The 71,263-nt window shown below is 43.7% G+C and overlaps 2 protein-coding genes and 1 long non-coding RNA gene across 10 annotated transcripts; 1 reads left to right on the plus strand and 2 right to left on the minus strand.

The window, feature by feature from the left end:
* Positions 1–15,001: 15,001 nt before the first annotated feature.
* On the minus strand, positions 15,002–26,649 carry LOC122751852 (zinc finger protein 345-like). Of its 3 annotated transcripts, none has more exons than XM_043999057.1 (4): positions 26,463–26,649; positions 25,281–25,435; positions 20,558–20,684; positions 15,002–18,690 (listed from the first exon to the last, which is right to left on the minus strand). In XM_043999057.1, exons 2-4 carry the CDS (start codon positions 25,404–25,406, stop codon positions 16,676–16,678), a joined length of 2,268 nt encoding a protein of 755 aa, XP_043854992.1. In that variant the 5' UTR covers positions 25,407–25,435; positions 26,463–26,649; the 3' UTR covers positions 15,002–16,675. The 3 variants fall into 3 exon arrangements, with proteins under 3 accessions (XP_043854992.1, XP_043854991.1, XP_043854993.1); XM_043999056.1 differs by having other exon boundaries at positions 26,459–26,649; XM_043999058.1 differs by lacking the exon at positions 26,463–26,649 and adding an exon at positions 25,736–25,751.
* LOC122751889 lies at positions 26,442–43,050 on the plus strand. Of its 2 annotated transcripts, XR_006355808.1 has the most exons (4): positions 26,442–26,532; positions 40,020–40,162; positions 40,983–41,047; positions 42,550–43,050. It is a non-coding gene; the product is annotated as an uncharacterized LOC122751889 (long non-coding RNA). The 2 variants fall into 2 exon arrangements; XR_006355807.1 differs by lacking the exon at positions 26,442–26,532 and having other exon boundaries at positions 39,949–40,162.
* On the minus strand, positions 35,645–51,696 carry LOC122751865 (zinc finger protein OZF-like). 5 transcript variants are annotated; one of them, XM_043999097.1, is made up of 7 exons: positions 51,615–51,696; positions 49,940–50,063; positions 49,599–49,671; positions 46,893–46,962; positions 44,237–44,363; positions 43,529–43,630; positions 35,645–36,852 (listed from the first exon to the last, which is right to left on the minus strand). In XM_043999097.1, the coding sequence occupies exons 2-7, from the start codon at positions 50,007–50,009 to the stop codon at positions 35,735–35,737; spliced, it is 1,560 nt and encodes a 519-aa protein (XP_043855032.1). In that variant the 5' UTR covers positions 50,010–50,063; positions 51,615–51,696; the 3' UTR covers positions 35,645–35,734. The 5 variants fall into 5 exon arrangements, with proteins under 5 accessions (XP_043855032.1, XP_043855034.1, XP_043855030.1 ...); XM_043999099.1 differs by having other exon boundaries at positions 35,645–36,834; positions 51,453–51,687; XM_043999095.1 differs by having other exon boundaries at positions 51,453–51,687.
* Between the last annotated feature and the right edge of the window lie 19,567 nt (positions 51,697–71,263).

Raw genomic sequence — 71,263 nt, forward strand, 5'->3', positions numbered from 1 at the left:
TTGATGAACGTGGGAAAACTTCAGCCAGAGCAGAATTCTGATATTGAAGGAAGGAAAGAAAAAACATACATCAACAAGCCATTAAGAAGTGCAGCTGACATTCTTTAGATGTCCAACAGAGAGCATGCCTCAGTGAATGGGCTCTTTGATGCACAGAACCTAAAGAGCCCTAGTTCAGAAGTCAAAGGAACTGAGTTCAAATCCCTTCTCTGATATTTACTGCCTATGTGGCCCTGGACAAATCACTTGACCTTCCTGGGTGTCATTTCCCTCATTCATAGAATGAGAGGGTTGGACCAGAGGGCCTCAGAGCAGTGGTCCTCTGATCTTATCCTTGGTGAGGTTGGCCTTGGATTGCTGCTGGTGGAAACAATCAAGGGATCTTGCCCCAAAGCAAGGCACTGTCCCAAGAATAGTTTCTTATACCACCTCATATTCTTGAGCAAATGTCAGAATAAGAGCCACACAACAAAGTTCTGTCCTAAGCACTCTCATATGTGGGGTGGTGTTACAAAGCCTTTGGCCACAGGAGAAAGCCAACTCACCATCAAAGAGCTCAGGTGAGGGGAAAACTCTGAGTGCGGCCAATGTTGGAAAGCCTTCAGTCAAAGAGGATGGATCATCAGAGGACTCATACAGGAGTGAAACCCTGGTGTAGCTACCCAAGCCATTCACTGGATGGCCATCAAGGCATTAAATGGTAACGTCGGGCACTTGGGTTGAGAGAGAACTCTAGAGCTGTTACAATCAGGTCCTCTGAGGTCTATGAAAATCTGACACTTGTGCTCAGTGTGTTTAAAGCAAAATGCTAGCAATTCATTCCATTAACATAGAGAGCATAAAATATTTGAAACCTTTTGCAGTTAGTGTGTATGGACTTTTTGTTTTGTTGTTCAACAATTACTAAAACATACATCACATATTGTGAGATAAATATTTCTCACACATACTTAGCTTTCCTGTCAGCATCCAGTAACCAATTGGATACTGGCTTTGGTAAGAATCTAAAAGTCTAGGACTTCATTCTCTAACCCCCAGGGAGACCAACAGCCTCAGTGTTTTCATTGAATACTACTCTAATTGATAATTTATCAAATTAGGAAATAGAGGCAGGCAGGCCTGGTTCTTTGGGTACTCACTGGAAAAGACCACAATTGACAGCAGGAAATGAGGTGGCAATCACACTTTAATAACCACAACTGAAGTAAAGGCAAACAGCAAAGGAAATACAAAGACAAGCAATGACAAGTGGGTTTACAGAGGCAGACAACAGAGCTTGGGAGTGGAGGAATGGAGTTGTAAAGGGAGGCAGACAGTGTGAGGAAGAGGATGGAGAGGGGATGAGTTACTTATGTAACCATGAATTGGAAGCAGATGGAAGAAAACTTGGGGGAGAGAGTGAGAAGGGGCAGAGGTTTGAGATGTCATTTTTATAAGTTTTTTTTTGGTTTGGTTTTTTTTTTTTTTTGAGAAATATACCAATTCCTATCAGTGCCACCTTGGGGCTAGTTCATGAACATATGCAAATGTCTCAGTTATTAGTAAAACTTCACAGTTACATCTCAAAGGTATCAGCACCTTTTTGATGTTTTGCTGGTCTGGAACTGTGATGGTCTGTACTTTGTCTGGAATTTACATTGCACAGGACCAGATCCCTGAAAGCAGAACCTTCTGCCGGTTCAGCACATATTGACAGGATGTGAATTTGGGTCAATACATGATACAGTTTGTGAATTGTGTTCCTTTGATCTTTGGGAGTTTGTACATGACTTCCAGGTTCTCCTCTGAAATATTATTTCCTGCTATCGCCCCTTTATACTGCCTACTTAAAATTTTACTATACTGATCAGAAGAGCAGAGTGGTCAGGGGGACCAGAACAAGACACACATTCTTAAACCTACTAGGAACTTGAGGCCCAAGTGGTAGGCTCACAGTAGTCAGCACAACCATTTCCTAGCACATGGACAGAATGCTAGAGAATGATACTTACAACTTTCTACCAAACTTCTTGCTATCTGGGGGAAAGCCATGCTTAGCCGTGAATTATTGGTTTACAGTCTCAGAACATGAAGAGGCATCAAGACTTACTACCAGTATGTCAGCGGAAAGACTGGTTGAAGGAGGACTAATACCCCACTGGGCCCTCAGATCAGAAAATTTCTGATAGAAATATGATGGTATCATGTTGAACTTTGCTTCCAAGATCTTCAGCAAGGGGGATAGTCTTCCTAGGAAATTTTAATATACAAGCCTTGCACAGTATAGCAAATCAATGGAAGCTCCCCCATACCAGGTAGTTTCCATAATGGGCAAGCTTTGTCAGGCACAAAATTGCCCCATAGACTAGTTAGGACCTTTCAAAGACAATACAATGCATAGCATTTCCATGTGGAATTTCCTCCCCAGCATTTCCATTTCCAATATATATATAAAGAGAGAGAGAGAATGTATATTTATATGTATATATATATATATATATATATATATATATATATATATATATACACACCAATATATACATACATATATATGTATATGCTTGTGTGTGTGAATACACACACACATAGTTTTTCTGCATCTCAAGAAAAACCAGGAAAAAATATTGTAATTCTCTTGGGAGAATTAAAGGTTAACAGTAAATATAGTGTAATGATTGGAATGACGCCACCTACTGGAGACTTGCTGTGGGAAAGCTCCACCATGAGGAAAATGCCTGAAACTGACTAAAAATCACTGATAAAATGAGTTTAGGTTTTTAAGGGTTTATTGGAAAATAGAAAGAAAAAGATTGAGAACAGAATTCCAACAGCCTGGCATTCCTATCTTTCCTCAAATTTCCTGTGAAGTCCTCTGCCGCCACCACCATCAAGTCAGGAAGCCAAAAAGCCCCAGCGCTCTCTGCACAGGCTCCCTTTCCTCCTTCCTGTCTCCTCCCAGACCATAGGAGGCTCCTCAAGTTGATTGGCTGGTAGCCTTGATAGACAGCACCCATGAGCAAACGTCATTTCCTGACGCCAAGGAAAAGCCACAATGCCTCTGAGGCATTTTCCTCATGGTGGAGCTTTCCCACAGCAAGTCTCCAGTAGGTGGCGTCATTCCAATCATTACAATAGGAATAGTCAAGGTTAATAGTCAATATAGGAATTCACTGAGATCAAGTGGAGAGCAGGAAAAGCAAATGTATGGCTCCAAAGGTTGAAGTCAACATTCAACATTTCCAGTAATTTGGACAAGAACATGTAAGAGAAAAGCAGTCCTAATTAGTCTTTCTTGTAACTGTTGCCATGTTATTTTGTTTGTGGTTCAATGATGGTGAGTCATTCTTACAAATTAAATAAAAATTTATTTATAATAATTATAAATAATTAATAGTAAATATCAATACATCCATATACACAGTATATTTTGTTTGTTTGTTTGTTTTTGTTTTGTGGGGCAATGAGGGTTCAGTGATTTGCCCAGGGTCACATAGCTAGTGTCAACTATCTGAGGCTAGATTTGCTGGATATGATCTCAGGTCCTCCTGAATCCAAGGCTGGTGCTTTATCCATTGCACCACCTAACAGTCCCCCCTACCCCCACCCCGTATACTTTCTAAAAAACCCATGCATAGCATTAAAGAAATAATAGAAATAACAAGTTTTGGAAGCAAAATAAGTTCTCAAATTGGTCATTTAGACTTGTAATTCTGAGTAGTACTGTTAACCTTGCTAGGAGATCTGAATGCTACATTATTTGAATACTTCCCAGAAATTTTCATTGGTATTTTCCAGTATTTGAATATTCACTATACCCTATACTTTTTTGTAAATATGACTAAACTTTAGGTTTTTAATTACGAAACAAATTTTAGATGTCTAGAATAATGAGTAAAAAGCATGAAGAATGTTGGAAATATTTTAGGAATGATAAAAGGAGTCAGTCAACTCACTGCCAGATATATTTCAGATCACTGAAATGTAAAGTAGCATTAACCAGTGGACTTCTTAGGCATCTTAAACACATTTGTGGAATGAAAAAGACAAAATCCCTTAAAAATAATCCTGATAAGCCAAGGTCAACTACTTCTAAGAAACCATCCACAATTTCAAAAGACATCAAAAGACATGATTTAGAAAAAAAACAGTAAGCCAATTTGCAAGAGTAGATGAATCATCGATCAACACCATGTTAAAGAGTGAATTTATTAGGGCAAGTTTCTTAAGCAAAGGACTTCAAATGCCAAAAAATCCATTCACTATGGCATTAATATGCATAGTGATTACAGTAAAATGAAACAATGGATCACAAGAAATTTGGTACTTTCAACTGTGAAAAAATATGAAAACGAGCATTTGCATAGATAAGAGGACCAATTGTAGAAAGCAAAGACACATAAATGTTTATATTGTTGGTGGTTGTCCTTTGTTCTCCAGAGAGGACCATGACATCAAGGTGATATCATCACTTGCACTGAATTGGATTTAAGTGAGTCAGAATAATACAAGGTGCAAGGTCACCAGCCTCACTCTCTCCTCCAGAGCCATCTGGGTCCAGTTGCAAGATATACATGAGGATGACTGGATATGGCTCCAAATGTTTGAGGCAATAAGAGTTAAGTGACTTGCCCAGGGTCACATAGCTAGTAAGAGTCTGAGATGAGATTTGAACTCAGGTTCTCCCAACTTCAGGGCCAGTGCTCTATCCACTGCACCACCCAGCTGCCCTAATGTTCACAAAGACAACAATGGGAGTCCATTGGATCTCAGTTTGATAAGAATTCATGGGAAATGTCCTGCTGAGAATACATGATTGATCTTTCCTTCAGGAAAGATTGGAAACCTTTGAATTAAAACAGCAAACATGGTTCAACAATTAGTGATGGTACATCAGTTTGGGACAGATACAGAAAGTTATCACGAATGATTGAGCAGTTAGTCATATTACAACTCTGCACCTCACCTTGCTGTAATGAAAATGTTTTATGTCAAAAACTTGAAAGAGGAAGCATCAAAAACAAGGAAGAGGGGGCAGCTAGGTGGCACAGTGGATAAAACACCAGCCCTGGATTCAGAAGGACCTGAGTTCAAATCTGGCCTCAGACACTTGACACTTACTAGCTGTGTGACCCTGGGCAAGTCACTTAACCCCCATTGCCCCCCCCAAAAAAAAAACAAGGAAGAGAGAAAGGGAATACAATGGAAATTCTCTAGCACCTAAATAAAAGACTATTTTATTCTAATTGGATTTGTGTGCAAGCAGGTATCATTCTTTTTTTTTCCTTCCCCCAGGGCAATGAGGATTAAGTGACTTGCCCAGGGTCACACAGCTAGTGTCAAGTGTCTGAGGATGGATTTTGTGATAAAAAAATGGAATTTGGCAGACACCCAGGGGCCCCACCTGATTGATTTAGTATTGTTTGAATTGGGTGAGAATGAGAAACTAAGTACCTACTTAAGGATGATTGGATGGAGGCCACATCTGGCCAGCCCTGAGTGATGTGTTGGTGTACTACTAAGATCAGCAAGAGACCACTTTCAACCAACCAGCTTGAAGGACCTCCTCTTTGGGGTGGGAGAGAGGAACTAGGAAGTGGATGCTCAATCATAGAAGAACTCTTTTTTTGGTGAGGAGGAACAAGTGTGGTGGCAGATGGAGAACAGGGGCAGCACCTCTTAGTCATTCAGACAGCAGCTTGGTGGTGAGAGATTTCACATGGGCTGCTAGGAAAGAACATTGCTTTCTTTCTCTCTGGCTATACTGAATTAGATCTGAGCTAGAATTTCCATGCTGTAAGGAATCTATTCTCAATCTCTCTTCACTAACTTATGATATATATTTTAATAAATCTTTAAAAGCCTAAACTCTTGCTGAATTTATCAGTAATTTTAGCCAGCTTCCCCCTAAGATGGGGGAGGGGGGACAGATTAGAACCCACAATTTATATTTTAAACAACACAATTTGAACTCAGGTCCTCCTGAATCCAGGGCTGGTGCTTTATCCACTATGCCACCTAACTGCCCTGGGTGTCATTCTTTTTTCTTTTCTTTTTTTTTTTTTTGCAGGACAGTGTGGGATAAGTGACTTGCCCAGGGTCACACAGCTAGTAAGTGTCAAGTGTCTGAGGCCGGATTTGAACTCAGGTACTCCTGAATCCAGGGCCGGTGCTCTATCCACTGCGCCACCTAGCTGCCCCCCTGGGTGTCATTCTTTAAAGAGGAATACCTAAGGACCCCCACACCACCACCAACTTCCCCCTGTAACATCACTTCTCCTTTTGGATGTGGATAGCATTTTTAATCATGGCTCCTTTAGAATTGTCTTGGATAATTGTCTTGATCGAGTAACTTAAGTCTTTCACAGTTGATCAGTGTTACAATATTACTGTTACTGTGTACAATGTTCTCCTGATGTGGATCACTTCACTTTTTTTTTTTAATTCAAAGTCAGCTTTTGGTTTAATATGCCACATTCCCCTTTTCCAACAGATTCCATTCCTATTTTGCACATGGTTTCCTCTCACCCTTTTCTTCATCAGTCAGTCATTTTCCTTCATGCTGAATTTGGCCAGCTATACTCTTGTTGTTGTTGTTGTTGTTTTGTTTTGTTTTTTGGGCAGGGCAAGGAGGGTTAAGTGACTTGCCCAGGCTCACACAGCTAGTAAGTTTCAAATGTCTGAGATCAGATTTGAACTCAGGTTCTCCTGAATCCAGAACCAGTGTTTTATCCACTGTGCCACCTAGCTGCCCTCCTCACCCTTTTCCTTCTCCTGCCCCACAATATAATGTTTTTGTTTTAGGTAAGTGTTCCTAAGATTACAGCTTCTTGGGGGCAGTGACAACTTGATTCAAAGTGCAGGGCTATGGAAATGAAAAGTACTATTGACCCAAACCCCACTTTTCTAGATAGTAAGTTCTCTATACAGTATCTCTCCACTACCAACACATACATATACACAGCCTGAAATGACAGCTGTTATTTCCTATGATGGGAACCAAAGGAAAGTTCCCCCCTCAACTACATGGCAACACTAGTGTGCGTGTGTGTGTGTGTGTGTGTATACACATACACATACATGCATATGTCATATATATATATATATATATATATGACAATCAACTGACAATTATGGCAAGAAGCATACTGGGTGGATTTGTGAGCTTCAGTGCTAGAGAAAACACCCCCAAATATTCAGGAATACCCCTAGAGCTCTAAAAGGAAATAAGCCTTTATTAAGAACCTACTATGTGTTAGGCACTGTGCTAAGCACTTTACAAATACCATCTCATTTGATCCTTACAACAACCCTGGGATGCTGTTATTATCTCCATTTTACAGTTGAGGAAACTGTAGCCAACAGGTTAAGTGACTTATCCAGGGTCACATATCTGGAGGCTGGATTTGAACCCAAGTCTTCCTGACTCCAGGCCCAGTGTTAGATCCAGTGTGCCATCGAACTGTCCTAAGAACTGGAGTGGAGAAGATGGGAGTTGGGCAGCTTTGGCACCATGAGATTGATTAAGTGCAGAATGTGGCCATGAATGAATTGAGGTTGACTGGAAACAAGTTTCTGGTAGAGACAGTGGCTCTGGTGGATCTGTCTTTGACTTGATGCTGCTTGACAACCATGTTCCTGACACAGAATTTAAGATCCCCACACATAAGGGCAAGTGTCGGGGTTGACTAATAATAGCCATTTATACAGCATTTTGTGGTTTGCAAAGTAAATAACTATCCTATTTTTATCTTGTGGAGGCAGGAACTATTTTTATCCTCATTTTACAGATAAGGAAACTGAGGCACGCCAAGGATAAGTGACTTGCCCAGGGTCACATTGCTAGCATCTGAGGATTTGAATTCAGGTGTACCTGACTTCAGGTCCACAAGCTACCTAGCTGCCTCTGGTGCAAAAGCAAGGCATGATACGCTTCTTCAGAAAGGAGAGAAAAGCCATCCCTGTTCCCTAGTCACACAGTTAATGCCTTCATTCTATGGTGAGTAAACATTAACAAAGGCTGCCTTAGTCTTCCCCAGGGCGAGATAATGTATTCACAGTGATGGGTATAGTGGGTTAGGCTGGGTGCTGCACACCATCAGATTATTGGTTAGGCAAGCAAGAACCAATACACTGGGTCAATGGCTTCTCTCAATAACCAAAGAACCCAGTGACGGTGACAAAATCTTTTAAACCTATGTATGTGCTCCTTCTGATTGACCTGACAGTCCAGCATTGGGACCTCCCCCAGCAAAGGTAAGACAAGCCTGATTGGTAAGACATTTAATAACGAGGCAGGTTAAGAGTTACCTGAGCTCCTCCCTATTGCTTGCAGAGAGTAATCCTCATGTGATTGATTAGTCTACAGCCAGAGAAAGTTGATTGGCCTTCAGGAGTAGCGATCACAGCCCCTCTGACAATTAAGGAATGCTAATTGCCTTTTGGGGGTCAGCTACTTCTAGTCATCTTGGCCAGAAAATCAGAATCATCCCAGTTAGGTTCCCTCATTTGGCTTCCCCCTCATGGAGACTGAATTACCCTTAATTTTGACAAGGAGACTGAAAGACAAGAGAGCTATCCCCTTGGGAGGGGCTAGCTCAAACTGGTTCTTTATCTGTAAATAGAGGCAAGAGTCCCAGGTTAGCAAGCAAATGCCCCATGGACCAGAAGTGATCATGTTATTCCACTACAACTCATGAGCTAGTCTGAGAAATAGGGAACAGGATAGATTACAGAGTAACATCAATTAATAAATGGAACCACATATTATCAATTTTCTTCATTTCAGAGCCTTATCACATCTTCCCTAGACTATTGCACCCTCCTCCAAATTGGTTGCTCTCCCAGTCTCCACACCAATCCTCCAGACTCCAAAGTGATTTTTCTAAAGCACGGATTTCATAACTTCACTCTCATATTTAATCAATAAACTACAGTGGTCCTCTGTTGCCCCTGGGATCAATCCTAAACTCCTCTATGAATCTTGGAAAGCCCTTTTTATAGTTTTTCCACACCCTAGCTCTCCAGCCCCACCAAACTTATTCCTCTTTTTTCCAGAATGTACCATCTAGCCAAACTAGCCTCTTCGGTGCCTTGTACTCCTAGTAACTCTGTCTATGTACTGGCTGTCCCCTTCATCTTTACCTCATGGGGTCCCTCACTTTCTTCTTGAAACAGTTAAAGCACTGAGAAAGATGATTATTTTCTATTGTATTAATAACCATTTCTAACATTTCTATTATATTATTAAATTAGAATGAAGGCTTTTTCTGCTCATTTTAATATGGACCACCCTCAGGTCCAGTAAACCAACAGATTTGAATGATGTTAGCCAATTAGCTTGGGACAGTGTGTAAGGGCCATCTCTCCTCTGGACTGAAGAATGTTCTCTCGGCTGGGACACTGGAGGGGGCAACCACGTGTCCCCCCTCACTCTCCTCTTTATCTAGGTAATATAGGCCCTCTGAACTCTAATTCAGAGCCATGTGCTCTCTCTTTACTAACATTTAATATGATTTTTTTTGGGGGGGGGGGCATAGACAATGAGGGTTAAGTGATTTGCCCAGGGTCACACAGCTACTGTCAAGAGTCTGAGGCTGAATTTGAACTCAGGTCCTCCTGAATCCAGGGCCAGTGCTTTATCTACTGTGCCACCCAGCTGCCCCCATTTAATATGACTAATAAATGCTTAATGCCAAAAACTGGTGCAATAGCCTCTAATTTAAAAGTAGCAATATATATTAGAAACCCCAGCTGAGTTCCCCAATAACATAGAACAGGGACAGGCTTCTCCCCAATATTTCAAATGACACAATGGCAGGGACTAAACTATTTTCTCCTTCTTGAAATCTTACACACATACACTGATAGATGCAGGGGTTTATTCTCCTCTTGCTTCAGCTGACATCAGGGTCAGCGTCCATTATCTTTGGCTTCCTGACTTCCACAACTCAGAAGGTTCCAAAGAACCTTAGGGGCGAATGTCTTCATTATTTACATGTTAGCTATGTCTTCGACAATCCATTCTTCACGTGCTCCATGATCTCAATGAAGAAGATTGTCATCAATCAGCTCTCCCAAGTGCAAGATGAACAGTCCCTGGGTATTGTCATGTTCTAATTTCATCCAAATCAAGAAGAACTTATAATATCTACTACTATGGAATCCTAGCAGAATGATTAATATGGATTGGGATAAAGTAAGTGTCCAAATGGAGCATTTCTCACAGAGGAAATAGTCAAAATCAAAACCAGAACACCTTTTCAACTTTGTAAGGGCCAAATTTATTATAGAAGAGTTAATTGGGTGGCTCGCCATAATATTGGGGTTCAGAAAATGAGGAACCTCTAGGTCCAAAGTTTCTTCTCTTCCAAACTGCCTTTTTTAGTTATTTCTCCCAGGCTAATAAGAAAGGAGATTAACAGCCTCTTTTCCACCAACAAACCAGGTTTTATTAGTGGGGATAAAATATACAACAAAGATGAAGTTAATAAAGTCAGGGACAAGGGAATATGGGAAAAGAAAAATGGATGAGCTCCCTGGCTCTAGCAAAGACTGACTCAATCCCCAAACTTGCTTCCAGCTCAGCTAGTTCGAAGAGCAGGCCTCGTTTCTATTAACTCACCACCTGGGGACTATAGTTTCTATGGAAGTCAGCTGTGCAGTCCCTCTCCAGTTTGCTCTTGGAAGCTCACCAACAGGAAAAAAAGCTCCTCTCAGCGAGCGTTCCCTTTTTCTACTTTTTGTCTCCCTCCCCCAAAAGGGAGTCCCTTCAAGCTGCAAGTCTGAGATTGACGTCAGTAGTACACTAACACATCACTCAGGGTAGGCCAGGTGTGGCTACAATCTAATCATCCCCAAATAGGTACTTAGTCAGCCTCTCATTCTCACCCAATTCAAACAATAACAAATCAATCAGGTGGGACCCCTAGGTGTCTGCCAAATTCCATTATTTTATCACATTCCCCCCTTTGTTTCATCGAGAAACAGTGTTTCCTTGATGAAACAGTAAAAAACAACAGAGTATCATATACCCTATGCTAACAAACAATATGTTAATAACAATATAGGAAAGGGAGAAAGGGAAAATTTTGTCGAGAGGTACAGTCCTTCATGGACCTGCACTTTGATAATGTCTACAGAGGGAGCACCTCTGCAGAGAATATACATTACAGATGGTGTATATAATAACAGAAGGAAAAAACAAAAATGTTCAAGTCTTTGAAATCTTGTCTTCTTTGAATGTTGAGATGTCTTCAGGGAAACTGGACCCTGGTCCAGATTCTGGACTCTGGTTGTCTCTGGATACTTTTACTTCTTTAGCTGTTTAACTGCTGGATTTTCACTAATCTTTAGTATAGCATGGTCAATGATCAAATTAAACAGTGAGAGTTCTTCAAAATATATTTAAACTTGATACATACAGCATATTATATTCCCCCCATTGGAGGGTACTTATACCCATATGCAATATAGAGTTGAGACAGTTATGCAATCTATAACACTTTTTACCACCATGTGTCTCAATCAAGGCCAAATTTAGTAATGTGTCCTTGATGACATCTGAAAATGTTATAGAAAGGTTACCATACCACATTGCGTGGTTCTGTAAACATCCAGTAATTTTGCTAGGCCCCAGGTGGATGGATTCTGACCATGCCACCAGACTGAGTGAAAAAAACAAACAAACAAAAAAACCAAGTTAAACCAGGTGCATGTGTTGGCACTTCCACGACACCGGGCCATTTTTTGGAGGGAGAGAGGAAGAAACTGGACTATGTCCAGCAATTGTGGTCTACATAGTTGCTATCATAAGCAAACTATGGACTTCCTTATTGTATTTGGCTGTTCCTTCAGCTTCCATCAGGACATCTCATGTGTACCTGTCTCTCCTTCTGTTGTACATACATTCTCTCCAGGGCCTACATTGTGGAGTTAAACCATCTCCATCAAGCTCATTGTAAGAGCAATTAGTCCCTGAAATGCTAAGTTTCCATAATTCATAAATCTCATATTAATTTCACCAAAGACAATATGATGGTAAAAATGTGTGTTATGGAGCAAAACTCACAGAAGAATGTGCCAAAATCATCTTCTAACCAAGAATGGCTTGGAAGGTCAGAAGGAGGGAGCTGCTGTGCTGATACAGGAGTCGGGCCCAACCCCACAGTCACCCTGACACAGATCCAGTCCTAGGCAGGCCTCACCAGAGAAGCAGACCCCCAGAGCCTCTGAATCAGCTGAAGCACCAGTGTCATCTGGAACCAAGCTCACAGTCTGGTGAGTGGGCTGACCCCTGGGCAGGGGAGAGACTACAGAGGTCTATGCTGGTGCTGAGGCAGAACTTGTGTTTTTCACCCCTGCTGGGAACCAGAAGGCAGGCTTGAGTAGCAGTGACCCAGGTGGGGGAGGGGCACAGGCTCATTGGAGCTAACAACCACAACACACAAAACTGGTTGATTAGCAAGTTGGTCTGGGGTCATCTAGGACCAGGGAATAGGCGGGTGAGTGAAGAACCTGATCCTCCTTAAATCATACCACCTGGGACTTCTTAAGCTTGGGATACTGCAGCCTGGAAACAGTGCCCCACTTCAAGAAAAAGGTGAGGACCATAGAAAGTTTTTCTAGTGACAAGGAAAATCAAGGTGCACTCTCAGAGGAAGATGTCAACATCAGAGCCCCTATATCTAAAGCTTCCAAGAAAAATATGAATTGGTCTCGGGCCATAGAGCTGCTCAAAAAGGACTTTGAAGATAAAGTTAGAGAGGTAGAGGAAAAAATGGAAAGAGAAATGAGGATGATACAGGAAAGACATGAGAAAAAAGTCAACAGCTTGAAAAGCCAAATTGGCCAAATGGAAAAGCTCTCTGATGAAAATAATTGCCTAAGAATTAGGATTGAACAAAAGGAAGCCAGTGACTTTATGAGAAACCAAGACACAATAAAGCAAATCCAAATGAATAAAAAAATAGAGGGCAATGTGAAATATCTTCTGGGAAAAACTGCCGACCTGGAAAATAGGTCCAGGAGAGATCATTTGAAAATTATTGGTCTACCTGAAAACCATGATCAATAAAGAGCTTAGACATCATCTTCCAAGATATTATCAGGGAAAATTGCCCTGAAATTCTAGAAGAAGAATCTAAAATAGAAATTGAAAGAATCCACCAATCACCTCCAGAAAGAGATCGCAAAAGGAAAACCCCTAGGAATATTATAGCCAAATTCCAGAGCTCTCAGGTCAAGGAGAAAATATTGCAAGCTGCCAAAAAGAAAGAATTCAAGTACTGTGGAGCCCAAGTCGGGATAGCACAGGATCTAGCAGCTTCTACATTAAAGGACCGGAGGGCATGGAATATGATATTCCAGAGGGCAAAGGAAATGAGATTACAACCAAGAATCACCTACCCAGAAAAACTCAGCATAATCTTTCAGCGGAAAAAATGGGACTTTAATGAAAAAGACTTTCAGATATTTGTGATGAAAAGACCTAAACTGAATGGCAAACTTGACTTTCAAATACAAGACCCTAGAGAACTATAAAAAATTGGAGTTGGGGGACATACCTGGGGTCATACAGTAGGTGACTGTCTTGTGTCTGAGGCCAGATTTTAGCTCTGATCCCCCTGGGTCCAGGGGTGGTGCTTTGTCCACTGTGTCACATAGCTGCCCCATGATGACATCCTTAGGGTTAAATTGAGGAGTGAGGGGAATGCACTGGGGGAGGGGGGAGGACACAGGTGAAATCCTACATGAATGAAACAGGAAAAGGCTTATGGAGTGGGGGAAAAGATGGGAGAGGAGCAGGGCAGTAAATGAATTTTACACTCATCACAAAAGGCTCAGACCTTAAACTCATCAGAGCTGCCTCAAGGAGGGACTAACATACACACACCCAACTGGGTGGAGTAACCTATTTAATCTGGGCAGTAAATGAGCCTAACACTCATCAGAATTGGCTCAAAGACTTCAATCTCATTAGAATTGGCTCAAGGAGGGAATAATGTACACACTCAATTGGGTGGAGTAATCTCTCTAACCCTGCAGGACAATAGGAGGGGAAGGGGATAAAGAGAGAGGGGCAAAAGAAGGAAGGGCGGAGTGGGGGAGGGGACAGACAGAAGCAAATCCCTTTTGAAGAGTGATAGGATGAAAGAAGATGGATAATAAAATAAATATCATGGGGAAGGGAATAGGATGGAAGGGAAACCGTTAACAATAGCAATCATGAAAAAGAGAAAAGGGGGGAAATTGTACAAAAAATATTTATAGCAACTCTTTGTGGATGCTAAGAATTGAGAATCAAGGGAATGTCCATCAATTGAGAAATGATGGAAAAACTGTGCTATATGATTGTGGTGGAATGGTCATGTGCTATAGGAAATTACGAACAGGATGATCCCAGAAAAACCTGGAATGACTAATGAACATCGATGTATAATGAAGCGAGCAGAGTTGGGAGGACATTGTGCATAGTGACAGCAGTATTGTTCAATGAGCAAATGTGAATGATTTAACTACTCTCAGCAATGCAATGATCCAAGACAATCCCAAGGATCTAATGAGGAAGCTTATTATTCACCCCCATAGAAAGAATTGATAAAAAGAACACTTGTGGATTGTATATATATAACCTGGTTGCAATCTTGTGGAAGGGGGAGGAAAGGGAGGGAGGGAGGTAGAAAAATTTGGAACTCTAAATCTTATGAAAATGAATGTTGAAAACTACCCTTACATGTAACTGGAAAAAATAAAATAAATGTTTGTTGCTTAAAAAAGAAAAAAAAGGGAAAAAAGTGTGTTATGCTGCATAACTTAGGATATACTTGTAATATATACAATAATTCCAAACTATACCCAGAGTATACATAGTCACAATGACATAAATGTAAATGGCTGATAATATTAGAAATTATTACAGAATCTTCTTTGAGCAAGCAAACCACATCATCTTGTACATGAATTTTCTATCTAGCATAATGACAATAACAGATACTTGAAGTGATAATCAATCTATCAAAAAGAAATAAAACTTCAATCAACAAGACTCAATATGTTCATCAATTGCCTTACAAACCAAGCAATAGGGTTCAATAACCCTTTGATTTGTTTTGTTTTTTTAAAACATAATCCCAAAGACAGACTCATTAAACCCATGGTTCTTTCAAAAAAAAAAATTGTGATAGCTTCAGCTTCTGAGGCCCAATGGCGCCACCTATGTCCTTAGTTGTAATGATTGGATTATCCTTAGTCCAGTCAAGGCAATAGATTCTTGAAGTCATCAGAGTTGAATGGTATATACTTAAAATGTCTTTGAAATTAATTCAGTTTACAAAATTAAGTTAAAAAGAAAACAAAATCAAGAGGTTTGCTAAGTACACCTTTGTACTCATGAGGAAACTTAAGTATGTGGTGAATCCCAGGCCTTTTCAATGCCTTTCAAAAACAAAAAAGATGTCTTTAAGGAACAAGGGTTAAGTAGAGGGAAGGGAAGGGGTGGGGGAGGTTGAGGTAGGCCAGAAAGCTGAGCCATATGCTCTTGGAGAAGTTCTTTACCTGTAGAAGGAAAAGCTTGTTGAAGGTAAGAGTTTATATTGCTAGAGTTTGGGGTACACCACATTTTTTTAACTGGTTCCCCAATTCTCTGCATGCCAAAGTGGCAGGGGTTTCCAAATTATCATTGATTCTTCTAATGCTGTCATAATGTTATTTATGGTAGAAAATATGGAGTTGTTTAGCGTTGGCTTTATCTGTACCACAAATTTGCCATAGGGGTTTATTCAACTGATGAATTATTACATTCAGTTGGTTATGTTTTGCAAAGGTTACTATCACATCATTGTCCACATAAGTATAAGCTTTTTAAAAATCAGCAACATATTTTTCAAAGGGAATATTGTTTCCTCTAAAAGGCTCAAAGTCTTTTTTATGACTGAGCAAATAATTAGTAGTTTCTTGTCTGTGTTTGAGATGGTTTCTCAAATGACCTTCTAACTGGTCTCCAAGGGCTCTATAAAGACAATTGTCATCTCCTGATATCCTATGGAGTTTGAGTCCCAGGGCTTGCAGTTGAGTGATAGGGTTTGCAAATTGGAACTGAGTGGTCCCCTGCTGATGTCAGTAGTACACCAACATGTCCCTCAGTGCCGGCCAGGTGTGGCCTATATCTAATCATCCCCAAATAGGTACTTAGCCTCTCATTCTCAACCAATTCAAACAATAACAAATCAATCAGGTGGGACCCCTGGGCATCTGCCAAATTCCATTATTTTACCACAACTTTGATTATGTTTGGATTTCTCTCCAATGTAGATTCTCTGAATGATATGCAGGAAGATTGGGTGGCATAGGAAGGTCTTTCCACATTATTTTAATAAGGTTTCTCCCTAGTGTGGATCTCTGATGTACAGCAAGATTCAAGCTATGATTGAAGGCCTTTCCACATTCAATACATTCATAAGGTCTCTCTCCAGTATGAATTCTCTGATGTTGAGCAAGAGTAGAGCTCTGTGTGAAAGTCTTTCCACAATGACTACATTCGTAAGGTTTCTCTCCAGAGTGGATTCTCTGATGTTTAGCAAGAGTAGATCTGCGCATAAAATTCTTTCCACAATCACTGCATTCATAAGATTTTTCTCCAGTATGGATTCTCTCATGTGTAACAAGATGGAAGTGCTATGTGAAAGCCTTTCCACATTGATTAATAAGGTTTCTCTCCAGTGTGGATTCGCTGATGTTTAGCAAGATTGGAGCTCTTTGTGAAAGCCTTTGCACAATGACTGCATTGATAAAGTTTCTCTCCAGTATGGATTTTCTGATGGTTAGCAAGAGTAGATCTGCGTGTAAAATTCTTTCCACAATCACTGCATTCATAAGGTTTCTCTCCACTGTGGATTCTCTGATGGACAGCAAGATCTTTCTGCCATGTGAAAGCCTTTCCACAATGACTACATTCATAAGGTTTTTCTCCAGTATGAATTCGCTGATGTTTAGCAATATAGGAGCTCTCTGTGAAAGTCTTTCCACAATAACTACATTCATAAGGTTTCTCTCTAGTGTGGATTCGCTGATGCTTACTAAGGTTGCAGTGCTGTGTGAAAGCCTTTCCACATTTATTACATTCATAAGGTTTCTCTCCAGTGTGGATTCTCTGATGGCTAGCAAGAGTAGATCTGCGTGTAAAATTCTTTCCACAATCACTGCATTCATAAGGTTTTTCTCCAGTATGGATTCTCTTATGTGTAACAAGATAGTTGTGCCACGTGAAAGCCTTTCCACATTGATTACATTCATAAGGTTTCTCTCCAGTGTGGATTTTCTGATGGTTAGCAATATAGGCTCTCTTTGTGAAAGTCTTTCCACACTGATTGCATTCATAAGGTTTCTCTCCAGTGTGGATTCTCTGATGGACAGCAAGATCTGTCTGCCATGTGAAAGCTTTTCCACAATAACTACATTCATAAGGTTTCTCTCCAGTGTGGATTCGCTGATGCTTACTAAGGTTGCAGTGCTGTGTGAAAGCCTTTCCACATTTATTACATTCATAAGGTTTCTTTCCAGTATGAATTTTCTGATGCTCAGTAAGATGAGAGCTCTGGGTGAAAGTCTTTCCACATTGATTACATTCATAAGGTTTCTCTCCAGTGTGGATTCTCTGATGGATAGCAAGATCTGTCTGCCATGTGAAAGCCTTTCCACAATAACTACATTCATAAGGTTTCTCTCTAGTGTGGATTCGCTGATGCTTACTAAGGTTGCAGTGCTGTGTGAAAGTCTTTCCACATTTATTACATTCATAAGATTTCTCTCCAGTGTGGATTTTCTGATGTTCAGTAAGATGAGAGCTCTGGGTGAAAGCCTTTCCACAATAACTACATTCATAAGGTTTCTCTCCAGTGTGGATTTTCTGATGTTCAGTAAGATGAGAGCTCTGGGTGAAAGCCTTTCCACAATAACTACATTCATAAGGTTTCTCTCCAGTGTGGATTCTCTGATGTTTAGCAAGAGTAGAGCTGTGTGTAAAAGTCTTTCCACAATGACTACATTCATAAGGTTTCTCTCCAGCGTGGATTCTCTGATGGACAATAAGGACTGATTTGTACCTGAATGCCTTCACACATTCATTACATTTATAAGGCTTCTTTTTCATATGAATCTTCTCATGTCTAACATGATCTAAGTTCCAAGCAAGGACATTCTCATAAACGTTAGATCCATTTGTTTTCATTTCACTATGAAATCTATGATGATAGGGAAGAGTTGACTGATGGGTTATGGTTGCTGTACCTTCTTTACATTCATAAGGTTTTTTTCCAGTGTAGCTTTTCCAAGGTCTAATGCTGTCTGAACTCAAGCTGAAGGCCACTTTCTGTTGCTTACCTTGATGGATTTGCACTTCAAGAGGCTTCTCATGGGACTGATTAAGCTCTACCTGTTCAGTAAAGCATTCTCTATATTTACTGTACAGAAAGCAGTCATTTCTCAAGGTCATTTTCTTACAGTGATTTCGGACTGAATATCGTGTGAAGCTCTTTCCAACTTTATCAGATTCATGGGGAGTATTTGGAATTTTATCTTTCTTGACATCAGAGTCACAGATTTCTCTCAACATAATGTCACGGGCATGGTCACCCATGAATTTTAGCTGCCAAGATTCTTCCACAGAAATGCTCAGGTTGGTAGCAGTCTCATTCACTTCGAACCTGGTCACTTCATCTGAAGAAACAAATAAATATATATACATAAATACACACACACACACACACACACACACACACACATATATATATATATATATATCCTCTTTTCTCAGAAGAAAAAAAAAAGGAAAGCAATTATTCTATTTTTCCAGTCAAAGAAAGGAGCTTGCAACCATTTGAAAATGCCAACAGCTCCCATCTAGAGTATCATTTAAGTTACAAAGACCTTCACATACAATAACACTGGATCTTCACAACAGACTAACCACTCAGTCAGGATGGGCTTCTTATGAAACTTCACACCTCAGGCCATGACCTCAGAATGGCTGTCAACTGACCCAAATCCCTTCAGCTGACACCAGTACTCAAACTTGGTACCTAGATGTGCTCCTTCCCCAGCTTTAGGTGTCCTTCTCCAGTGCACTTTAAAAACCTTCTTTAAATGCCTTTTTTTAAAGTTTTACTTTTTATGTTGTCAATCTCAGGGAATCTTCCCCCTTTTGTGGAGTGATCAGTTTTTATGCACTGTCACATGGCCATTCCTGATAAAATTCTCATAAAAAGATAGGAAATCATTACTTTTTGTTTCTCATGTATTAATAATCAGTATTACATCCAAATTTCCTAATAGTATACTAAGATGGACAGACATTTGGCCTCAATTACATTGTTAAGCATGATAATTTCCCTGGTAAATATCTTTAATCATAATTTTTCTGTTGCCCTGTCTGAAACCACAATATTCCTGCCAACTACTTTTTTCTGTTCCCTGAAGTATAATGGATTCTCTTTTTCCCATCACTTCTTCAGGGGAGCCATTATCCATTTATTTTCTAAAATCTTTACCTTCCAATTCCCAGCTATCACGATCAGCCATACAATGACTTTGGTGTTCATTTAGGGATTACGTCAAATTCTACAAATACCTAAACAAGTGCAAGAAATTCTGTCAGTTTCTCAACCTTAGATCAAATTGTTTGCAGACTGCCAGAAAGGTCTGACAGACATGTGCAAATCCATTCTCAGAGGACAGTCCCAGGGATGCCACATAACCTCATTTTCTTTCTGTACACTGCACTAGAGTGGTTGACCCAGTGCAATGTTCCCATGGAGTCTCCCTTCATCAGCACGATGATCACTACTCCAAGGGACTTACAAATGGTTGCACTCTTCCAGTGCAGACTGCACACTCTGACAAACATGATCACAAGCCATGTCCATTACAAACCATCAGGGACCATCACAAATATTCTACAAAAGCAGACTTTACATTGCCTCTCATTGCAGTATTAAGGTTCCTTTCTGGTTGGAACTTATCTTCTGTTTGTGGTACAATTCTATCAAGTGGAGTTAAGGAGAGAAGGGGAGAAGGGGGAGCTGTTTAATTCTTTAAAAATCAAATGGATTTGCAAGGGACCTAGATGGCAAGCCAGGTCAGTCAATTCTATAGTTTCTTTGAGAGTGCAGTCAGTGTGTCAGTGGAAGAAGAAGAAAATTAGGTCAGAAGAGGTCTTTCCCTTTGAGAAAATCATTCTTAATGAGTATCTTGGGGAGACGCATATCAGTTTTAGTTGTTTTTTCCCCCTCTCTCCAGAAAGTGCAATTCTTGAGGAAGTTCTAACCTTGTTTTGGGATCAGCCCAAAGGTACAATAGAGATGGAGACTGATTCTTTTGTTTAGCTAAATTAACTGATGAGATTATACCACACCTAGACTGCCCTGTGCCCTTCTGTGAGAGTCTTACACACTTCCCCATTAAGTCATGATACTTGGGGGAGACCATCACTTTTACCTTTTAAATAATTGCCAAATGGTCAACAAGCAGGGAAAGAAAACATTCCTTTGATGGCAGCTTCAGAGTTACCAGAAGAAATGGGACTTACCCAGTGACAGAAAGTTCTGGACATTCTCCAGCATGACCTCCTTATACAGCTCCTTCTGAGGAGGATCCAAGAGGTGCCACTCCTCCTCTGTGAAGTCCACAACCACGTCCCTCAATGTCACTGACTCCTAAACCATCAAAAGTCACAAGGGTCAGAGCTGAGACTCAAGAACTCCTTTAGTCCAATCCTCCTCATTCACTGAACCTCTGAAAAAGTGAACCGTATCATTCTACTACAAATGGAAGAGCATCCAAAAACAAGTGCATTGGCCCAACATGTGTTCTTCATGTAGCAGGTTGCAAGAAGAGAGGACCAAGTATCAAAGAACGTGCAGAGGTGGCTTCCTGTGTGTTATCCATCTTCTGCTTCTGAATCATTCCCTTGACTCCTGATCCCCAAGTTCTAGGGGTTTAGAGGCATATTCAAATAATTTATTCCTCTTAAATATCCTTTTAATGTCATTCTTTGTGAATTAGCTCAATCTCCTTCCCCAGCTAAGAAAATCATATATATCCCCATCATCTTTCCTCCTTTCCATATAACTAAATATGATCACTGAGAAACAGGCGTCATTAACTAGAGAAGGCAGTCCTAAAGACAGAAGCTATTTTGGCTATGACACGTCATGCTTTATGTCACCTGAAGCCCTCAATAAATAAAAATTAATAATCCTTTATTTGGCTGGAAACAGTCCCATACCGCTTAGTTCAGGCCACATGGTGAGTATGATTTCTTAAGCATCCTCGTCACGCTTTCCTCTAGGTAAGACCTGATTGCAGCTTTTTAGGAAATTAACTATTGAATTCCCTTTTCTTTGCTGTTTAGTGGTCACAGATAACTTATCCCCCAGAATACACAGTGCTTGCCAGGTTTTCACAAACTCCTCACAGAATTTTCTTGACATATCTCCTGATGAGGAGGAATTTCACATCACCTTCTCTTTTTCTATTCCACAGATTCTCAAACCTCAGTGTTGGGAAACATAGTTTGTTCCTGATTTCATAAGGAGAAGCATTTCCTAGGAAGACATTTCTCCAACTTTTATTATTCCAACACGGTTCTCACTTCAAATATAAAATGCTTTTCTCCATATGCCATTGGGCTCTTCATGATTATGGATTCAAGGGTTGGCTCTGATGGTGAATGAGCCTTACACTCATCAGAATTGGCTCAAAGACCTGAATCTTATCAAAGTTAACTCAAAGAGGGAATAACATACACAATCAATTGGGTGGGATAATCTATCTAACCCTGCAGGACATTAGGAGAGGAAGGGGATAAGGAGGGAGGGGTGAAAGAAGGGAGGGCAGAGTGGGGGAGGGGGCAGTCAGAAACAAATCACTTTTTTTTTTTTTTTTAGTGAGGCAATTGGGGTTAAGTGACTTGCCCAGGGTCACTCAGCTAGTAAGTGTTAAGTGTCTGAGGCCGGATTTGAACTCAGGTACTCCTGACTCCAGGGCCGGTGCTCTATCCACTGCGCCATCTAGCTGCCCCTGTGCCATCTAGCTGCCCCAACAAATCACTTTTGAGGAGTGTGACGTATAAAATTATATGGGGTTGCCCTATTACTGTCCCAAGTTTTAGGGAAACTTAGCTGTGGTTTTAATATGTAGCTACTTAGAAATTAGAGTCTACTGCACCAGTTTGGAACATTAAGTATTTATTTATTTATTTAATTTATTTAAATTAATTTATTCAATTTTATTTGTTTGTTTATTTATAGGGCAATGGGGGTTAAGTGACTTGCCCAGGGTCACACAGCTAGTAAGTGTCAAGTGTCTAAGGCTGGATTTGAACTCAGGTACTCCTGAATCCAGGGCCGGTGCTTTATCCACTGCACCACCTAGCTGCCCTACATTAAGTATTTATTAAAGCATATTCAACAATAGTAAAGAGATAGAGCACATGGCTCAGAAAGTTAAAAAGGACAGATAGTGAGGGGCCATAGTGGGCTGCATCTGCCCTCTCCAGGTTCCAGGGCCAAGAGAACACATGACTGTGTGAGTTTCCTGTGGGCCAGTGGAGAGCCCGCCCTTCCACACTGCTCAAAGCTAATTGGCTAGCATCCTTCAAATCTATTGGTTTACTGGATTTGAGGGCGGTTCAGCACAGTGTGTGCTGAAGTCAGAGTACGGAGCCCTCAAAGGGGAAAAAGCCTTCAGGCAGGTGTGGTTTTAATCCCTCTTCACAGTCCAAAGTCCAGCCACATTTCCTTTGAAATTTTCCTGACTATGGACTGTCCTTAAGAAAGGTCTGGCCAGGCTCTCTGGGTCTCATAGAACCCCATTATTTTCTCACAGAAGGGATAGGGTGAAAGACAGAAAACAGAGGAAAAATCATGGCCAAGGGAAAAGGAGGGAAACAGTCAACAACACTAAGTAACTGTGAAAAAAATTTTGAAGCAGAGGCAAGAGTAATGTAAGATGATGTTGATTGATGATTGATTGATGATGACTGGATGAAGATGGGGATGGACTGATGAGGAAGGATTGATGATGATAAAAAGTTTGGTCCTTACTTTGTTGGGCTATTGTGAAGAAAATTCTCTGTCAGGTATAAGGTACTATATAAATGTTATCTATTACTGTTCTTGCAAGGATCAATCCCATGGGTTTATTGTAAGGAAATCTCTCTTTAAAGTACTATATAAATGTAGTTTACTTTTTAAAAAATGATGAGGAGGATGCTATCAGAAAAACCTGGGGGGCAGCTAGATGGCGCAGTGGATAGAGCACAGCCCTGGAGTCAGGAGGACCTGAGTTCAAATCTGGCCTCAGACACTTAACACTTACTAGCTGTGTGACCCTGGGCAAGTCACTTAACCCCAATTGCCTCACTAAAAAAAAAAAAGAAGAAAAAGAAAAACCTGGAAAGACCTACATGAGCTGATGCAACATGCAATGTACTGTATTCAAAATAACAGCAGTACTTTTAAGATGATCTGCTGTGAATGACTTGATTATTTTCAGCAATGCAATGATCCAAGACAACTCTGAACATCCTATGAAAAATGCAGTCCATCTACAGAGAGAGAATTGATGATGTCTGAATATAGATTGAAGCATATTTTTTGTTAGTTCCTTTATCTGAAGTTTTGTTTTTGTCTGTTTTCTTTCACAACCTGGCTAATGTGGAAATGTTTTCCATGACTGCTCATGTAGAGCTTATATTGAATTGATTGAGCTCTTGGGAGTCGGGGAGGGAAGGAGAAAGAGAATTTGGAACACAAGTTTTTTAAAAAATTGATGTCAAGGGGCAGCTAGGTGGCTCAGTGGATAAAGCACCAGCCTTGGATTCAGGAGGACCTGAGTTCAAATCCAGGCTCAGACACTTGACACTCACTAGCTGTGTGACCCTGGGCAAGTCACTTAACCCTCATTGCCCTGCAAAAACAAAAAAACAAAAAACAAACAAAAAAAAATTGATGTCAAAATTTGTATTTACATGTAATTTGGGAAAATAAAATTCTAAAAATATAACACATGTCCAATTAGATTTCACTGCTATGTGATGGACCTCCCTCAGTTAGAAGGGTATCTGAACTATGACCCCAACACCAACAGGGGTCTTTGGTCTGAGAGAGATGGCCAATGGACCTCCTTTTCTTCATCATCTGCCAGCTTATTAATAAGATGATTACATTACCCAGAGACTGTGTGTCTCATATTTTTAATCATCAGAAGACCTAGTTGCTGACACTGATTAGGCTGGGAACTCCTTGTTTTTGTTTTTAAGGCAGGGAAATGAGGGTTAAATGACTTTGCCAAGGTTACACAGCTAGCAAGTGTCAAGTGTCAGAGGCCGGATTTGAACTGAAGTCCTCTTGAATCCACGGCTGGTGCTTTATCCACTGTGCCACCTAGCTGCCCTGAGCTGGGAACTCCTAGAGGGCAGGCACTGGATTTTCCTTCCTTCCTTCTCTATGTTCCCACTGAGCCCCTTCCCTTTCTAAATGCTTGTTGACTTGATCTAAGCAATAGTCAAGGGGAGGGATTCAGAGAGTCCCGGGAAGACGTGTGACATTGTTGTCCCTGGCTCTGAGAGGACCAATGACATCATGAGGTGCCTTGAATTTTGAGTCAATTGTCTTTAAGTGAGGCAGAGCTGCTCAAAGGTGTCAGCCTCACTCTGTCACACGGGAAGTCCACTGGCAAGATAAAGGTCGAGACTGGGATGACTTGGGATGCTGTGGGTGACCCTGGCCTTTCAGGGCTATCCCAGGTCTCAGTTTGCTGAGGCCCCCTGATCCAGGCCCCTCCAGACAAGATTCAGTGGGAAGGGGCTTCCTGGACCTTCACTTTCTACACTGAAGGGTTTGGCCCCAAAAGCAAAGGGGAGGGAGGAGCAGTTCTATGTGCGGTGAGGGAGGGTGCTAGGCACGCATAAACAGAGTAAAGACATGACCCCTACAGAGCAAGGGGGAATGAGGGAAAGGGTCCTTCAGTGTAATGAGGGAGAACTGCAACAAAACCTGCAGGGGAGGACAGCAGTTTGGGGTGCGGGTGGGGAGCATGGTGGTCAAGATGCCAAAGTACCAGTGAATGAGCCCAAAATGCAGGAGAGACCAGGGCAGGGTGGTTACTGCCGGACTCAGCCTCATGTCTATTTCTGTAAAGAAACCAGCCATGGGTAAGGCATTGCCAGCCTCACAGACCATCCTCTAGGTCTCTGAAATGGGCTCTTTGGCTGGCGTTGGTCAAGCCTGTGGAGAGACTGCACTCACCTGGGCTGGGGGGCTGTGGCTCCCAGGGGCCATTGCTTCTGTCTCCAGGCCCCCTGCCTGGGCCAGGCCTTGGTCCTCTGAGGGCTCAGCTGGGGAGGGAGCAGGATCCCAAGGGGGAGAGGTCATTCCCTTCTCTTCCTGGGCAGGAGGCTGGCCTAGAGGGATTTACAGAGGGTGAGGCCCCACAGGAGGTACAAAGCCCCCAACCCCCAGAGGGAGGGAGGCAGCAGCTAGACTTGGAAATGAAGGGAGTCCCACCCTCTCTTCCTCCTTCTCTTGTGGCCCCTCCTCTCCCCCACCCTCCTGCAGACAACCAAGAGGCAGAAGGGGCTCTGGGATGCCAGGTGGGATGAGACTGGTCCGGCTCTCAGGGGCTCCTGAGTCAGAGCTCTCCCACCCACTGGCATTCTATTCTGTCTCCCCTGCATCCCCTCTGCCCACACACACCCACACACATGCAAGCACGCAGAATCTGGGCCACAGACAGACTGTCTGATCCAGGAGGGAGGGTGGCTGGGGAAGGCTGGGAATGACTGGAGGAAGTCTGAGGCTGGGAGGCACAGTCCAGTCTGGGGTTCAGCCCCCTGGAAGCAGGCGCCTCAGCCCTGGGGCCAACGTGGGGCCTTGGGGCAGGGAGGCCCAAGTCCGGGACCCTCAGAGCCCCCCCTCCCCTTCTGGTCGGGAAGTTTCAGCAGGAAATCGGACTGCCCGGGGCAGCTGGCACCGCCACCCGAGCCGCCCCCAAGCTGGCAGGAGCAAAGTAACCACCACTGCCAGCCTGGTAACTAACCCGCGCGGACTCAGCAGAAGCCAGCTGGGCGCTGCTTGGCCCGGAGCCCACCCGGAGCTGCCCAGCTCCGAGCCTGGGCACCCCCGCAGTCCTGGCTTTGGGCCGGGTCGGGCACGGAAACTGAGCAGCCCCGGGGGGGCAGGAGCCGGAACTCCCCCCCCAAAAAAACCCCAAACCCTGTAAAAAGAGGCCTCAACCCTCACCCCGACCCTAACCCTGGCCTGGTGCTCCCCGCTCCGACCCTGGGGGGGGGACAGGAGAGGCCCGGTTCCTTCCCTGCTCCTCCTCCTCCCCAGCCACGCCCTCTGCCTCAGTCCCCCTCCCCATTTTTCTCTGCGGTCTTGGGGCCGCCCCCTTTCCCGGAGAGGACCCAAAGGACCAGGCGCACCTACCCCCACCCCTTCATTTCATAAATCGATTCTCCATCCAAGGGGCGCAGGGCGCTTCCGGGAAACAGATCAGGTAAGGAGCCGGCGGGTCAAACCACTCGCAAGTGTAGGGGAAGGTGTAGACGGTGCCCTGCCCCTCCGCACTTCCTATGTCCCAGAGGCCTCTGGGCCGCTGCTGTCCGGGCCTGGGGTTCTCTGGCCCTTCCCCCTCCCCAGCCTCAGCCTGAGTCCCGCCCCCGCCCCCGCCCCGCCCCGCAACTCTCCCCCGCACCTTACACGTGCCCCGCTTCCCCTCGTGGTTCCTCCTCCTCCCCTCCACTGCACCCGGAAAGAAATATTGGGCCAAGGGGGGCCCTTTCTGCGCCAGCATAGTTTTGGGGGCGCTCCTGTCCCGTGCGTGTGGAGATGAAAGAAAAAGGGGCCCGGGGGACATAGTTGTCCGGGGTTCCAAGCAGTGTTTCGGCTAACGTACTTTGGGGGATAAAAAAGGCTCTCCCTGCCCCCTTCCCGCCCCCCCCCCCCGAAAAGTTGTGGGAAGGGAAGCTGGGCGTGGAGACAGGGGACAGGGGAAGAAGTTTCTCTTTTTTCTTTTTTTAAATTTAGAATTGTATTTTTCCTGATTGCATGTAAAAAAAAAATTTTGACATCGATTTTTAAAACTTTGTCTTCCACAAAACAGCCCCCCTTTAAGAAAGCGAGCAATTTAATATAACTTATACGCGTGTAGTCATTTCCATATTAATCAGGTTGTGAAAGAAAACAGACAAAAAAAATTTTAAAAAAGATTATGCTTCAATCTGTATTCAGACCCTATCGGTTCTTTCTCTAGGGATGTCATTTTTCATCGTAAGTCCTTCAGAATTGTCTTGGGTCATTGTATTGCTGAAAATGACTAAGTTTTTCAGGGCAGATCATCTTATAATATTGCTGTTACTTTGTATAGGATACATTTCACTTTGCTTTAGCTCATAAGTCCAGGTTCTTTATGAGAGCATCCTGTTCTTGTAGCACAGTAGTGTTCCTCATTATCACATACCACAATTTGGTCAGCCATTCCCCAACAGGGGGGATCCCCTTAATTTCGAATACTTTGCCACCAGAAAAGAGCTGCCATAAATATTTTTTATCCATATAGGTCCTTTGATTTTATGGGGTTTTTAAAAATCTCTTTTTAGATACCGACCTAGAAGTGGTATGGCTAGAGCATGCACGAGTTGAGTATGCATAGTCAACTCACACCTGTGTCCTCTGTCTAACTATACTCCAGCTAGCTGCCCTAATCATGAGAAAGTTCTTGAGTTCCAAGTATCGTCTTCCCGTGTAGGAATGCAAAGAGTATGCATTGCTTTGGCCATAGTTCCAAATTGCTCTACGGAGTGTTTGAATCAGTTTGCAGCTCCAGCAACAGTGCATCAACGTCTCACTTCCCCCACACTCCCCACATTTGTCATTTTCCTCCTCTGTCCTATTGGCCAGTCTGAATACACATGAGGTTGTACCCCAGAATTGTTTTGACTTGCATGTTTCTAATCAACAGTGAGTTAGAGATTGTTAAAAACATAGCTACAGATGACTTTATTTCATCTGAAAACTGTTCATATCTTTTAGGAATTGGGGAATGGCTCTCATTTTAATAACTTTGACTCGGTTCTTTATATGTCTGAGAAATGAGGCCTTTCTCAGACAAATATGCTTCAAAAATGTTTTCACAGTTACTCCTGGTAACTGTGTTTCCCTCCGCCCTATTCACACTGTCCCTCCTCAAAAGTGTTTTGCCTCTGCTCTGGCCTCCAGGACACTTCACCCTCTCTCTTGGCTGGGACACTGGAGGAGGCAGCCATGTGTCCCCCCTCGCTCTCCTCTTTATCTAGGTAATATAGGCCCTCTGAACTCTAATTCAGAGCCATGTGTTCTCTCTTTACTAACATTTAATATGATTGGGGTGGGGGGCAATGAGGGTTAAGTGACTTGCCTAGGGTCACACAGCTAGTAAGTGTCAAGTATCTGAGCCTAATTTGAACTCAGGTCCTCCTGAATCCAGGGCCAGTGCTTTATCCACTGTGCCACCCAGCTGCCCCCATTTAATATGACTAATAAATGCTTAATGCCAAAAACTGGTGCAATAGCCTCTAATTTAAAAGTAGCAATATATATTAGAAACCCCAGCTGAGTTCCCCAATAACATAGAACAGGGACAGGCTTCTCCCCAATATTTCAAATGACACAATGGCAGGGACTAAACTATTTTCTCCTTCTTGAAATCTTACACACATACACTGATAGATGCAGGGGTTTATTCTCCTCTTGCTTCAGCTGACATCAGGGTCAGCGTCCATTATCTTTGGCTTCCTGACTTCCACAACTCAGAAGGTTCCAAAGAACCTTAGGGGCGAATGTCTTCATTATTTACATGTTAGCTATGTCTTCGACAATCCATTCTTCACGTGCTCCAGATCTCAATGAAGAAGATTGTCATCAATCAGCTCTCCCAAGTGCAAGATGAACAGTCCCTGGGTATTGTCATGTTCTAATTTCATCCAAACCAAGTTCTCTTCCGATGTTGTTAGTGCTTCTAGACTCTGCTTTTGAGAGGGAAAACCTTCCAAATGACTGTTTGCCCAGCGAGGCAGAATACACTCCCATAGGTTCACGTTTGGCTCACAGTTAGTTGTTGCCAACCCTCTTGGATATTGTCAGTTATACCTTTGGTGTTAACAATTGTTCTAAAAATCCAGTGAGAACATTACATCTGTTACCTATAGAAAAAGTTTTCTTAGGTAGTAGGTCTTTGGGGGGGGGGGGGCAATGGGGCTTAAGTGACTTGTCCAGGGTCACACAGCTAGTAAGTGTCAAGTGTCTGAGGCCGGCTTTGAACTCAGGTACTCCTGAATCCAGGGCTGGTGCTTTATCCAGGTAGTAGGTCTTAAATGTTGCAATGGTTCTTTGGTCCACTGGGCTGAAATAAAGATGTTGTGTTTGGTGGTGTAAAAAAATGCCTCTTATCTCTCATGCAATGAACAATCTAGGACATTATCTAAACTGTAATGCTTTAAACTCAGTGTTGTTGTCCTTGTAGTATTTTTCAGCTGCTGGGTTAAAATAACTTGAAAACCAGTCTTTGAAGACCACTTTAGGTCCCCAGGGCTTCTAATTGTAATCCCCGAAGAAATGCTACAATTTTGCCTTTTTCTCTTCTTTTGTTGGTGGGCTTTGTGATGTTTTGTACCCTGCATGCCGGCATTCTCACATTTTTATTTCTGAATGAGATAGAGTATCTAGCTCATACCAAAAGACCACATTAGGTGAAATGGAGGAACACCAGAACCATTCCCAAGAAATGTTCCCTTTTCCTCTTGTTATGGGGCTGATCTCATCTGCTCCCACAGATCATTCTTAGATCAATTTATCCAGACTCAGCCCCTCTCCTATCTTGCATTTCAGACATCTTCCTTAAACTCAACTCATCCAAAACTCAACTCATTACCTTTTTCTCCAGGCCCCATTCCCACTCTTACCTTCCCTGTTATTCTTGAGGGCTCCCCTATCCTCCCATCCCTCAGGCTCATGATCTAGGAGTCATGCCAGACTCCTCACTATCTCTCCCCCTCCGTATCCAATCCATTGCTATGGCCTGTCGAATTAACTTTTGCAGCATCTCCGCAGTATGCTCCCTTCTCTCCTCTGAAGTTGCCAGCTCTCCCCAGGGGCAGGCCCTCATCACCTCACACCTGGACTACTGCCAAAGCCTGCTGGCAGGTCTGCCTCCCTCGAGTCCCTCTCCATTCCAGTCCTTCCTCCACTCAGGGATCAAAGTGATTTCCCTAAAGCAGAGGTCTAATCATGTCAGTCCTGTATTCAATTATCACCTCCAGGATCAAATACAAAACCCTTCAAACCCCCTCCTACCTTTCCAGTCTTCTAACACCTTACTCCCCCAATGAACTCAGTGATCTGGTGAACTCTGGTCTTGCTGTGTGCAACTATGTGAAACATTTCCTGATTAGTCATGTTATGAAAGAAGAAACAGACCATAAGGGGGAAAAACAGGGGAAAAGTGAAAATAGTATGCTTTGTTGATATGCATGCAGACTCCTGAACTGATGGAGTCTGAACACAAATCAAAGCATACTAAAGTGTAGATTGGACACAAGTCCAAAAAGAAGTTTTAGACAAGCAAGAGAGAGATTTTTTTAAAAAGGAAAAAAAAACAACGTTAAAAATCAAATAAGAGGGGCAGCTAGGTGGCGCAGTGGATAAAGCACCAGCCTTGGATTCAGGAGGACCTGAGTTCAAATCTGGCCTCAGACACTTGACACTAGCTGTGTGACCCTGGGCAAGTCACTTAACCATTATTGCCTCACTAAAAAAAAAAAAAAATCAAATAAGAGTGGTAGAGGAAAAATTGCCAAGTAAACCCCGTGGATAGTATCCACAGGATCACAAAGGGTCTGACGTGACTAAACAATGGAACAAAACAGGAAAAATTGTGAAGAGAAATGAGAACAATGCAAGAAAATCACGAAAAGAGAATTAACAGCTTGGCATGCGTCACACACACACCCCTCATAAGTAGTTCCTATCACAAACCAAAAGCAAGCACTATCTGTGATGGGGGTAAAATAGAAGCCTCCCAGTAAGACCAGGAATGGAGCAATGATGCCTCTTACCCCCATCGTACGATGTGGTCCTAGAAATAAATACTAGCTATGACAGTAAGACAAGAAAAAAGAAACTGAAAGAATAAGTGTAGGCAATGAGGAACTTGAACCATTACTTTTGGCAAACGACATAATGATATATTTAAGAAATAAGATGTACAGCCTAGAGAGTAAACTAAAAAATATAATCAAAACAATAACAAGCAAAGTTTTAGGATATAAAATAAACCTACACAAATCAGAATGTCTATATATTACCAACAAATTGTATAAGGAAGAGATGACTGCAGACAAATTTTTTTTTGAGGCAATTGGGGTTAAGTGACTTGCCCAGGGTCACACAGCTAGTAAGTGTCAAGTGTCTAAGGCTGGATTTGAACTCAGGACCTCCTGAATCCAGGGACGGTGCTCTATCCACTACACCACCTAGCTGCCCCTGCAGACAAATTAAAACAATGCTGAGGACCACCTCACACCTATCAGATTGGCTAATGTGACAAAAAAAGGGACCTGAGTCCAGCGTGGGATGCTCTGGCCCTGAGGGGGACACTGACCAGCTTGCTGAGGTCAGTGAGAGATCACTCTTTCCTTGGAGAGGCAGAGTAGTTGATTAGCCAGGCAGTGGTTGGTCAAACAGATAATAAAGCAGGCGTGTCAGGGACACCCAGAAAGCTGAGCACCGTGAACTTACAGCATGAGCTCAGGAGCCAGTCGTGTTTGCTGTGTGATTAGGACCAAGTAGTGACAACAATCTCAAGTCAGAAATGTGGAATTTGTGTTGTTCCCATATCCAAGGAGCTACCATCCTCATTTTCAAACTGCTGTAACTTTTCAGTCTCCAGTCTCTTTCCCCACCCGCTTCTCACCTCTATCAAATTGTCATCTTCTTTGTTCAGGGAGTTGAGGTTAAACTTCTTCTGCCGGCCATACCTCTATGGTTTTCTGATTAAGGAGTATACCACAAACCTATACCTCCCTGGGAGATGGAGTCTGCGCTTCTTCTCCCCGGCCGTACCTCTGCGTACCAAACGATAAAAAACTTTTACTTCAATTTTGATTGGGTTGTGTAGGTGAGTAATTCTTTGAAAGAGGAATGTTTTCAAGAACCCATTTAGCAGTAATATCGCCATGACCCATTCTATACAATCCCCCAAAACTGAAGTTAATCTAACCAACCTATTGTTTGGAGACTATTCTTTTTTAATCATTTGTAAAAAAGAAAAAATCAAGACATTTGACCTTCCTTTCTGTGGCACCTCTCATGTCCTCTATAATCTTTGAAATATCATTAGCAGTGATTGAACCATCACATTAGCCAGTTCTTTCAGGACCTGAGGATGGAGTTATCAGGGTCTGGTGTCTGGTATTTATCCAGGGCAAATGGCTACCCTTTTCATGTCTCCATACTTATCTTAGGTATCTTTAGTTTAGAATAGCTAGCCCTTTTTTGTTCAGTTCTATCACTTCCCGTTCAAAGGTCTGTGGAGGTGTATTAAAAACCTTTTTTTAGTTCAGCTAAAAATATTAAATAATACTTTATCCAGTTTAAAACCCCTTTCAGCCTTATCTCTTTAGGAAAGTGGGATAGGACAGAGACTAAGGTCCCAGGAAATGGATTGAAGGTGATCTTAAGGCCAATTTTAATTCATTTTGATAAGATCACTGCTTCTCCGTGTTCCTGAAATGACTGGCATCTTGACACAAGGCCACTGGCCTTCTTTCATTTGCAAGGACAGAATCCTTTTAATCCTTGAGAGGAGTGGTTATGGAAGGAGCCCAGTAGTACAAGTAGTTTAGTAGATAAAGTGGCTGTTGTCCTGCAATGTTAGCCCTAAACTACTTTGAAAACATAACATTTTTCTGTTCATGATCCTTATGTTGCCCCAAATCGTGATGAGGTAAGGACATGTTTGAGGGCAATGGGGGTAGGGGGGTAGACAATGCAGATTTTGATGACTCTCTAAACTAGAAATAGTTTGGGCAGTAGATTAATATTAAAATGTTTCCAGCAAACTTGTGCCTAAAACAGAGAAGAAAATTAATCCTTTTCTTGACCAGGTCATTCTCCTTGGTAGAGAAAACAGAAGCAAGATAACAACCAAATAGGGTTCTCTGCTGTTGTTCTCTGCTGTGTTTTCTGCTGTTGGTTATTCCACTCCCAGACACCAAGGTCAGGCCCTAAGCAGAGTGTCCAATCTGTCTTTGAGCCTTCTCTTTCCCTCAATACTGCTTTTGTTTTTAAACAAGCTTTGGCCAGTTTATTAAAGAATACTTTTGTACAGTTTACTTCTCATTGGTCTGTTCTGGCATGCTTCTAATGATATTAGAATCACCTGGATCAACGATGGCCAGTGTACGAATTCTGTAGTACTTCCCACAGGCTGTACCCAATTCAATGTTGTTGCCACTGTAGTGATGTATGCCATTTTTGGCCAACATAGCGTAATATTCAATCTCCGATTTCCTCAAAGCTGGGCAGTTGTTGGCCAAAATGACCAATTTGGCTTTGCCTTGTCCATCATTTTCAGGGTCTGTTTGTAGCCTAGCACATATTTGCCACTTTTCATCACCAGCTGAAGCCTCGAGTTGATGGAATCCAGTGACTTTTTTGTCTTCTTTGTGGCCACTGTCTTCCTACCTGTGGGAGGACCCTCAGCCACAGACCTTCTGCCAAGATGGCTGGGAAGCGAGAAAAAAAAAGCCCTCAGTACTGCTTTTTAAAAACCCCCTTTGATGGGGGCAGCTAGGTGGCGCAGTGGATAAAGCACCAGCCCTGGAGTCAGGAGGACCTGAGTTCAAATCTGGCCTCAGACACCTGACACTTACTAGCTGTGTGACCCTGGGCAAGTCACTTAACCCCAATTGCCACACACACACATACACACACACACACACACACCCCATATCCAAACTGTTCCAAGGTCTGTTGATTTTGCCAGCATAACATCTCTCACCTACTCCCTCTTCTCTTCTAACGCTGCCACCACCCAGGGAAAGCTCTCATTGCCTCAAACTTGGGCTACCTCGATACCCCTTACCACAAGTCTGTCCCCACTCTATTCCATCCTCCAGTCAGCTCTCAAAGTCATCTCCTTAAAGTACAGGCCTGAGCATGTCACCTCCTCTCACCCCCCACTCAGAAAACTTCCGTGGCTCCCTATCATCTCCAAGATCAAATGTAAAATTCTCTGTTGGGTGCTCAAAGCCCCCGCCTCCCTCCTTAGCCTTCTTACACCTCATTCATCCCCTGTACTCTGTCCCAGTGACACTGGCCTCCAGGCTGTTCCTCACACTAAACCCTCCCTCTCTGATTCCAGGCCCCGAATGTTACCCCTTCTCATCCCCCCTCCTGGCTTCCTTCAAATCTCAAGTAAAGCCTCGCTGTCTACAAGAAATCTTCCCTCTGTAAATGATTTCTGATTTATCCTGTGTGTATCTTGTTTATACAGAATTGTTGGCATGTTATCTCTCTCATTAGACTGCCTTTTTTCTATTCCCAGTGCTTACCACAGTGCCTGGCACATAGATGCTTTTTTCTCGGGGGGGGGGGGGCAATGAAGGTTAAGTGACTTGCCCAGGGTCACACAGCTAGTAAGTGTCAAGTGTCTGAGGTTGGATTTGAACTCAGGTCCTGAAGGCAGGACCGGTGCTCTATCCACTGCACCACCTAGCTGCCCCTCACACAGATGCTTAATAAATATTTGACCACTGATGGATACAAATAGATGCATTAAAAATTCATATAAAGTGGGGGCAGCTCAATGGCACAGTATATAGAGCACTAGCTCTGGAGTCAGAAGACCTGAATTCAAATCTGACCTCCCACACTTACTACCTGTATGACCCTGAGCAAGTTATTTAAACCCAACTGTTTCCAAATTAAGAAAAAAAAAGATACATAAAGTAGATGTAAAGCAACTGTGGAGGGGAAGGCACTAGCAGCTGGGCCTGGGAAAATCTACCTGCAGAAGGTGGCATCTGAGCTGAGTTTTGAGGAAAGCTTGGCATTCTAAGAGGCCGAGATCTCTGTAGTATGCTTGTGATGCATTTTGAATCCTTCATCCAGTTCCTCTTTCTACCTAAGTGCCCTGTGGTTCACTCTAATAATAAAATGGGTCCTTTTCCTCCCTTAATTGATCATCATTCAAGTATATCTTAATAAACAATGTTACTTCACCCTCTTTTTGCCTATTCCATTTCTCTTGATGGAGGTACATCCACCCATGGCCATATTTCCATTATGGGTGTCAGCCTACCACGTCTTAGGAATGCTTCTGATGTCAGATTTGCCTCCTTGAGTTAGAAGCTCTAATTCCTCTTCCTTGCTTTTGTAAAGTGATGTGAAACAAACAAAACAAAGTGACAATGACCCCCCAAACTCTGAGTAATAGCAATTAAATCAACATCAGAAAAACAAACAGAAAATGTCCAAAAGTCACAGAGAAACAAACAGGACCATCGTTACTATCATAAAAATTACTAGAAATATTTTTATTCATCAAAGTGTAAATGATGGAAACTGTATTAAGAATATTCTTTATTGTTGCCTTGTGTTTAGATAATTAACTCTATACATAATTTGCAGAAGTATTCTCTCAATTCTAAATTATTTTATATTCAGTAAGTTTTCTTTTCTAAGCAATAGTTTTCCCAATCATAACCTTCAAAGGGCTTCACTCCTGCATGAGTTCTCTGATGCCTAATCAGGTGTCCCTTCTGACTGAAGACTTCCCCACATGTATGACACTGAAAGCGCTTCACTCCAGTGTGAGTTCTCTGATGTCTAACGAGGTTTCCCTTCTGACTGAAGGCTTTCTCACACTCAGTACATTCAAAGGGCTTCACTCCAGTGTGAGTTCTCTGATGGCTAATCAGCAGTCCCTTCTGACTAAAGGCTTTCCCACAATCAGTACATTCAAATGGCTGCCTTCCCGTATGAATTCGCTGATGACTAATAAGATGTCCTTTCCAACCAAAAGCTTTCCCACATTCATTACATTCAAAGGGCTTCATTCCAATATGAGTCATCTGATGGCTAACAAGGGTTCCCCTACGACTGAAGGCTTTTCCACATTCCTTACACTCAAAGGGTTTCACTCCAGAATGAATTCTCTGATGACTAATCAGGGTGCCCTTTTCACTGAAAGCTTTCCCACATTCATTACATTCAAAGGGTTTCACTCCAGTGTGAATTCTCTGGTGCCTAATAAGGGTGCCCCTCTCACTGAAGGCTTTGCCACATTCTTTACATTCAAAGGGCTTCACACCGGTGTGAGTCCTCTGATGGCTCATCAGGTTTCCCTTCTGACAGAAGGCTTTCCCACATTCACTGCACTCGAAGGGTTTCACACCGGTGTGAGTCCTCTGATGGTTAACAAGGAGTCCCTTCTGACTGAAGGCTTTCCCACATTCTTGGCAGTCAAAGGGCTTTACCCCAGTATGATTACTCTGATGGCTAAGCAGGGTCCCCCTTCGACTGAAAGTTTTCCCACATTCATTACATTCAAATGGTTTCTCTCCAGTATGAGTCCTCTGATGTTCCATCAAATTTCGCCACCAAGTGAAGGCTTTTCCGCATGAATTACATTCATAGGGTTTGGCTCCAGTATGAATTCTCTGATGTTCAATAAGTGTCGATCTTTTGACAAAGGTTTTCCCACATTCACTACAGTCATACACCTTCTCTCCATCACGTGTTCTTTGACATTTACCGAAGTCTGAGTAGAGACCAGAGACTAGCTAAATGAGGTAAAGTTAAATAAATAATACTGTACCACTAAAAACAGAAAAAATCCCAAAGCATTTCATTAAATATAGGAAATTTTCAATGAAATGATGCAAAGCGAAGAAAACAAGTCAAAAAGAACACTAGACAGCCTAACTACAACTATATAGTAAGATGAAACATCGACCACTACCCATGAGTCAATAGAAATTAGACAGACAGAAAACATAAGGAAGATGAAAACAGTAATAAAGCTATAGGCATTCTCTCTGGAGTAGGGCTAGCAATCAGTAAATCATAGAAGTTTACAGACATGTGCAATCATTTCTAATCTCCCTTTTAAAGATTTTGTTTGCTTAATTTTCTCATTTTTTTTTCCATATTCCATTGTATACATTTGAATACCTATAGTTATTCAAATAAAATTTGACCTAAAATTAAAACCTATATAGTTCAAAAGACTTTTTGTTTTGTCCAGTTATTTGCCTTTTACCTTCTGCTCTGTCAACTGAACCCTGCTTCATGACAAGGAAAAACATTTAAACAGAAAACCAAAGCAGTAATCCCTAGTCCCTTGTCTTTGTATTGGAAGGTGTGATTCATTATCAATTATATGGAACTAAGATTGCTCAAACCCAGTAGGCAGAGTTGGGCAGTTCTGAAATGATATCAATTATGGGTGCCGGCACTGGGCATATGTGCTGCTGCTGGCTCTGCTTCCTTCCCTTTATGTAACTGCATATAAGAGTTTCCATGTATCTCTGAATTTTTCATATTTGCCATTCCTTCCAGACAAATAATACTCCGTTGCATTTATATGTCACATTTTGTTCCGAATTCCCTAAGCAATGCATACCTATTTTGCTTTCAGTATTTTGTGACCAGAAAGTGATATTCTGATATAAGAGGCATTTCTTTCTTCCACTGACTCTATTGGCATAGAAGATCCACGGTGGGGTCTCTGGTTTAGTGAGTTTTCTCACATGATTCAAAACTAATTTCCAAAACAGCTGGACCAACCATCTACTCATTTGTCTTAGTTCCTCACAATCACTCTAAGATGGGCTATTTCCTTGAGTTTTATCACTGGCCAAATAGTTCTGATCTAGGTTTTTCTTATTATTAGAATTGCGCAACATTTTTGCTGGAAGCTGTTCAAATCACTTGCCCATCTGTATGTCAGGAATGCCTTCTGCTCTTGCAAGCTTGTTCCCCGTATATCTCATCTGTTTGAGGCTCTTAGCAAAGCAGGCAGCAGGAGCTTCTTTTCCTTCCTAGCTATGATGATTTTTTTTTCTTGAAACAGCTTTCTAAATTTATAAAATATAAATTTTGGTGTTCCTCCATCTATCATCTCTATTCCCTTCACATAGTAAACACTTCATTTAATACATACTCTTATCTATCAAGGAGATAATATTTGTAAAAGCACTTAGTCTAGAACATGGTAGGTACTATATACATGCTCATTCCCCTCGTCCCCCCTTCTCATCTATCCGTCCATCTATTTATCTATCTATATGTCTATTTGTCCATCCATTCATCCATCCATCTTTTACAATCCCTGTATACCTTGATTGTTTGGGAGTTTTCCTTCTTAAAACAATTTAGCACTGTTTAAAAAATAGGAGAGAGATCGGGACACAGACTAGATATGGCTGGGTCAGAAACTACTGAATAAACTCAAGAACACAAAATACTTGGGGAAGAACTTGTTCAATAAGAACTTCCAGGAAAACCAGAGTTTTGGCAGAAGTTTCGTTGAAACCAACAGCTGCACTATGCACCACAAAAAGGTCTATGATGACATTAAAAAAAAAGACCAGAATATGAAAGATTTCATAGACCATAACATGAAAAATTAGAGAAGAAACAGACTGGGGACCAATGATGGCTGATGATGGTTGACCAAATTAGGGACATAGGCAATCACAAGAGATAAGACAAGGTAGATAATTATTCTTATATGAAATTGAAATTGTTTTTGAAATTGAAAATTTTTGCATTAATCAAAATAAATGTAACTAGGGTAAGAAAAGCGGACAAATGGGGAAAAATTCCTTACTCTGGTAAGAGTCTGATAACCAAGATGTTTGGGAAATTCAGAGACAGTGTGTATGTGTGTGTGTGTGAGTGTATGTATGTCTCACACTTAGGGCAATTCCCCAGTGGATATGAAGTCAAAGAACATGAAAAAACAGTCCTAAGATGTAGATATGAAAACTTTAATAAACATGTGAAAGATTTTTTCAAAATGACTATTATTATAATCATTGTTAAAAGCAAATCAGTGTACATATATAACCTATATCAGATTTCTTGCTGTCTTGGGGAGGGGGGAGGGAGGGAGAAAAATTTGAAACTAGAAATCTCATAAAAACAAATGTTGAAAACTATTTCTACATGTAACTAGAAAAATAATAAAATACTTTTATGATAATAAAAAATAAATTTAAAAAAGCAAATCAAAACAACTCTAAAGTTTCATTTCATACCCAGAAAATTCATAAAGATGGCAAAAGGTAGCAACAGTCAATACAGGAGAGGTCGTGGAAAGACAGAATCATTAACATGATGTTGGTGAATTAATCCAGCCCTTCTGGAAAGCAATTTAGAATTATACTAAGAAAGTGACCAAAATGTGGCTTTGGTTTCACATAGATATTTCCCTATTGCTAAGCATTCTCCCAAGGAGGTTAAAAACAATAGAAACCAAGGTTCAGTATACATGAAAGTACTTGTAGGAACATTTTTTGTAGAAAGAATCAGAAACAAAATAATTGCCAAGAATGAGAGAATGACTAAATAAGTTGTTTGTTCAAATATGGCAAGGTCGCAGCTGGTGAGAATAATGATTCTCTTGATAGAGTCACACATATCTGAATTCAAACTATTCAATGTCACAATTATATGGCAAAAGGTTCCAGGCTAATGGAAATATACAGGGCAAATACAAATAATGTGACCCAGCTGCAATGATGGAATATTACAGTACCTTAAGAAACAATCTATGTGAAAAATGCAGGGGGGGGGGGCGAGCGCAGGAAGCACACACAGTGAGCAGGTCCAGAACACGGTACACCTGGCCAGATCTCACTGACCTGTTGTGTCAGCTGAGGTTACTTTTGGAAGATGTTTTCCCCTCTTTCTTTTTCTAAATGGCAGCTTTCCCCACAGGGGAGCAGGCAGAGAAGTACTAGAAAATAAAGGCGATGGAAACACAAACCCTATCAATACAAATGAAGAAAAAAGGGTTCTTCCCCTGGCCTACCTGCTGACAACCTCCATGGGCTTCATTCTTCACTGCCGGAGAAACTCTGGTGAGGACACCCTCTGCCCCTCCAGCCATCACTGCTCAAGCCCCGCTTCCCCATCCCCCACCACCCCACTCCCCCAACCCCTTCCTCTCATCCCCTTAACCCAGCTCCCACAAGCCCACGGTGAAGCCGCCCTCTCACGGTGCTCTCTGGAATGCAGGCTCCTGGTCAGCAAATCTGCTGTCACTTTTCTCTCCTGCCCCACTCCTGCCCTTCCACTAGGGGACATCAACATCCATAATGACAAACCTCTCACTTCCCATGGCTCCTCAGCCACACGCTCCTGCTCTTGATCTTCCCGCACCACCGCCATGTTGGGGAATTCAGAAATCCCCTCATCCGACCATAATCTACCAGCGTTTCACCTCTTCCTCTGCTTCCCCTTACACAACTCTGCTTTTCATCCTCACCACGACCCCTCAGTGCTCTCCTCTCCTCTCCTCCCCATCTGGACTCCTCGGTGAAACGATTCAACTCAACACCATCCTCTTCTGAATTCCTGGCCCCCTTATATCCCTGATTATGGCCAGCCAAGTCTCAGCCTGGGATCACTGACCCATTTGCACCTTCACTCCTACACACATGCCACTGAAATGAAGGTGGAGAAAACCAGGCGGCCGTCCTGCCCGAGTTGACTACAGAGTTCTGTTGCACATCCTCCACTGGGCCCTCACTGCTGCTAGGTAATTCTACCAGACCTCCCTCATTAACTCACTCTCCCACTCTGCACAGATCTTCTGAACCTCCTCATTCCTCCTCAAACTTCCCAGGGCTCGCTCTACTCCCCCTCTCTCAGCTGAGAACCTGGCTTTATATTTTACAGAAAACATGGAGACCATTTGCTGTGAGCATCCTCTTCTCCCCTCTTCCTCATCTCCTATCATTCAGGTACCTTCTGTCACTTCTTTTTTTTTTTTTTTTTTGGTGAGGCAATTGGGGTTAAGTGACTTGCCCAGGGTCACACTTACCACAATAGCTGGTAAGTGTCAAGTGTCTGAGGTCAGATTTGAACTCAGGTACTCCTGAATCCAGGGCCAGTGCTTTATCCACTGCACCACCTAGCCGCCCCTCCTTCTGTCACTTTTGATGATGATTCTTGAATCTACCTATTCTGCCCAAATCTATCTCCCATCTCCAACTGGACTGTCCAGAATAGAACTTATCATCTTTCCCCTAAACCCTCCCCCAGTCCTGCCTTTCCTATTACCATGGAGGGCAACACCTTCCGGCCAGGTGCCTCCAGCTCCCACCTAGGTACCTTCCTGGGCTCCTCTGACCTTCCACATCCAATATGGTGCCACAGCCAGTCCATTTCATCTTTGCAGCATCTCTCAATATGACTCCTTCTCTCCTCTGACACTGCCGCCATCCTGGTCCTCACCTCACTCCTGGGCTATTGCAACAGCTGCCGGGGGAAAGGTGGTCGGCCTGCCTCCAGTCTGTCCCCAGTCCAGTCGCTCCTCCATTCAGCCACCAGACTGACCTTCCTACAGGACAGGTCTTATCATGTCACACCCCCTATTCAACAAACTCCAGTGGCTCCCTATCACCTCCAGGGGCCAATTCAAGATGCGCTTCTTAGTGCTCGAAGCCCTTCATCACCCTGCTCCCTTTCCAGTCTTCTTGCACCCAACTCCCCTGCATGTTCTCTTCAGTTCAGTGGCACTGGCCTCCTGGCTGCTCCATCTCTTGGCTCACACAACTAGTAAGCGTCTAAGGACAGTTTTGAACTCAGTTCTTCCTGACTCCAGGCCTGGCACTCTATCCACAGTGCCACCAGCCATCCCTATACCTAATTAAGCATCTAACTATTTACATGTATCCTCTTTTGAAACATAAGATCCTTAAGAAAAAAGGCTGTTTTTGCCTTTTTTTAATATCCTCAGACCTTGGCACAGTGCTTGGTATACAGAAAGCACTCAATAAATGCTTACCAATTGATATAAAAAATAAAACTAATGAGACTAAAGAAGGAAAAGTTACTTTTAGAGTACCAATTTTTGTTTTTGTTTTTTGTTTTTTGGTGAGGTAATTGACCTGGGTTAAGTGACTTGCCCAGGGTCACACAGCTAAAGTGTCAAGTGTCTGAGGCCAAATTTGAACTCAGGTCCTCCTGACCTCAGGGCCAGTGCTCTATCCACTGTGCCACCTAGCTGCCCCAAGAGTACCATTTTAAAAGATATTCAAAATCTATAAGGCACTGAAACACATTTATAAAAGAAAACTCTGTTGCTTAATAGATATGTGGTGAAATAACAAAATAGCATTATGGATTTCTCAACAAAAGAAACACAAATGATCAATACCCACCTGACATACTGTTAGAACTCTCTAATAATTGTAAAAATACCAGAGGAAACAACTCTGAGATACTATTTTACACCCATCAGGCTCTGCAGAAACAGGCACCTAATTCTATCATGGCTGCAGCAGTGAATGGGGGACCATCTTTTTGGAAAAGAAAATGGCTACATGTTATAAGAAGGCCCCACTGACCAAAGTCCAACCATGGGATGTTATGGAAAGGAAGAAGAAAAGACCTCAAGACAAAAGTATGGGAGAACCCCGTGTGAAGCAATCAAGGAATGGCTTCATGCATCTTGAAATGACCTATGATTTGGGAAATTAGGAATCTCAGAAATACAAAAAACCAGGAAATTAATCCACCAGCAATGAATGAATGAACCTTTCCCTCCACAAATCTCCGAGTCGGAATTCCATTCCTTATTTTAATCATTGCCAATATATCAGGTAGTTTTAGACCTTAAAGATGCTTTCATTTTCACTTCCTGAATATTAGTGAGGTTGAACATTATTTCAAGAGATTACTCACAATTTGTGTTTCTTGTTTGGGAAATTACCTATTTATTTCCTTTATCTATTCATCCATTGTTGCCTGGGAGTGACCAATGAAAAAGAGGGAGGGATCACATACAAATCAGCACAATATATAGAATTTTTATATAGTTTTTCCAAATATGTTTATATAATTGCACTGTATAACCTATATCTGATTGCTTGTCACCTCAGGGAGAGGGGGAAGTATGGAGGGATAGAATTTGGAACTCAAAACTTTAAATAAAAATGTTTATTACAAATTTAAAAATTAAACTCAAAGAAATACAAAAGTTTCCCCAAATGACACAAAGAGAGACAACATTACTTTCTATGAGAATGGGAACAGGTGGGAGAGGGACAGAAAGAGGTCAGCAACAGTTTTGCTCAAAAAGAAGGTGAAAATAGATAAGGGAGCTGGAGCCCAAGGTCTTCCCCAAGTGCCTTAGGGCTGTGCTATTCCCTGGCCAATCATTCAACTGGGCTTCAGTCTGAATAACCAGAACCCTCCCAGGTTGTCTGTCACTCACTCACCCGGGGAGGTGTTTCTTGGGACTTTTCCCTTAGGCTTATGGGGAGCCGCTCCTCTCTCCAACAGGGAGATCACATTGGGTTTGGATACTGGAGGCCTGGCTCCTGGAGACACAATGAGGAAAGGCTTTGAGATGAAGAGCTCTCAGGATCCAAGCCTGGCCTCTTTATCTTCGGGAAAAAGAAGAGCCAGTAAGAAGGTGCAGACGATGGGGTGAAGGGCTTCCCAAGGATATCCAAGGGCCTGCCACATATCTGATAGGACTTGGAAAGAAAATTCAGTCATCCCATCCCCAGCCTGCTAAGAGAGGGGGATCTTTGCTTGTCTTCAGCTCTATGCCCTGTGACTTTACCAAGAAGATATGACTGAAAAGTAAAGACTAGGGGAGCTGCCCACGGACCCAGGGGCAGGGGGCAGAAACCTCCCAAGGATTCAGACCCTGCCCCACAATGATCAGCTTCCCAGTCCACGGGTCTCTGCCTCCCTCTGTCTCCCACCTGTCTACTTATACACACATAGTTGTGCACACAATACATATAGACGCGTGTATATTGCACATGTGTGCATATGTGCATTAAATACACGGACACGTGTGTGCATCTGCGTATGCCTGTATGACTCCTGGACATTAAACAAAACCTCAGGCAGCCCCTCAGGAGGCAGAGGTGGGGGGGGGGGCCCGCAGACATCACGTCCGGGCGCGTCCTCACCCACAGAGACCAGGTTCGCGTAGTTCTCCAGCATCACGTCCCGGTACAGCGTCCTCTGGGCCGGGCTCAGGCGTCGCCACTCATCCAGGGAGAAGTGCACGGCCACATCCCTGAACGTCACTGGGTGCTGAAACATTAAGCGCATGACCACCCATGTAGCGCCCACCCACTCATCATTCACAGAAGACCCACGGAGTTGGCAGGATGTGCGGGGAGGAGGCCTCAAGTCACTGAGGGGCCTGAATACTCCATGCTGACCCCCAGATCGCCTCCTGGCTTCTGTCAGAGGCTTTGGGGGGAAGGGGGGGAGCGAGAAGCAAATGGAGAAGGCGGTTTGGAGGGAGGGCCTGAGGAGTGGGAGGGAGGGGGAGGAGAGGGGAGGGGGAAGAGGGGGAGAGGAGGGGGGGGAGGGGGAGAGGAGGGGGAGGGGGAGAGGAGGAGGAGGGGGGAGGGGGAGAGGAGGAGGGGGAAGGGGAGAGGAGGAGGAGGGAGAGGAGGAGGAGGGGGGAGAGGGGGAGGGGGGAGGGGGGGAGGGGGAGAGGATGGGGGAGGGGGAGAGGAGGAGGGGGAGGAGGAGAGGGGGAGGGGGGGAGAGGAGGGGGAGGGGGAGGAGGCGGAGGGGGGAGGGGGAGAGGAGATGGGGGGGAGGGGGAAGAGGGGGGAGGGGGGGTCATCAGAAAGACAGCCCAAGTGGGGGATAACCAGGCACCGGGTGCCGAGGGGTCCCCTGTAACACCGCGCCCTGGCAGCGAGCAGAGCGCAGGGACTTCAGGAAAGTGGTCCTGGCTGTTGGGAAGCTCTGCGGGGTCCAGCTGAGCAGACACGGGAGGAATGGACTCGGAGCCGCCTCCGGGGAGACCGGGAGACCGCGCACTGCCCGTTTCTCCGCCTCCTGCAGTCGGCCACCCCGGCCACCCCGGCCGTCCACAGCACGTGGGCACGTCTCTGGCCCGGAACTGCCCTGAGTGTCCTCGCAGGGCTTACACTCCAACGCGAGACAACATGGAAATAACCGCGTGCAGACAAGAGACCCACCGAGCAGACGGAAAGAGAGCCGAGGACAAGGTATCCTGCAGAAGACAGGAGCGGAGGCAGAGCGAACCAGGCGTGAGGCCCGGCCAGGGCAAAGGTGTGGCGTCAGGCAGGTGTAAGAAGACTGGAAGGGGAGGCAAGTGCCAGGCTGTCGATGCCTCTACCTGCCAGTCAGAGGATGCCATATCGGCATGGGCACTGAAGAGTCTCTGGCTGCTTTTTCATATGGACGAGAGATTAGATTTATTCTGTTCCAGGGGCAGCCAGGTGGCGCAGTGCATAAAGCACCAGCCCTGGATTCAGGAGGACCTGAGTCTGAATCCAGCCTCAGACACTTGACACTAGCTGTGTGACCCTGGGCAAGTCATTTAACCCTCATTGCCCTGCCAAAAAAACAAAAAAGATTTCTTCTGTTTGGCCTTAAAGAACAGAGTAAGAAGCAGAGGGTAGAAACTGCCAAGAGGCATCTTGAGGCTTGCTGCCAGAGGTGGCATGGCCATCCTCAGGGCTAGCGGGCTCCCCTTCCTCAGGAGTCTTAAACTGGAGGCCGACAACGACCTATCAAATATGCCAGTGGGGATTCTGTTCTGGGTACGGGTTGAGCCCCACGGCCATCTCTCTGATCTCTAAATTAATTCTATGAAACCAATTTACCACATGCCCCATTTTGTATTCAACCCTGTACCATTAAGAGAGTTTCACTTTATTGATCGAATTCATACTGATAAATCATCTCCCAAAGGGAGATGTAGCTGCAAGGCACAGCCAATGCAGTGAATACCAGGACTAAACAAGGCTAGGGCCCTGGGCTGAATCCAGTGATGAAACTGGATGGAGGCAAAGGTAAAGACATATGGGGGTGAAAAAACCAGAAGCACAAATACAAGCTAGGGACGAGGCAGTGGTTTGTATCAGTGGGCATCAAGCTCACTACAAGTGAGCACGCGCATGCCGTGGTGCCGTGCCATAGTGCCGTGGTGTGGAGTCTTAGGAGTCAGACTGTCCAACACTAGGGTGATGAAGGGCTCCCCAGACACCTCCCCAGTCAACCCCCCCGCCATGAAATCTCGTTCCAGTTCTAGTGCCACGAGAAGGAAGGACACGGAGAAACTGTTGAGTGGCCACAGGAGGAGAATGACCAAGTCTGAAGGAACTAGGGATGTTAGGGTCTGGAGCTTATTGTGGGGGAAACAGAAAAGTTCTACTCAGATATTGCCATTTTAACACACAGAAGACAGACGAAACTCCTCCTGCTGCTGCTGCTTGTCTCCAGACTGGACAAGTTGGAGCAATGGGTGGAACTTGCAGAAAAGACCGTGTCATTGTAGCCTAAGGAAAGACTAAAGGGATTCCCGAGGGCAGTGGGATGGCTCCGAGGGGTCTCCCCCTCCTCACCAGAGGCTCGGAAGAGAGCCTGGACTCCCCCCTTCCCCCCCCCCCCGGCAGAATGTGCTCCACTGCCAGGTACACCTTATAGCTTCTTCCTGAGATTCTGTGAACTTTCAATCAGCCATCAGTAGGAGAATGACTGAGGCCCAAGACTGTGCATGGACCGTGGATGAGCCCAGACCATCCAAAAGCAGGGAAAAGAAACTGTATTTCTGTAAAGGAAACCTCAGCTCACCTGGGACCTGGCTGTCAGCAGCCCAGAAGACATCCTTTTTCTGTGCTTCTGTCTCAGGCAAGGGCAGGCTCTGGAGAAGAAAGAAGGAAGGAGGAGGTCAGTCCAGCCTGGTGGCTTCCCAGTGCTCACCGGACACCAGACTCCATCTTCCCGAAGCCCTTCTTCCCTGTCAGTCGTCCAGTCACCTCTCCATTGACTTTCTCCACCACTAACATTTCCAAAAAAAGTCTAGAACTGCATTCTGACGGGGTACACTACATATTCCCCCTACCTTCAACAGAATCCTCACAACTCGTGGCAACCCTTTCCCTCATCTTCTGCCAACTCCTTAGCAACTTCTCCACCCCATCTGTCCAGGGCTGATGTCATCCAATGGGAGTTGGTTCCATTTCCTTCTTTCCCTTAAGAGCCTTCTCTATCATGAATTTCATTCTGGTCCACCCAACTGTCTCAGACAGATCCCTCTTCTATACTACTGCTAATTATTTCATTTGCCCACACCTCTTGCAGGACCCTAAGTCTATCGGTTATCTACTTGAAACCTGAGATGAGAGTTTAATTTGGGACACTCAAATATTTGACTAACTCAACCCAAAATTTCATCATTGGTATATCGGTTTTAGCTTAAGAGGAAGGTTTTCTCATGAAACAATATGAGTTCTGTGAAACAGGGACTCTTGTTTCTATCTTTAGACGCCCCTGCCAGAGTAGGTACATCATAATCTCTTGTTGACTGACTGGTTCGTGATTCTGGCAGGCTGTCCAAAGCACCTGTCTCAGGCTATAGATGCCTAGTACGTGCCAAGCACTGGGTCCACCACTTCCATACGGAGAGTCAATACCGAGAGGGGACTGGTGCCAGGGAAGAGAGCTTTGGTCTGTGAGATCACGAGGATGGCAAGCTGGGTGAACACCAGGGCAATGGCCTGCTGCCACAGGCAGGAGAGATAGTGCCCTGTCCCTCTGAGAGTTTACATTCTATGGGGGGGAACAACATGTATGTGTTCTAAATATATGTTGGAGAGGGTTCCTAGCAAGAAAGGGATGGAGAGAGGGATCCGGAGAGGCCTCAAGAAGGAGGGGATGGAGACTAGTGATGCTCAATGCCCACAGCTCATCAGCTGGTATTTCTAGCATTATTTTGCACAAAGACACAAAGGTAAAGCTCATCACATGAAGACCCAAAACGTCTCCATGGACTAGCTCGATGGACCAAATCTTAGGCGATAAAATTGAAGAGGGAAAAATGAAAAAATATTATGTTCTGCCTAAAAACACACACACAAAGGATGGGAAAGACACATCACAGCAATAATCCCAGTGAAAAGTACCGTGGTCGGCCTGCGTCCAGAGAACAGGGCGGCCAAAACAGACAACACTCCCAGAGGCCACGTCCGTTCTCAGTTTGTTCATGCAAAAGCCTTCCGATTTGAAGAACTGGGAGAGCTGAAAGGGGCCTCGTGACCATCCAGGACAAAGAATCCCCAGAATGGAATCTCCATGCCCACATCCCCCTGGGCCGGCTCTCCCGGCCAGGGCCTTTCCTTGCTTTTAAGCTTAAACTGGCCTCTTTGCCAATTCTGCCTCCTGGGCCCTGGTTCTAGCCTCGGGGTCGGCCTTCCCTTCCTCAGGCTCCCCAGGCCCTGTTCCTTCAGCCGAGCCTCCTATGACAGGAACTCAAGGCCCCTCTACCTCCTGGGTGGCCTTCTCTGGACACTCTCCAGGTTATCAATGCCCTTCTTCAGCTGAGGTCTCCAAACCTGAACACAATGCTCCAGAGAGGCCTGACAAGGGCCAAGGATGGACAGAGGGACTGTCACCTCCCTAGTCCTGGATGCTCTGCCCGTCTTCATGCAGCTCAAGGTCACACTAGCCTTTCTCACTATTGCATCACAAGTACTGACTCCTACTGAGCTTGCAGTCCACTAAAACCCTGAGATCTTTTTCAGAATGCCTGCAGTTTCACCCGTCCCCACAAATGGTACTTCTGATGTGATTTCTGTACCAAGTATAACACTATGGAATCAAATGCTCTACAGTGGAAAGTTCCTTCTGGATGACAGCAGAACTACTGTGGGGTCTCCCAGTGTCTGAACCTCACCCACAGGGGTGGTTCAAGAGATTAGGAAGGCCTGGATGTGCCCAAGTACTGAACAAGAGGACCAAGGTAGCCCAACACACCACCATCGAGAGCAGCAGAGACAACGGAGCCTCGGCTGGGCAGGAGCCAGTGGACTCACGCTGATGCTTCTGTCAGCTCCAGCGGCAGAAGAAAACAAGGCAAAAGAAGCTTTGTGGACGACTGTCCCAGGTGGAGCCCAGGAGTCGAGTTATCCCAGTATCTGCCAGTCTTCATTGACTATAGGGCAGGAGAGTGGTAGGTAGAGTTGGGTGTGTTGGGGCATTCAGATGATCTTATCACTCTGGGGAAGATGTGGGAAGAGAATGAGAAAAGTCAATCAAAGTGACCCACTGGGAGCAGAGTGGAGTCTGGGTATAGCTTTATGGCTGAGAAAGGAAGGTGGTGGTGAGATGGGGAAGGCCTTTCATACGAGCCAGATTAATGGGGAAAGCGTGCGAAGGTTTGACTGGGAAGATCAGTGCCTGGAGGCCAGGAGCCGAATGAGCCTGTGGCTGCAGAGGAGAGGTCACAGACAGAGAGGAAGAACCCTGGCATGTCAGGAAAGAAAGGAAACTCCAGCTCACCTTGAACCCAGGAGTGCTCCGTTCCTCTCTTTGCTCCTCTTGTGGGGAAGCCCAGTGTCCTCAGAAAGCAAAGCTAGGGAAGAAAAGGGAAGCATGAAGAGGCTCTCAGCCCTCCCAGATCCAACCAGCTGGCCGTGTCCCCTTCCACCCTGCCATACTCTGGGGACAGTTCTCAACCTGGTTACTGAGGAAGGGTATGGTGCAGCAAAGGCAGAGCCGCTTCCAGCCAGGATCGGAGACGGACCCATGGACAACAGCTGCCCAAAGCTCCACCTTCACGCCAGTGAACAGAGCACATTCCCCCAGACAGAGCGCAGGTCCAGAAAGCAGCTTTTTCTCACCTGAGAAGTGGCTCGGCAGATGTCTTCCTCGAAGAATGATTACACGTTGAGTAGCACAAGGCCAATCCATCAACGAACAAGTTTTTGTTTAGGATCTATTACATGGCAAGCCCTGTGTTAGGCACTAAGGAGTCAAAGAGAAAAAAACGGAAAACCAAAAACCCATCTCAGCTGATTCCTGAGTCGGACCACAAAGCTCTTCTTTCAAGTTAACGGAACCGGTACTGAATGATTGGACTATTTGGGAACAGTCACTTATCCTGGCCACAGCCACCTTGCTATCCGTGTCTACTGCCCACCTCTCCACCTACTTTACAAGAAGAGGATGCCAGATGCTTGGCTAGAATCTGGAAATTTTATCATCTGCTCCAAGTCGGACAATAGGCCTGTCATGTACAAATCCTATTCTCTTCCCTTCTGGGGAGATCAGGACATCTGTCCTTCCCCACTCAGAGACTTTCCTCACCTTAGCCTGTATGTGTGGTTTGCACACAGTCGTCTGCATGTTGTCTCCCCGATTAGACCGCGAAGCCCTTACTTTGACCTCTCTTTAGCGCCCTGCCTGGGTCCGGTTTCCTCGATCCCTTCAGGACCACAGACAGCAGCTCTGCAGTCTCCTATCTGACAGGCTTTCATAGGATGAGATGTAGTTCACCTGGGCCAACTAAGTTGATCTCATGAAGGCGGCTTGGCTGCCTATCCCCTTATTTATGTTGGAACCACAGAGCTTAAACCTGGGGCACTGGAAACGCGGGGCATTCACGTGGCCCAGTGTGAAGCCCATGAAGTGAGAGATGTCAAACCATCACAAAGAACCTCGGGAGGTGGCACAGAGAAACGGATATGCCCAAACACACTGATCCCGCAGACTCGACCTCCTCAGAGCAGGAGGACGCAGACACTGGCCCCTGGACTGGCCGAGGGGCAGGGGTCATCTGAAGCAGAGCCTCGATCCGAGCTGGGCTTTTGTTGTCGGCGTCCCCAGAGAAAAGCCCATTACAGAAACACCAAGGGAGGCTCCTCCATCCCTCCTGCTCTGGCCTCCGCTCCTCTCTCCTTGTCCAGCCCGGAACAACCACTGGGCACTGTCCGCCCCTGGCACGTTCCTCCCACGCCTCCTGCCTCATGCTGGGGCAAACCAGGAGGCCACTCAAAGGGGAAATCGATCATCCACGAGGACTTATCATGCCCTGCCGTGTACCAGGTGCTGGGGAGACAAAGGGGAAACCGAACCTGCCCTCCGGGGGAGACAACCAGCACTGCCCGGTCTGGGCGGGGGTCGGGGGGGGGGCACCAAGCTCCCCGACTCCCCCAAAACTTGCGCTCCTCTCTTTCCCTCCAGCAGAGGCTCATCTCCCAGCGCCGCTCACCTCCCGCTTCTCAGAAACCTCCCATGCTCAGCCTCTCTCTAGGAATCCCAATGAATACTCTGCTCCGCCTCCCTGGGCGCCGCCCACAATATCGATGACTCGCGGTTCACCCTCTACGCATGCGCAGTCTCAGCCACACTCACCCCACCCACAGCATCCCCACGGCCCGCCCGGCTGAACTACAGTTCAGCTCCTGCGCATGCTCAGTCTCTCCCCGCCCACGACCCAGGTTGGTGGGCCTCTTCTCGCTCAGCGCTGCTCTTCCGTCTCCTTCATCGTCATCCAGCACCCTAACACTCCAGTACCTGCCTCCCCTCCCTGGGCAGCCATGTCACATAACGCTCGCCACCACCAAGCCCAGAATGGTTGACAGGCGCCATGCGCATGCGTACATCGGAGGCGGTGAGAGGAGGCAGTGTACGAAGCTTTCGCCCAATCAGCGTCACTAGTCGCCTTTCTCCAATCAGAGACCCGGCTGCCCCGGCTGTCCCGCCCCCCGCCAAAGTGGAGGAGGGAGGGGCCCCTCCCGTAGGTCCGCAGGAGACCGCTCATCCAGAGCCCGCCCTTCTTCCCTTCTGTCACCCTCAGACCTGCCTCCTGTGGGTGTTTAGCACCTTTGTTCTGCCCTGGACCCTCTGGCAATAACTCTGGGGAAGCCGAGGGACCCCTCAGGATCATCCTCTTTGTAAATGCATAAGATGAAATATAAAGGAGGCCACACCTCCTGCCCCTGCTGACCAACAGGAGGCCAGCCAAAGAAGAAATCGGTCCTCCAAAGCACTTATTAGGCACCTGCTGTGTGCCAGGGTCACACCGCAATCCCTATTCTATTGAAATAAAAGACGGACATTTTCCCCTTCATTCTACGGCTACATCTGTCCCTCAAAGACAACCACACACCTGACGTACCTCTCCCATCTTTTGCATCCATAGGAGCAGGAGGAGGTGGGAGATCGTGGATCTGCAGCGGGAAGGGATCTCTGAGGTCATTTATACAGACTCCCTCATTTTACAAATCAGGAAACTGAGACCTTAGATTATTGGACTTGCTCTATGTCACCCAGGCAATAAGGGCCAGAAAAGGGATTCGAACCCACGTGCTTGGGTTACAAATCACGTCCTACCACAATGGTTGGCTCACTTCCACACCCTCATGCCCTTCCTCAACAGGCTCTTCTCGCTGAGGATCACTTCCTACTTTATATTACCCAACCCAGATGTCAACAGCCGTTCCCTCCTGCCAATAAGTCAGCAAGCTCCTACTAGGCCCATGCTGTGTGCAAATACCCAAATATAAAAAGGGAAAAACATACTGCCCTTTGTTAAAATTAATTATCTGGAGTAGAAAGTAATTCTGAGGTATGAAATTTCATAAAACATACTTTCACATGAACTGAAGAAAGCAGGGTTAAATACACACAATGAAGAGTTTGATATAAAAATGCACTAAATTCGGCAGCTAGCTGGCGCAGTGGATAAAGCACCGGGCCTGCCGACGGAAGTACTCACGGGCACTCTGGCACCAGCCCAACTCTGTCGAGAATGTCATGATGGAGATGGTGGGCTGGGCCTTGGAAGTGGGCATTTTCACACTGCCCACAGGGAAGGGGAACTGCTAGTGTGCTCAGGCCCTGGCACGTTGGCCAGGCCTGGAGCCCTTGAGCTGGCCCGAGTCCAGAGGCCCAGGGAAGCCCCAAAGTACTTTCTGCCCCATCCTCCTTCCCTAGACCTAGCCTCTGAGTTGCCTGGCATGGAGCTGGGGCACATCTGTGAATGGGGAATTGTCTTCTGTTAAGTGGGAGGAGAATGTGCCCCTTGCCTTGGCAGAAGCATCCTCATGTGCCCACTCCCTTTGCCCAGTGCGTGCTGCCCTCTGCCTGCAGTGAGTGCAGTCCTCTTTCTCACCCCCCACATCTGAGTTTACTGGACCTAGGTAGGGAGCCTCCTTTTGTCTGATGGGAAAGCCTAGGAAATAAAGTGCCCATCCTGGTCAAAAAAAAAAAAAAGCACCTGTCCTGGATTCAGGAAGACCTGAGTTCAAATCTGGCCTTAGACACTTGACACTTACTAGCTGTGTGACCCTAGGCAAGTCACTTAATCTTCATTGCCCCACTAAAAAAAAAACAAAAAAAATGCACTAAATTCAACAAGAAATAGAGCAGGGCCAGGAAAGGGGGAATCACATATTCAAACCAAAAAATCAGATGATTTTGAGGGTGGAATAAAAAGAAATGTTCAGCAGCACATTGTCCCTCCCCTCTGGGGTGAGAATCCTCTCTTCAAGTTCTTTTGTCCTGGGCTTTCCTTTCACTGTCTCTATCCCCAACCCCAAGCTGATGAGGAAGTGCTGCTATCCTTCATTCTTCATCCATGGGCTTGATAAAGGGGCATCACCCATTTTCAGTTTCTGTCTTTCTCCCCCACTTTATGCAACTCCTTAAAAGACACTGATTCACCTGGAATTGTTTAATTTTATCTTATTTTTGAGGCAATTGGGGTTGTGACTTGCCCAGGGTCACACAGCTAGTTAAGTGTTAAGTGTCTGAGGCTGGATTTGAACTCAGGTCCTCCTGAATCCAGGGCCGGTGCTCTATCCACTGCGCCACCTAGCTGCCCCCACCTGGAATTGTTAAAGGATTTAGTCTGGTGTCTTGGTTCAATTCTTCCTCCTTTGCTTCTCCTGAGTCTTTAAATTCTTCTGAAATGTTTAGTTCCTTAGATCTTGTAGAAAAATAAGGGTCTCTAAATTGCTTGAGCCCCTAGTTATCACCAGAGGACTGAATGAGAACAGACCAACAATCCATTGGTGGCCAGGAGTGAACCCTCTGAAGCAGCTCCAGCTCATATCATCTCATCTACAGAGACGTTCCCCCCTTGCTTTTGTCTTTGCTGAGGCTTGAACTGTCAGATTACGAATGGAATGAGGAACTCAAGTGCTTGTTGTTATCAGCACCCATAGCAGGCTCCTGACTGTATAGACTTTTCACCAGGAAACAAACAAGGTCATAAATCTTAACTGCACCCCCTAAAACTGTGACTTGACTGTTTAAATATCCCCTTCCTCAAGTAGTAATGGGGGTCTCTCTCAAGATTTCCACATGCATTGTATGCCATTTTGCTTAGGAGAAATAAAAAGGGTACTTGTCTAGATAACTGTTTCACTCTGGTTTCCAATTTTGAGGGGGACAGGTTTCTTGTTTTAACAATCCCTGATTGCTCTGATAGTTTTTACAGAATATAGTGTTCACCACACCCCCCCCCAAAAAATCCACACAGCAGAATATAGTGTTCAACTGAATTTCTAGTTGAGTTAGAGCAGTGGTTTATAATCTTTTTGTCTCTTGGAGCCCTTGTGGTCTGCTCTGGTGAAACCTTTGGGCCCCTTTTCAGAATAATGTTTTTAAATGTACAAAATGCATAGTATTAGAAAGTAAATCAAGTACATATTACAAAAAAATTTTAAAACAAGTCCATAGACCCCTGGTTAAGGACCCTTGAGTTAAAACATTTCTATGCACATGTATAACACACATAAGCATGCAAACATATGTGACAGTGGGTAGAACATTGGCCTTGGAGTCAAGAACACTGATTCCAAAGCAATGTTTGACAGGCAGTAGTTGTGTGACCAGGGCCACTTAATTCTCAGCACTCTAAGCAGCTTGAAGACCATACTAATAACTTCCTGCTCTGAATTAGGGAGGAGGAGTTTCACATAAGGGATTCTCAAAGTTAATTAGCTCACGTATTTAGAGCAAACACACACTAGAATAAATAGTAAGTTCAAACGGAGAGATGGATATAGAATTGAGATAGGGATATATCACAATTGAGAATTTCTGCATGACTTTCAATGTCACAGAAGCTTACTTCTGATTCATGATAAAGGGGCTGTGACTTTGGAAGTCTCTGATCTCCGAAGAATCAAAGCTACTGATACGGTAAGAGCTCTCAATCCAAATTCCATCTCTTGACACTTACTATCTTTGGTACCTTGGACAGCTCCCAATCTTCTGGGACCTGATTTTCCTTGTTCATACAATGAGGTGGCTGGACAACATGATCTCTAAACTCCTCCTTAGCTCTAACTCTGATTATTCCATTACCCTAGGAGTGTTCATGCCCAAGAGAAAATGCAGACAGCAGGATGTAGCACTGCAAAATGGAAACACAACCTATGAACTGGATAGAAACTTGTTCCCCAGGGATGGGCAGGGATGGTTTTGAACCCAGAATAACTTAGCACTCAGTTTAGCCCTCTCTTTTATCGTTATAACTTCTATTAAATGTATCTGTAAGTTATCTCCCTTAGTAGATTCTAAATTATTTTAATCTCAAGGATTCCATCTTTGAAACTTCAAGTGGTAAGTGATATTTGTGTGAAATAAGGCAGCATGAAGAACACAGATGAAGAAAAAACATACACATGGATTTTGTGTAAATACCAAAACCATCTAGAAAAATGCATTAAAAAGGATTTCATAAGGCAACAAGGAGGATGTTATCATCTTGTGGAAGTAAATGTACACACACTTTATTTAATGAAATTTAAATAAAGGAAATCACTGTTTCACAGATGCTAATGTTTTTAAGTATTTGGGTTTGTTTTTTTTAACAATGAGTAATTTTGAAATAAAAAGGGAAATAAAACAAAAATTGACAGACCTGATCTAATATAAGAAATTTCAGTGGTTTTGCCAAAATGTTTAGCTACATATATATATAGTCACACAGTCCACAGACTTAGGAAGCTCTATTGGCACCTATTGGCATCTTTGGTGTGTTACAACAAAGACTGGCAAGGAAGGACATTTGTTTTTTTAATCTCTAAGCACTCCAAACGATATGGTAGCTGGTGATGTTCTTTACCAACTTGACTCACCATATGACTATGCCCCATATGATTACATCTACACAGTTATTCTCCAGTATAGACTCCAGGATATGAGTTTGACAACATCCTAGATGAAATTTCCATCATTATACAATTACAAATCTTTGTCTTTCACTTTAACTTACTGATGTTTCCCCATATGTACAAGGTTTTTCATCAAGCCAGTTTACCTCATTGATAAGTAGGGTGTCCACCAGTGCTGAAAAATTAACTGAATTTTACTAGGAGGATACGATATGCAAGTATGAGTTATGCGAATGTTAACAAGGTATACTTTTTGACTGAAGGCTTTACCACATCCATTATATTCAAAAGGTTTCTTCTCTCCACTTTCTGATATCTTTCAAGGTGTCTCTTCAAACTAAAGGCTTCCCCACATTCATTATGTCCAAAAGATTCTTCTCCAACATGAGCTTTCTGATGACAAACTTTTGTGATGATTTCAAGATGTCCCTTCAGACAAAAGTCTTTCTCACACTCATTGTAATCGAAAGACTTTGCTCCAAGATGAGATACCTGATATTTATTATGGAATACCTTTGGACCGAAAGTTCTCCCATATTCATTATAAATAAGTGACTTTACTCCAGTGTGACTTATTGTCTTTGTTAAGTTGTTTCTGTCCTGTCTGATTCTCCGTGATGCCATTTGGGGTTTTCTTGGCAAAAATAGTTTTCCATTTCCTTCTTCAGCTCATTTTACAGATGAAGAACTGAGGCAAAAAGGGTTACATGGTTGCTCAGAGTCACACAGCTAGTAAGTGTCTGAGGCGAGATTTGAACTCATGAAGATAAGTATTTCTGACTCCAGTCCCAACGCTATATCTACTGTACCACCTAGTGGTTTCATCAGTATGACTTACCTGATGATTAATAAAGTTTGCCTTCCTACTGAAAGCTCTGCCACATTCATTACACTTAAAGGGTTTCACTCCAATATGGATTCTCTGATGTATATATAAGACTATACATTATTACCTTATTTATTTAACTTATATGCAGAGTGCCTCATGGGAAATGACAGGCTGGATGAATCAAAAGCTGGAATTAAGGTTGCCAGGAGAAATATCAACAATCTCAGATATGTAGATGATACCACTTTAATGGCAGAAAGTGAAGGAGTAAGAAGCCTCTTGAAGTAGGAGAAAGAACCTGGCTTTAAGCTTAACATCAAAAAAACTAGATCTTGGTAACCGCTCCCACCATTTCCTGGAAAATGGAGAGGAAATAGGAGCAGTGTCAGATTTTATACTCTTGGGCTCAAAGATCACTGCAGATGGCTCCTGCAGCCATGGAATTAAAAGACACTTGCTCCTTGGAAAGAAAGCTATGGCAAATCTGTACGGCTGACTTAAAAGCAGAGACATGACCTTGATGACAAAGGTCTGGTTTCTCTAGTAGCAATGTATGGCTATGAGAGTTGGATTGTAAAGAAAGCTGAATGCCACAGAACACCACACAAATTGTGGGGCTGGAGAAGACTTTTGAGAATCCCTTGGACAGCAAGGAGATCAAATCAGTCCATACTTAAAGAAATTAAATCAGCTGAAATACTCTGAAGCTGAAATACTCTGGTCACATAATGAGAAGATAGGATGCATTGGAAAGACCCTAATGTGGGGAAAGATTGAAAGCAAAAGGAAAAGGGAATGGCGGAGGATGAGATGGATAGAGAGTACCATGGAAGCACTGAACATGAACCTGGAAAGACTTTGAGAAATAGAAAAGGACAGAGGAGTTGGGTTTACTACAGTCCATGGGGTCACAAAGAGTTGGACAGGACCAGATGACTGAACAACAACATGGATGATCAAAGACAAGACGGGATTTTTGTTTGGGGTGAGATAAAATGATTGTTGTTGTTTGTCCTTCGTTCTCAAAGAGGGCCATGACAGATTTAAGTGAGGAAAGGTTGTGCAAAGTCACCAACCCCACTTTCTCCTCCAGAGCCCTCTGAGTCCAGTGGCAAGATATGTTATCAGGATGACTGGAGATGGCTCCAGATGTTTAATGCAATTGGGGTTAAGTGACTTGCCCAGGGTCACAGCTAGTAAGTGTCTGAGGTGAGATTTGAACTCAGGTCCTATTGATGCCAGGGCCAGTACTCTATCCATTGCATTTGTAAAATGCTGTTAAAGAGGCCACTTCCCTATTGAGTTATTGAAATTAATGTGATAACAGTCTTTGAAAAACTTGTAATAATCAAGTGCCTTTTAGAATAATGAAATGCCTTTTGCCTTAAATTCTTATGATTTAATAAGAGGTTTAAGAACCCCCTCCTCCCAACCAGAGTTGGGATATGATTTTGTAACTGTGCTTGGGTAAATTTACTTTGAAATGGACCAATCTGATGTCATTTGGCCAAAGTAAGTTTAGTAGCTTATGAATTAAACTGCTAAAAGATAGCAAGATTATTTAAGAATGCTTTAATATTCAGTAGGTTGTAGTTTCCTCTCAACTGACCTCTTAAAGGCAAAGATTTCTGTCTTACTATTTATAACTGCCCTGTAGATCAAGCAGTAACTGAAAAATCAAAATCTAAACATTCTAGAATACTACAGAAAGCAGCTTCTTAAATTCTTTGATGTAATTCTTCTTTTAAAAAGCCTGCCATGTGGTGAACACTATGTAAATGAATGGTGGTTATATCTTTAATTGACTGTAGTTACTCCATGCTAGATAACTCTGTACTAAATTTGAGATGTCACTGGACGTGATTAACAAAATACCAAAGGAGATAAGAGCGAGGATTTTCCCTGCAACAACTTTAAAATACATTCCACCAACATGGTCATCTGATTAGTAATATCTTTTGTCCTTTAAATACATTATGTTGGGTATACCAAATTATTCTCTTTTCCTATAAAAATCTTTTAAAAAGAGAAAGAGAAACTTATAAGTGTTGGAAAGTGACAAAAATCTCACAAGGCAGCGTGCAGTGGATAAAGCACCAGCCCTGGATTCAGAAGGACCTGAGTTCAAATCTGGTCTCAGACGCTTGACACTTACTAGCTGTGTGACCCTGGGCAAGTCACTTAACCCCAACTGCCTCACAAAAAAAGTGGGGGGAAGAAATTATAGCCTTGTAAGACAGAGTAATATATGCCAAACAAAGGGCCTTTTACTTTGACTAGTTTCCTTAATTCCTGGGGGAAGTCACCTTAAATCTTTCAAGGAACTCTAGTTATCTCTCTTTTGTTAGGTAAATGATAAAATGTGCAGTTTTCAAGAGGAAAAAACCACATATGTTGTGTTTATACCCACATAAAATTTTTCCAATTCTCTGATAACCAGGGAAATACAAATTAAAATAACATTGAAATGCTATCTCTTTTGTTGTTGTTGAATTGTTTCAGTCATGTCTGACTCTCCATGAACCCATTTGGGGTTTTCTTAGCAAAGATACTAAAGTAGTTTGCTATCTCCTTCTCTAGCTCATTTTATAGGTGAGGAACTGAGGCAGAGTTAAGTGACGTGGTAAAAAATGAAAGCTTTTAACTAAAATTTAAGAGTTGGCTAAACAAGAACTGAAGGACGCCAGTTTTTGAAGGACCGCCCTTTCGGGGAGGAGACCATGATGAACAGCCGTGAGTCTGCTAATGCTCAGGAGAGCGAGACCAAGCACTCCACTTCCAGGTGTGAGCTTAAAAAAAACCGAGGAGAGAACGGAAGTGGTCTCTCTCCCTCTGCACACACACATGCTGACTCAGGTTTGACGGCGTGGTCTGGTGATCGGCCTGGTCCTCGGTAACAGCATGTGCTTGATGCGGTTCTCAGCCTCAGAGGTGGCTTTGGGATTCAGTGAGTTTTATAAAGAATATAGACTAAGCTTAGACCTAAGACTATTTATTTGTATTTCTACTTTCCTATTTCTCTAATCAGCATCACCTTGTTTGTTGGCTAATTAATTCCCAAACAATAAAAGCTAAGTAATCCATCTCTAATTAAAGCTCAGAGGCTTCTTTCTCTTACTGGTCTGGGAGATATATAAGGGAAAGGTTAAACGGGAGTTTAATGCTCATATATCCAATTTTAAATCTCACAGTGACTTGTCATGGGTCACACAGTGAGTGTCTGAGGCAGGATTTGAACTCAGGTCCTCCTGACTTCAGGGAAGATGTTCTAACCACTGCACCACCTACCTGTCCTCCTTGAACCCACTGACACACTCACATCCATTGAATTAACAGATGGTGTTAAAAATGATAAGAATCCAGTTCTGGTAGGGCTGTGAAAAAATAGGCCCTCTCTCCACTCCTGGTAAAATCGTGAATTGGTACAATATTTTGGGGAAGATTATATATGACAACATACCATAACAGCTATAAAAACCTGTTTAGACCTTTGATCCAATTACTGAGACTGTTAGGATACCACTGTGTGGGAAAAATATATTTTGGTACAAAAGTATTCATAGTAACATTACTCATAACAGACAAATCCTGGAAATAGCTCATGGATCTAGGGCTTGGGAAGTAGCTAAACTATGATATGTGAATGTCATAACATATACTAGCATATAAAAATGACAAGTGTGAAGAATGTAAAAAGTCTGAGAAATATGTTAAATGATGTTTTCTTGGCAAAGATGCTAGAGTGGTTTACCCTTTCCCCTCCAGCTCATTTTACATATGAGAAACTGAGGCAAAGAGAGTTAAGTGACTTGCCCAGGGTCACGCAGCTAGTAAATGTTTGAGGCCAGATTTGAACTCAAGAAGATGGGTGTTCCTGACTTCAGGAATGGCACTTTATCCACTTTGCTAAAAGTTCAGAAGCATATTTAGAAACTAACTGCATTTTTCCACTTTTGTTTTTTAAGTCAGATATACCATTAACATCATAATATAAACAATGGATGTTTACAATTCTGTGTGTGGTCATTTTATAATCGTATTTGTGTTGTGAATGTTTATCTTCATAGTTACTCAATTTAGGTTGAATTTTTTTAAAAAGAAAAATAAATAGAAATCCCGAACAACTCTTTCCTGGAAATTGGGAAATATGATGGGTGAGATAAGGGGCAAGTGATTTATCAAAGTAAAAGGTGGCATAGTGAAGAGAGATCTGAACCTGTGGTCAGGAAGGCCTGAATTCAAATCCAACCATAGACCCTTACGAGCGGGATGACCCTGGACAAGTCACTTCACCTCAGTTTGCCTCATCTATCAAATGGGAGGCTAAGATGAGAGCATATTTGTAAAGTGCCACATAAACCCTGGAGTACTGTATACATGCTAGCTCCCATCACCACCATCATTGTTATTGTTATTAGCGGTCCACACTCATGCAAGGCAGCCCCAATTCTTCACCAGAGCCCTAGGATCTTTTAACTGTAGCTCTCTCCAATTCTTCAAGGCTGCTCCCCATTGACGAGCTGAACTGTTATTGCTATACCCCCCATGTACCTGGTTCTTACTAACTCATTCACCTGGACGACGGTTTCTCCCCCTGGCCTCCATAGTGCCTCTCCTCTCTCCAAAAGGGAGACTGCATCTAGTTTGCAAACAGGAAATCCTATCCACAGAGATGGAATTGGGAATGTTCTGGGGATGGAAGGAAATCTAGGAACCCAAACATTAGTCCTTGTCCTAGTTCAAGGACAAGAGAGCAGGACAGTGAAGGGTAGCCTTTAGAGGGAATATTTGCCCAGGACTGAAGGCAGCTACCTCCTCGGGGCCAGCGGGAGGAAGCCAGGGGATGGCCACTTGTAAGCCGCAGAGAGCTTGCACCTAGGACGGGGCAGCAGAGACAGGCTCCAAAGGATTTCAAGACCTCCCCCTATTAATGCAATGCCCTCCCTGAGCCCCACATATGGCCTGTATCAAGCACACCAAGTCTGGGAGGAAGCTGCCTCATCCAGAGAGATGAACTTCTCTCTTAAAGTTCCCCGGCATGACCTCCCTCGAAGGGACTCTCTGAGCACAGCTCAGGAATCTCCACTCCTTCTCACTGAAGCCCACCACCACATCCTGGGGTATCACTGATCCCTGGAACATCAAACACATCCCTACCCATCCAAGGACCATTGATGCATGCATGGATTCGGCAGGGCAGATAGGCAGGGGTCCGTGCATCTTGCCTGCATCTGCTTACTTTGTAGCTTGCAGAATTTGTCTTTATTGTTCAAGTGTGCCCTGACACATTGTCTCCCAAGGCTGGGACCAAAAATCCCAAACCACCCAATACACTGTGTAATTTAAAATTCTAAATGTGGGTTCTAATCTGTCCCCCCAGTTTTGGGGGGAAACTGACTAAAATCACTGATAATCAAGTTTAGGGTTTTTAAGGGTTTGTTGACAGATAGAAAGAGAAAGATTGAGAACAGGTTTCCCATAAGCTGGCAATCCTAATCTTCGCTAGCTCCCCCTTCTGAAGTCCTCTGCCACCACGCTGATCTCTCCAAGCCAAAAAAGAGACAGGAGCCAGTCCCCAGCATCCAATTCCTGCTTCATCTTCCCCTCCCAGAAATGGGAGGTTCTTCAAGCTGATGGGCTAGTGTCATTCAAATTAATTAAGTACCCTTAAGTACCAGCCAGATGTGCTTAACTAGAAGTCAGGAAGTAATCCACTCAGCAGTCAGTCACTTTATCCAATTCAATCAGTTTAAATTAATCTCCAGGTGGGCTCCTGAGTATCTGCTAAATCTTATCTATCACATTCCATTCTCTTGACACAACACTCAACATCCACCCCAGTGGCACAGTGCAGAGTTGCTATGGAGAGGGAATCGGGAAGATCTGAATTTGAATCCTGCCTCAGACATGTTCTAGCTGGGTGGGCTTGGGCAAGTCATTTGACCTCTCTGGGCCCCATTTCCTCGTCTGTAAAATGAGAGGGTTGAACTTGATTGCTTCTACACTCCCTTCCAGGTCCTCACTCTATGGTCCGACCATTCACAATACTCCAAATGTTTCTTCAAATTCACTGTACCATCCCTCTCATTCTCCATGGATGATCACCACTTCTGAAGGTAATCCACGCAAATGGAACCCCGAAATGGGTGCTCTGCCCATTGGAACCAACAATGCAACCCTACTTTCTCTACCAGAGTAGTCCTGCTCTTGGAAGGCCAGAAATAAAATATTCCCCCAGGTCTTTCTTTTTTTTTTCAGGCAATGGGGGTTAAGTGACTTGCCCAGGGTCACACAGCTAGTAAGTGTCAAGTGTCTAAGGCTGGATTTGAACTCAGGTACTTCTGACTCCAGGGCCAGTGTTTTAACCACTGTGCCATCTAGTTGCCCCCCTCCCCCAGTTATTTCAACAAACATTTATTCATTACTACTATGTGGTCAGTCAACAAGCATTTATTAAGGGCCTACTATGTGTCAAAAAGAAAAGTAAAAGACAGATCCTGCCTTCAAGGAGCCCACAATTTAATGGGAAAGACAACATACAAATGACTCTGCACTGTTAGGTGTTAGGGAAGATAATAAAAAACCTAGTCCCTTCCCTCCTCTAGGGTTCCTTTCCTAGAGTCAGGAAGCACCAAGTTCAAATCTGGCCTCAGTCACTTACTATTGGTGTGACCCTGAACAAGTCACTTGACCGCTACCTGCCTCAGTTTCCTCATTTGTAAAATGGGGATAATAATATCACACACGCCCCAGGGCTGTTGTGAGGATCCAATGAGACCTATTTGTAGAGCACTTTGCAATCCTTAAAGTACTCTATCAATGCTGGCTGTGGCTCTGATTCTCTGTGTTATTTAATTTGGGGATTTGCATAGGCAGTCTTCTCTGCTCCCCAAAGACATGGATTATGCAGTTTCTTTTAAAACACACCCCAAGAAGTAAAGAAAAAGAAAGACATCCTCTCCATCCTAATGTCTGGAACAAAATGCTATCTCACACTGGGTCACACAGCGTGTAAGTTCCTGGGGCTGAATTCAAACCCAGATCTTGCTGGTCCCAGGTCCAAGCACTCACCTCATCTATTGTGCCTACCACCTACCACCTGAAGGAAGACAACTGGCAGCTGGCACGCCTAAGAATTCACAAGAGAGAAAATCTAAGAAAAGAGCCAGGAATCAAATCAGTCTACCCACAAAGCCCAAAGTTTAGGCAATAGATGAAGAACAGTAGGTCCTGACACAGAGAAGCAAACTAGACCTCATAGGTATCATAGAGTTTTGGTAGGATGAAATCCATGACTGGACCACGGCTCTGCACCTTCTCCAAAAGAAACAGGGCATGTAGGAGGAAGGGCATAGGAGATGGAAGTGAAGTAATATGGCAGATTAAGAAGGAAGTTACTCATGTGAGAAAATTGTTTGTGTGATGATCAAAGGAGGGAGACAGAAGCGATTTTATCATTGGAGCAGACTACAGACCTCTGAGAGAGTAGGAGACAATAGATGAGGAATATGAGGAACATCCTACAATCGGGGCCTGAGGTGTGCTAGGGAAATGATAAGGGACTCCCTGTGATAAGAGTCTCCCTGTCAGAAACAGAGCATCAGAGAACCTGTGGACTTGCCCTAATTTCATCTTTTAATACATGGAAGAACCATTGAGGGGCCATTTTTTTTTTCTGGATCTGATTCTCATTGTATGAGATGATTATGGATTTGAGTCAGATTAAACTCTGAGGATGGGGTCTGGAAGGTACCCAGTCCTGCCCCAGTATAGTTCATTTAGAAGTTTATTGCTTGTCAAATTCTCACTGTCTCCTTTAAGTTTTATTGCCAATTAACAGTATTTTTACTTCTGCTCAGTCTCCCCACTTGTCAGATACATATTAGTTTTGATATGGTGGGAAAATGGGGTACGGGTTGGGGTTGGGGTTCTTGGGAATTCCTCTTTAAAGAATTACACCCTCTTGCACACAAAACTTAGTTAGAACAAGGTAATAGTTTATTTAGGAGCAAGGGAAGGGAAGGGTGGGGGGAGGGAAACCATGAAAGAAATCCTTGGACTTTTCATGGGGAGATTTGGCATAAAGCACATGGCTCAGAGGTACCAAATCTCCTCGAACAGGAGACTGGAAGGTACTTTTATAGAGGACTGATGGAGGTGGACCATCTGCCCATGAAAAGTTCCTTTAGTGAGAGAGGACCATCCCCCACTGGTGGTAGCTGGGGGAATTGGGTGAGGAGTGGAGGACCATCCCCTATTGGTAGTGACTAAAGGAATTGGGTGAGGGGTGGCTAGGGATCCCTCTTCAGGACACAAAGGCCGCAGCCACACCCAAACTTATCTCCCCAGGGTAAGGGAGACCAGAATGAAGGGTAGGAATCCCAAGGTAGCTCAGTCCGATTTGGTTCAGCTTCTCTCTCTAGGCGTTATCTGTCCTCTGGTTTAGTTTCTCAAGGAGAAGATTCCTTGGTGTGCCCCAGAGAACTTCTGGGGTGCTCTGCACCCCATGACAGTTTTGTCTGCAATCCATCATGTGTCAGAACCCCAGTCCCTGTTGAGTGGGTCAGGGAGTTTGCCCACCAATTCAATACTCGGGACTCAAGAAGAAAGGACAGGGCTCGGCACAGGATGCAGCAATTAAGTTGAGACCAGATGTTAAGTGACATGTCTCTTTTTCTCAGAGCAGAATCCCCTTGGCCCTGGGGTCCCAATAATGGATTATTCTTTTCTTCCCAACATAGCCAAAGATAAATTTTAACCCTGTCGTCCTTCTAGAATTAACACGACTACAGAACAATGCTGAAGCACCTGAGTGACTCTTCCTATTATTCAGGTTGAATATCTTTAGAGACAGGGGCCGGGAGAGGGGAGTCAGTGGGAACTGTGAGATCTGAAACATCTGTCACTCCCCGGTTTCCTCTTCCTTTGGTTTGACCTTGTTCCCCCTCCCCTTTTCCCCCTTGTTCCTGGAACACATATGCATGTCTCCATACATTGATCATGAGCTAAACATGCGCCCTGGGTGAGACAGGATTGGATGTTAGATTGTGTGCTTGCCCTGGTGTGCGTGGGGACTTCCCCTCTGACCAACATTCCTATAAAAGGTCAAGGCATGTATTAGCTAGCGCGGCTCAGGCATTGAGTTTGCCCATTCCCATGGGAATGTAATAAATCTGTCTCTGCTTGACTTGGTGGTCTCCTCGAGTTATTTGGGTAAACTGAGGCAGTTTGCCCCATACATCATTAACTGGGAGAAACTTGTAGCTGGGGTCAAAGGACTAATCCATTCTAGAACTAGTGATAGAAAAGAAGAGGAAATATGGGGGATACTAAGATCAGAGCAAGCGGAGGCTGATGGAAGAAGCCAATGACAACAAAAGGAGTGGAATTTTTAGCCACATTTCGGGGACGGGGGAGGGGGGGGTGTATCAGAAAGGGCTCTAATTCAACTTGGCCTAGATTATGCTTTGTTGGGTGTGGTATAGGATGTGTGTGATAAGGGGGTGGGGCAAGCTCTTGGTCATATGTGGATTGGACTAAAGACCCTTTGAGGTCCCCAATAACCCTAGAATTCTGGGATTCATTTGAGTTTTCCTGATTAAAAGCACGTACTTGTAAACCCTATTTTGTCTTTACTTCCATTGACAAGATATTCAGATGGCTAAAGAAGAGCATAAGAAAAGATAATAAAAGTGAGCAAGAGATTAAACAAAATAGTAGACTTTAACCATTCTCCATAAATTTATACATTTATGTTATTTGCTAATTACTTACAGAGAGAGACAAAGAAAGAAAGAGAGAGGGAGGGAGTAAGATAGAGAAACAGACAAAGACAGACAGAGAGACACAGAAAGACATAGAGAGAGAGAAAGGGATGGAGAGAGGAAGGGAGACAGACAGACAGACAGACAGAGACAGAGTGAGTGCCTATTGGCATGAATACAGCAGTATCCACGTAGTGGTTGTCCTGACTTTTAGGGAAGAAATGAGGCAAACATTTACAAGGACAAGTGAGAACACATGGATGGTGTGTGGGCTGCACCTTTGAAGGGCATACAGTAATCTCAGATCCATGGAGTTAAGTCTTTTTGTTTGTTTCTTTGCTTTAAAAAAAACAAAGTTCCAAAGTGGAAGGAGGCAGAGAGGAGGCACCTTGACTAGAGTGCTGAGCCGAGGAAAACTTATCTTCCCGAGTTAAAATCCAGGCTCAGACATCTACTAGTTATGTGACCCTTGGCAAGTCACTTAACCCCTGTTTGCCTCAGTTTCCTCATCTGTAAAATGAGCTAGAGAAAGAAATGGCAAACCGCTCCAGGTTCTCTGCCAAGAAAATGCCAAATGGGTTCATGGAGAGTCAGGCACAACTGAAACAACTGGACAACAACAAAGAGGTAGGACTGAAGATAGACTTGAAAGGGAAAATAGGACAAACCTATTTCTGTCTGTCCACTGTCTATTGATTTGGTTCTATTTTATTCAAGAATAAGGTTTCTGGGTAAGATTTCCTTCTTTATTTTGTATATTTGGGGGGGAGGTGAGGCAATTGGGGTTAAGTGACTTGCCCAGGGTCACACAGCTAGTTAAGTGTTAAGTGTCTGAGGCCGGATTTGAACTCAGGTCCTCTTGACACCAGGGCTGGTGCTCTATCCACTGTGCCACCTAGATGCCCCATTTTGTATATTTTTAACAACCTGGTTTGGGTGATGATTGTTAAATGAATAAAATATTTTCTTTTAAAAATGAAAAAGCAGGGGGAAGCTAGATGGCACAGTGGTAAAGCACTGGCCCTGGATTCAGGAGTACCTGAGTTTGGATCTGGCCTCAGACACTTGACACTTACTAGCTGTGTGACCCTGGGCAAGTCACTTAACCCCAATTGCCTCACCAAAAAAAAATAAAATAAAATAAAAATGAAAAAGCAGACCAGCAGAGTCAAGATGGTGGAAGAAAGACATTAACCCTGATACAATTACCCCCAAAACAGCAATAAAAGAACCCCTGGAGCAGAAAAACCCACAAAAATATGGGCTGAGATTATTTTCCAGCGATAGATAGATTAAAGGGAGCTATGCTGGGCTGTAAGTAAAGTCCGACCCCATGATCACACCAACAGAGACCCCAGGCATGCCGTACTAGAAAAACTTAACCCACGAGCCTCTGAATCAGCTGCAGCACCAGTGTCTTCTGGAACAGAGCTTGCGGTCAGGTGAGAGGGCTGAATGGCTGGCCAGGGGGAAAGTGCAGGGGCATCAGCAGGACCTAGGGAGGAATTCGGCTGTCCCATCCCAGCAGGGAACCAGGAAGAAATTCTGAGCAGTGGGAGGCCCAGGTGGGAGAGAGGCACATGCTCATTAAAGCTAAAAACCACCACAGTGCTCTGCTGGCTGGTTAATTTGCAAGTTGGCTTGGGGTTATCTTTGGACCAAAGAACAGGCCAGGTGAGAGAAAAACCTGCCCTCTCTCTAACCAAAACACCTGGGACCCTCTGAAGCTGGGTACAGTAGTGTAGCCAAGAAGCAGGCCCCACCCCTCTCCAGTGGGGAACTAAAAGTCAAGTAAAACATGAGCAAGCAAAGAAAGTTCAGAACCATAGAAAGTTTCTTCAGTGACAAGGAAGATCAAGGTGAGGAAATCAACCTCAGGGCCCCTATATCCAAAACTTCCAAGAAAAATAGGAACTGGTCTCAGGCCATGGAAGCTCTCAAAAGGGACTTTGAAGAGAAAGTAGGAGAGATAGAAGGAAGATGTAGAGAGAGGGAGGAAAGAATGGAAAGAGAACTGAGAGCGATGCAGGAAAGTCAACAGTTTGAAAAGTCAAATGGAAAAGGAGATAAAAAAACTGTCTGATGAAAATAATTGCCTAAGAATTAGGATTGAACAAATGGAAGCTAGTGACCTTATGAGAAATCAAGACACAGTAAAACAAATCCAATTGAATGAAAAAATAGAGGGCAGTGTGAAATATCTCCCTGGAAAAATAGCTGATCTGGAAAATAAAGCCAGGAGAGATCATTTGAAAATCACTAGACTACCTGAAAACCATGACCAAAATAAGAGCTTAGACACCATCCTCCGAGAGATTGTCAGGGGAAATTTCCCTGATATTTTAGAAGAAGAAGCTAAAAATAGAAATTGAAAGAATCCACTGATCAATTCCTGAAAGAGATCCCAAAAGGAAAATCTCCAGGAATATTATAGCCAAATTCCAGAGTTCCCAGGTCAAGGAAAAATTATTGCAAGAAGCTAGAAAAAAGGAATTCAAATACTGTGGAGCTCCAATAAGGATAAAACAAGATCTAGAAGCATCTACATTAAAGGACCAGAGGGCATGGAATATGATATTCAAGAGGGCAAAGGAACTGGGACTACAGCCAAGAATCACGTACCCAGAAAAACTGATTATAATCTTTCAGAGGAAAAAGTGGGACTTCGATGAAAAAGAGGACTTTCAGGCATTTGTGATGAAAAGACCTGGACTGAATAGAAAATTTGACTTTCAAATACAAGATCCTGGAGAATCATAAAAAGGTAAACAGGAAAAAGAAACCACGAGGGACATTAAAAAGTTAAACTGTTTACATTCATACATGAGAAAATAATACTTCCAACTCTTAAGAACTTTTTCAGTAAGGAATACACAAAGGACACAGGTCTGAACTGAATATGAAGGGATAGTAATTGTAAAGCATTTATTTTTTGTGTATCCTTGTTTTTTGTGGAGCAAACAGGGTGAGTTGTCTTATGTCTGGGGCCAGATTTGGGCTCTGGGCCTCCTGGGCCCGGGGCTGGTGCTTTGTCCACTGTGCCACCTAGCTAACCCATGATGACATCTTTAAAGTAGGGTTGAGGGGTAGGAGGAATAGACTGGGGAAGGGGGAGGGGGGAAAGGGAGAGGTGGACTGGGGAGAGGTAGCTCACATGAAGGAAACAAGAAAAAAGCTTATGGAAGAGAGGGAAAGGGGGGAAGGAGTGAGTGAACCTCACTATCATCAGAATTGGCTCAAAGAGGGAACACCATACATACTCAAATGGTATAGTAATATATTTTTGCCCTGAGGAAAAGTGGGAGGGGAAGGAGATGGGGGGGGGCAGAGAAGAGGGGAAGGAGGGAAAGGAAGTTTAGGGAAGGAAGCTGCAAGAAGTGAAACACTTTTGAGGAAGGTGAAAATGTTCTGCATAATAGCACATGTATGACATATATTGAATCACTTGATTTCATAGGGAGAGTTGAGGACGGAGGAAGAAAAATTTAGAAAACAGAATTAGCTCAAAGACTTTAACCTCATCAGAGTGGGCTCATGGAGGGAATAACATTCACACCCAATTGGGAGGAGTAATTTACTTAACCCTACAGGAAAGTAGGAGGGGAAGAGGATAAGGAGGGAAGTATGAATGAAGGAAGGGTAGAGTGGGGGAGGGGGCAGTCAGTAGCAAAACACTTTTGAGGAGGAATAGGGCAAAATAAGATAGAAAATAGAGTAAATATCATTGGAAGGGAATAGGATGGAGGGAAATAGTTATGATGATTAATTATAATGGCAAAACGTATAGTACCTACTCTGCTGGGCTATTGTGAAGAAAATTCTTTGTCAAGTTTAAGGTACTATATAAAAGGTATGGTGAAGAGGATGCTATCAGAAAAACCTGGAAAGACCCACATGAACTGAGTGAGGCAGAGAGAAATGTATAAAATAACAGCAATAGTGTAAGATGATCTGCTGGGAAGCACGTGGTTATTTTCAGCAAAGCAATGATTCAATATAACACTGAAGGACTTATGAAAATTGCAATACACCTACAGAGAAAGAACTGATGATGTCTGAAAACAGACTGGAACACATTTCTTTTTTTGACAATTCCTTAATCTGAAGTTTTGTTTTCATCTGTATTCTCTCACAACCTAACTAATGTAGAGTTGTTTTTCCATGACTACTCATGTATAATTTATATTGAATTGCTTGAGTTCTTGAGGTGGGGGTGGGAAGGGAGGGAGGAAGAGAAGTAGGAACACAAAGTTTCAAAACAAATTGATGTCAAAATTTGCTTTTCCATGTAATTTGGAAAATAAAATTCTAAAAAATATTAAAAAATGAAAAATGGAAAAGCAAAAAATATGAAGGTCTATATCTACATGAAAGATCTATGGTTTCAGCAGAGCAGGGAATTCCCAAGGTAGAAAAACCCTCCATCACCACAGATCACTACCC

Source organism: Dromiciops gliroides, chromosome 3 (assembly GCF_019393635.1).
Source record: "Dromiciops gliroides isolate mDroGli1 chromosome 3, mDroGli1.pri, whole genome shotgun sequence".
Taxonomy (NCBI): Eukaryota; Metazoa; Chordata; class Mammalia; order Microbiotheria; family Microbiotheriidae; genus Dromiciops; species Dromiciops gliroides.

Excerpts from the sequence above, each read along its gene's own strand:
- LOC122751865 (XM_043999097.1), bottom strand. The coding sequence starts at position 50,009 with ATGGATTGGCCTTGTGCTACTCAACGTGTAATCATTCTTCGAGGAAGA. Across the intron at positions 49,672-49,939 it reads TCTGCCGAGCCACTTCTCAG|CTTTGCTTTCTGAGGACACT; the intron begins GTGAGAAAAAGC and ends TTTCTTCCCTAG. Across the intron at positions 43,631-44,236 it reads CGCGAACCTGGTCTCTGTGG|GAGCCAGGCCTCCAGTATCC; the intron begins GTGAGGACGCGC and ends TTGTGTCTCCAG.
- LOC122751852 (XM_043999057.1), bottom strand. The coding sequence starts at position 25,406 with ATGACCTCTCCCCCTTGGGATCCTGCTCCCTCCCCAGCTGAGCCCTCA. Across the intron at positions 20,685-25,280 it reads GCCACAGCCCCCCAGCCCAG|GAGTCAGTGACATTGAGGGA; the intron begins GTGAGTGCAGTC and ends TTGATGGTTTAG. Across the intron at positions 18,691-20,557 it reads CCAGAACTTTCTGTCACTGG|ATGAAGTGACCAGGTTCGAA; the intron begins GTAAGTCCCATT and ends TTGTTTCTTCAG.